General features: G+C 38.7%; 4 protein-coding genes and 2 long non-coding RNA genes across 7 annotated transcripts in view; 5 read left to right on the forward strand and 1 right to left on the reverse strand.

The window, feature by feature from the left end:
* Positions 1 to 17359: 17359 nt before the first annotated feature.
* On the forward strand, positions 17360 to 20464 carry LOC140238663 (uncharacterized). The gene is made up of 3 exons (XM_072318562.1): positions 17360 to 19318; positions 19365 to 19976; positions 20018 to 20464. Exons 1-3 carry the CDS (start codon positions 17360 to 17362, stop codon positions 20462 to 20464), a joined length of 3018 nt encoding a protein of 1005 aa, XP_072174663.1.
* LOC140238664 (uncharacterized) lies at positions 20461 to 20832 on the forward strand. The gene has a single exon (XM_072318564.1). The coding sequence runs from the start codon at positions 20461 to 20463 to the stop codon at positions 20830 to 20832; it is 372 nt and encodes a 123-aa protein (XP_072174665.1).
* A 64-nt stretch (positions 20833 to 20896) lies between these two features.
* On the forward strand, positions 20897 to 21958 carry LOC140238665 (uncharacterized). Its single transcript, XM_072318565.1, has one exon. It carries the CDS (start codon positions 20897 to 20899, stop codon positions 21956 to 21958), a length of 1062 nt encoding a protein of 353 aa, XP_072174666.1.
* Positions 21959 to 38676: 16718 nt separating this feature from the next.
* On the forward strand, positions 38677 to 43081 carry LOC140238945 (uncharacterized). The gene is made up of 4 exons (XR_011901937.1): positions 38677 to 39487; positions 40370 to 40582; positions 41063 to 41420; positions 41776 to 43081. It is a non-coding gene; the product is annotated as an uncharacterized lncRNA (long non-coding RNA).
* Positions 43082 to 57054: 13973 nt separating this feature from the next.
* Positions 57055 to 59976, forward strand: LOC140239243 (uncharacterized). Of its 2 annotated transcripts, XR_011901957.1 has the most exons (4): positions 57055 to 57138; positions 58324 to 58584; positions 59037 to 59183; positions 59908 to 59976. It is a non-coding gene; the product is annotated as an uncharacterized lncRNA (long non-coding RNA). The 2 variants fall into 2 exon arrangements; XR_011901956.1 differs by lacking the exon at positions 57055 to 57138 and having other exon boundaries at positions 57766 to 58584.
* Positions 59977 to 65823: 5847 nt separating this feature from the next.
* The window catches only part of LOC140239118 (uncharacterized), an 8417-nt gene continuing 2151 nt past the window's right edge, over positions 65824 to 72089 (reverse strand). The window contains exons 2-8 of the mRNA XM_072319006.1: positions 71123 to 71404; positions 70428 to 70518; positions 69619 to 69910; positions 68462 to 69035; positions 67819 to 68005; positions 67150 to 67404; positions 65824 to 65882 (exon numbers count right to left, since the gene is read on the reverse strand). Of these exons, the coding sequence (XP_072175107.1) occupies positions 65824 to 65882; positions 67150 to 67404; positions 67819 to 68005; positions 68462 to 69035; positions 69619 to 69910; positions 70428 to 70518; positions 71123 to 71404 (1740 nt within the window). The remainder of the gene's footprint in view (positions 65883 to 67149; positions 67405 to 67818; positions 68006 to 68461; positions 69036 to 69618; positions 69911 to 70427; positions 70519 to 71122; positions 71405 to 72089) is intronic.

The following is a 72089-nucleotide window of genomic DNA, read 5'->3' on the forward strand; positions in this document are numbered from 1 at the left end:
TTGGTTTGTGTGTTAAATTTGTGATTATTTGGCACATTGACATGTAAAGGGTTAACTCGCCTACAGAATTTCCCTTTATCTTCATCAAGACGTACATGAACGCGTTTGACCTTCGTAACGTGGCAGAATGCCAAAATCTGGCGGGATTTTCCCCCATACACATGTACCTGCTTTCTTCAGGCCATACCAGGATGAATGTCAACCGTTTCCCGTAGATGAGTCGTTACAAGACGTTCCAAGACTTACTGGATGCTATTATTGCTTCCTCATGCAGGTTCTCGGAACAGGAAACGTGACGTCACTCACTTAAAATTTGAACTTCATTGGAAGAAAACACCTTTTGATGTTGAGCCTTTATATTGTGAAGGCTTAACGTCAACAATCTGACATTCATACAAAATTACTATCAAAATGTCGATAATCATAAACAAAGCAAAGACTATATGCTAGGAGGGGGTATTGGTTTTTAATATAGTAAAGGAGTTTTTGTACTGGGAGCAGTTGAAAATCTATGTATGTAAACAAATATATTAAGTGATACATGCAATATAATGTCAATAAATAAAAGTACATACATTTCAATAAATGGTTATTCATCATTGGGGCAAAAACTATCTACTATATCAACAATCTACACAAATATGTTAAATCATAAGGTCAACTTTACAGTCTTTCAACATGTAAGAATAAAAGCAAAAAAAAAAATAGAATGAATAGGCATATTAATAAACTGCGTTATACAATATAATACCGAAAAGAAAGAAAGAAAGAAAGAAAGAAAGAAAGAAAGGAAAGTACACAGGGTACGCACAGATGCACGGTTTAAGCAATTAAGAATATATAGTATTAATAGCCTATATTATGATGATTCTGGTTATTTTAATAAACTTTCAAAAGTCGTGAGGTAAAAGCTATACGAAAACTTTGAAGATAAAGTTGACAGGGGCATGGTATAGCAAACGGGGAGTGGGGGATTCATTTGGGTGATGAGGGGAATGTCCCTAGGACGGCTTTGAGGTTCTGAACTTTGCTATTATACCACCAATTAACAAACAAAGCTTTACATTTTTACCTTTATTTTTGACTATTTAACAACTGGTCTATCTTAAAAGTGCATGGGTATCTGCAGTAATAATTATTACGTATCATTAGCCTGTCTCTGAGTGTCGAAGAAGCTACAATTCGAACAAGGTTTGAAATTTCTCACCAATTTTATTTTGATTGCACAATGTACGAACATAATCTTTCATCACAATTAGTGTCACCTTCTCTTTCTGTTACAACTGGAAGTTCAATATTTGCTAGTCTAATAATTTGGTAAAATTGATAGCATGGTTGCGAAGACGAATCAACACGTATATTTCCAACTCGCTAACTCGAACTTATTTATTAAAAAAGATCCTACGATTCACTCATGCAATACTTGATTCAACAGTGCTGAACCAAAATAGAATAGATTTATCTGCTCAATTCTGCTTGACACCCCTTTAAACCACAGAGAACAAAGCGATTGAAAAAACCCAGCTTCATTAAAACCACAGGCAGTAATCACTTTTTGAATCATAGAGCCAGTTTGATTGCAAATCTTGGCTATTGTACATTTAAAAAAAAAATAAACAGTACATGATTTTTTGCCAACCGAAGAGTGATCTAGTGATCTTACTGAACCAGTTTCGACCTACCTCCCCCCCCCCCATTCCATATAGATTTTACATTATGTATTTAATACTGGATAACGCGTAGGATTTCATTGTTTACAGTTAAGAATGATTTTTACAATCAACCCATCATATAACTTCATTTGAATATCAATAAGCAGTGCCAGTCTTCCATTTTATGCACTGATCGAGATAAGACATAATTATCATTTTAGCCAGAAGGAGCGCCCTCAAGATTCGGAGTTGTGTTTATCAAAGTTCGTTTTCCCCGGTTACTCAGTCACACATTTCAATGTCGACGTGGTATGTTTACCATGTTTACCACATGTACGTTAGGAGGATGGTTACGGTGATAAAAGTAAAAATGAATAGATAGAAAATAGATAAACAAGTAGGTAAATCATTGAATAAACAAATACACAATCAAATACTAAGGACCTACACTTATTCAAAAGTCAAGGGTCAAGTGAATTTTGTTAAATTAAATTTTTATTATTTTTTTATACTTCGGGAATGGCTCGAGGTATCTTCGTTAAACTATAATAGTACAAATGCATTTCCTGCCTGTCAGTGATTATTTTGGGACTGTGTGGGTCATGAGTCAAAGGTCAAAGCCAAGTTATGAAAAGTTCACTCTTTCCCACATTCAAAGAAGTCCAGGAACGTGTGTGCACTTTCTATTTTACATTGTTTTACACCCTACACAGTTTATTTACATCCATACATGAAAAACCAAGGATCATTAAAGTTATAGACACACAATGATCCTGCCGTTGAGGATTTTCTAAGATATAATCTGGAGTCCTGAGTTTCCACAGTTGAAACTAACGTTAAAATCATGTAACTTAAACCCCTTGGCGTAATGCAGCCTATTTCGTGTACGGAAATTAAAGGCAATATTTACCATTTGCAGATGAAACAAAAACCCAGCATTATTGCTTCTAAATAGTTCTAAAATGTGAAATAGGGATAGAAACAGCCAGTGTAAAAATTTTAATTAATTGAACCAACGTTAATTGGATGTCTCAGCTATTCCAAAACGGATTTTCATCCAATAAAGTTTGAACTCCTCTTGGAATGGCATGCTCTGTACCATTTCGAAACTGTTATCTCGCAAAAAGTTAAAAGGCAAATCCTTAGCTTCACCGACACTGTATCATCCCTTTAAACATTGTTAGATATACAAAACGTGAGAAATAATCATATTAGGATTGTTTGCAGAATTAACCGTTTACGATTATTATTTATTCAAAAAATAGTGACATCTTCGAATATGTAAGGCTTTATTGCGAATTTTTTTTATATAGTAGTATGTTTTGTGATACAACTGACCTTAACATGCGCATCAAAATTTGATAACTCGAACATTATTGTTACATCACTGCTCCCAGTGGTAAACAGTACCTTTAACTTTCGTAAAGTTAGCTAAGTTTACACTGTTTTCATACGATTGGAATGTATTGGAAATAGAGTATAATTCGATATTTTCACACTTACAGGAGCCACTTCTTCGACTAAGTGTTCTATTGACTTTTAATGGAAGTTTCGATTTAAACGATTGCTATGCTTTCATTTCTCTTCTTATTTCTTTTAGTTATCCAAAATAAAGCACGAAGTATAATACATCTGTTAAGTTCCCTCGTTGTGTTTCCCGGTCATTATTTTGTGGCATGGTGCCCTGAAATTTTGGGGAAAAATTGACATAAAGAATAAAATTTAAAAATGACAAAAAACAAATTACAAAAGTAGTTACCTCAATACCAGAAGAGTCGAGCCATCCAGTGATAGAGGATAGTTGAACCATGTCTCCAATCTGACCTCTGACTGCATGGCACTTAACGCTAATCAAGATGGTCATTGTTAAATCTAATACCTCCGTGTATGTATCAAAATCAGGATATCAAGCATCCATCAGGATAAATATGCCAAAATGAAAGATTCTAATAGAAACCGAGATTACGCATAAATCGCTAATCACTGTCTTGTCGTCTTTAGTATTGAAAAAAAAAAATCATGCATGAATCTGAGAAATTCATTATTTGCTGTCCTTTGAGATGTTGGACAATCTGGCCCGAACTCACGATGGTGGTACAAATGAAACCATGGTTTAAACCATGGACAAAAACCATGGAGCGCCAAGTGTCGCACGGAATATTCCGTTACGAAATCAGTCATTTCGTCGATATTAATGATTATTTTGTAACGAAATGACAACATTCTGTAACTAATTTGACATTTTGTCCACGAAATCATAATTTCATTAACGAAACGGTCATTTTGTAGAAGAAATTACTGATTTCGTAACGAAATATTCCGTGCGACACTTGGCGCTCCATGGTTTCTGTCCATGGTTTAAACCATGGTTTCATTAATATTGTACCACCTTCGTGAATTCGGGCCTTTGTGTGTGTGTGTGTGTGTGTGTGTGTGTTGTGACTTGTTTCTTTGTTGTGGTGTATCACCTCTGTTTCCTTGTGCTAGAGTGACAGAGATCTTAAAGAAAAAGAACAGTTTCGGATGAGATGTTTGTTGAGATAATGAGAAACCTAATATGAAATATGGAACAGCGTATAATTGCAGGAGGAGTTCATAGTTTATTTGATAAAAAATTTGTTCTGAAATGACTGAGGTATCCAAAACAAAGGGATTTTGATAAAATGAGGCACCCACCTTTTATTTAGATTGCTTTTTTACTTTTGTTTGTATCACAGCCATTTAAAAAAAAAATTAAATAAGCACCTCTTAGACTTTTATGCTCTCGAACATTTCATAAAGTTTTATACAACACCTCAGAATTTTTTCAATTCAATTCAATTCAAAGGTTTTATTTTCACTTCTTTCAACAGAATGTACAAAAAATATAGATTCGATGTCGAATTGTGATGTCGAATTGTGATTGGCCAAGAACATGTCACATGACATTCAATAGAAAATACCTATCAAACTCATTGAGAGTGACAGCCATACAATAGGCCCCTGGCATGGGCCTGTTGCACGGCTCGAAGGTACTATAGCACGGCTTCGCGGGGGGCTATTAATGCATTGCCGGCCGCTCACAGAGTTCTGTGGCTCACACTAGTAAAGCGCCAGCAAACTACATTGTACGTGCTGGCCGGCTGCGCTGCGCTGCCGGTAAGTCTCACAGAACAGGCGCGGCGGAGTACTGCAACGTTAACGTGTACTTATACGCGCAGCTACTTTACCTAGCTAGTTGCATGTATTACGGCCGTTGATACCTACTGCTGTGTTTTTACTTTTGACTCTGATCTGCTACGTGGACCACAGTGATCCCAAAATCAAAACTTCATTTCAAGTTGAGAAACCGTATTTTGCTGTGTTTTTATACAAAATCATTTTCGGAAATAGACAAAGTCTAGACCTACTACTAGATCTACCGACATCTCAGATCGGCCTAACAGTCAGGCCTAACTCGATCTAACGTTAGCGTAGAATGGGTATAGACCCTGCGGAGTTTGTGATTCCTGTGACTGTGTGGTCGAATCATGACGAGTGTTTGAAAGTTGTACACAGGGTGGCTTACAATTCTCGGCCTAATTGTTACATTTATTTTGGGCCTTCCTGAGTTGGCGGTCACTAATTTAGTACTGTGATTGTGGACAAGGTGTTGTATAAAACGAATAATTTATGATTTTGTTCGTGCATTGGGGCACGTAATACCGCACTCTGCGCGAGATTCGCCACTGGTCTATTCAACGCGGCGCTACGCGCCTTGTTGAATAGACCAGTGGCTTATCTCGCGCCTCGTGCGATATTCGTGCCCTATGCACTCACAACTCATAAATTATTCGTATAATATTAAATGGGCTAGTCAAATACCGTTTAGTGATTGGCTGAACACAGTCACGTGATGAAGGCACATTTGTTATGTTCGCCCATGGGAGAACATTCTTTGTAATGTTCTTCCATGGCAAAACATTTTCACGTAACAAATGACAGAAGACCTAAGACCCGCGCACAGTAAATTTGGATCTGGGCGAGCGATCGAGTGCGTTGTGCTGTGCTGGTGGTTGACAAACGCTGACGTATTTGACGCATCTGACTAACCCATATAATATAACAGATGATGACTTTTGTTGTCGGGAACATGTATCAAACGTTCCACCCTCAGGGTTTGAAATGCTATTTCGGGAGACTATAAATCCCTCGACTTCGTCTCGGGACTTATAACCTCCCTCAATAGCATTTCAAACCCTTCGGGTGGAACATTCGGTATGTTCCCTCCCCGCCAGTCATCATCTATATTATGTCGCCTCTCAAGAAGTTAAAGGCTTAATCCTCACCTCAGCCAATACTGCATCATCCATTTAAACAGTTTCAAAAGAGATCACAGGAGCTTTCACCTGTGAACTCTGAATACAAGTGAGAGGAGATGCAGGGAGGGGGGGGGGGGGAGGAGTCCACTCTCCTTGTGGCACCACCCTCCTCAAGGCACCACTCCCCGCATCTCTCCTAGTATGCCTACAGGCGACCCGAGCAGCTTCGACACTGGATAATGTTATGGTTTGAAACTGATATAACATTATAGAAGGGGGGTTCCCGTCAAGTCCTACAAGATATCTGGTCAAACCTCATTTTGTTGAAGAAAACCCCAACATTTTAAAGTCATTGCTCTCATCAAAGATCAGTAAAAACAAAGTGGTTTAAAAAAAACCCTGACTTTCAAACGTATAGGACATTAACCTATTACATCATGTGTATCATTGATACTATTTGTACCTGTTTAAGTCAAGTTTCGATGGAATTTTCCCCTTTCTGCGTGTCAAAGGGTGGTACGTTTTATTGCAATTAATATCCTAGAAGGGGTAGGGGGACATTCGTGTGCAAACATGTTTTTTTTTCTTGAAACTTGGATGACAAACTAGAACAAAGGAATAAGTAACTAGGAACACCAACATGTATAATATGATTTTAGAAACTAACAAATCACCATAATTTTAAAAACACACTAAGGAAATGTTACAGATAGTCACTTTTTTAGAGGGAAAACGAAGATGTGAGTGAGTGTTGTGCGTGTGCAGTCGTGGCGGTAGGCATGTGGTAGATGCGTTAAATGTTTGTGTTAGTGGCCATATGATATATCATTACACTTCAATGTATCACAGCAATAATACTAACAAGATCAGACCAATTAGTAAATAGAATTATATCAGTTGTTATATTTTCCTAAAAATATTGAGTTATCTCTTTAAACTAGGTTCGAAGGAAAACAATGATGTTCATGATAACAGGGAGTCGGGTAAAGCATTCCATATGTCTGGTTCGTGATGCCTCACAGGTCTGTGAGCTATGAGGGATTTTGGATTTTGTAAGGGTAGGGTACGAAAGAATGATTGCATTTATAATCCAAAAAAGTTTTGAAAGGACTGCGGCAGCAAATTTTAGGTTGAAATGTATGTATATCATCAATTTTTAGTACCTTTAGGGGCTTGAATAATGGGGTAGTATGCGCTAATTACGCACATTGTGAACAAATTCTGATTGCCTTTCTTTGCGATAAAAACAACAAATTTACCTGCGTCCTACTACAATAATACCCAAAACAATATTACAATAAGTCAACGAGGAAAAACAATTGCATTATAAAGCATAATATAATATGACGTGAATGACAATAAGTATCGCAATTTATATTATAATGCCAAATCTGTCTGGGTAAAACTGTTTTAATATTCCTTTTATGATCATGCCCTGGCAGTTCATTATTCAAAACTACGCCCCCAATTTGGTGTACGTTCGTCCAATGAACAATATGCCAACCACACAAATATTACATTCATCAGGTTGGGAACGTGAACGGTTAAAATACATTAAATTAGTTTTTGGAATAACTTGTTAACAACTATACAAGGGCTATACAGTTTGCCGAGAAAAAAAAAACCCCGACATAATGAATTTGCGGGGATTCAGCGTTCGAATGAAATTATCATTAGTAATATTTATAGGACACTTAGGAACCCAATTTGAAACCAATATTTACAAAATAAATATTTAAGCAGTGGTATAGTATTGGTGAAGATGAGGATTTGGTTTTAACTTGTTGAGAGATAGGGGCTCCCACCAAATATTGGAAATGCAATAAAAACAAAGAAAAACAAACAAAAAAAGCTTCTTTAAACTAAATGTTTTCATTTTTTCTTTCAATAATGAATAAAGGAGGACAATACTGGAATGAAAGCAATTATGATCAATAACAATTATCACGAGGAGAATGAGGAAAATGTGTAAGGACCTAGTACATAAATCTTCATCTTCATATCGAATGAATTATTTCAAACGATTTCCTTATGAATCATCCCGTTGGTGAATTGCACCCTCAAAGCGAGTTGCTTTAAAAAAGTATTGAGTATACTTATTGACAAAATTCAATGCTCCGATAGCGATTTAAAATTGTATCATACAACAATGTAATCAATTGAATGAAAACGTGATACCACAATGGCTGTATATTGGGAAAAAAAAAAGAAAGGTAATCAAAGATATGTACAGGATAGTATGCTCAGGGTGCAAAATAGTTTACTAGTACCATGTGTGCAGATAGATCAGAGGTCACGCTAGTACAAGCAGGAAAGAGTGACATAGCGCCGTGAGGTATAACGTCAACACCCCGTGACGACAATATGCCTCAGACCAAGTGTAAAGTATAAAAAAGGAGAAAATTATATATGAATAGTGATAATGCGAAAAGGGCTAAGCGCCATTTCAAAGGAAGTCCATCATCAGATAGGGCAAAATTAAATCTTTCCACTAATACTATGGTCTTCACTTGTAGCATAACAAGGAATGTTCAAAAAGTTATGATTAAAAACATTCCATATTTTCCTATCATTTCTCCTGTTTTTACCACCTTCAATCACAAATATCTTAACTTATCAAGAATGGAGTTAGCCCTGCCAGTGAGATGCCCAAAATCTCTGTCATATTGTGGCTATTAGCAACTGATCAGCAATGTGAATTTATAATCAACTCAAAGTAGGCTATAGTTAGTGCAAAATGAGCTTAGCTCGTTATATTCCTGTCTTTTGCTGAAATTAACCAGAATATCGGGTAATTTGCGACAATGATTACCCCCCCCCCCAAAAAAAAAATAAAATAGATGGAAGTGTCTCAAGTAAATGTGCAATGGCTAGTATCTAAAGCGCCACAATCGTGTCGCATATTATCCGTCATACTTATCCGTCATATATGTGACCCTGCACCTCAAAAAAAAAAAAAAAAAAGTCGCCAGACATGAATTTTTAGTTAAGAACATATTCTGAAAGAGCAGACTTTAAGCTTTAAAATGATGTATAACTCAAATCAAATGGACTCTCCTAACCTATCTAAATATTGGAAAGAAAGCACAAACTCAGGAAAAGTGTGAACTGAGAAACGAGGCTCTGAAGTACAGTGTCTATTCAAGCGCTTAATCCTTACCAAACCGTGCTGGCTGTGTGATGGATGGGACAAAAACAGGAAGTAAACCACCAGAGTAACAACAATGAAGGGATTTTCAAATTAAAATGAAATTAAGCATGCCTCATTAACACATTCTGTCCATAATTAATGCAAACTTTCAGAGCAGTAGCACTATCCTTTCAAAAGTTATTACTGTTGAAAGTGAAGAAAGTTGACAAGGTTTTTCAGAAATGAAAAAAGGAACTTTAAAAACACACCTAATCTCACTATTCTACCAAAAATGTTGGAGATAAACTGCTAAAAAAACACACTTTCCTGCTCGTTTTATGATACCAAATTTTAGCATAATGTAAAAGAAGACCCGCTCTTTCAGAAAATATGAAAAAGTCAAGTTCGGCTAGGTTGACCCATTTCACTTATTTTCAGTCCTCACACAAAATCGATGTGTGCGACTTTATGTTCGTTTTGAGGTGCACGGTCACAATTATGGATTTGAAGAGCATTGTCGGTATTTGAAAACAAACCCATTCATCTTAACTAGATAGGGCCTTGGTATTAAATGAATTCTAAATGAAACCACAGAGGGAAAATATGCCTGCTAGTAATTTGCATAATTTAATTTGATTTGAATCCTCACAAAGGGATTTGCAATTTGCAATAACAGCACTGCCATAGAATTGTAGCTTTTCAGGCATTGTACTTTTGTGACATGTACAAAAAGCATTTTATCCCCTCTCTACCGTACTAGCTTCCACAGGGTTTTAGTACAGAAAAATATAGAAAATGAAGATATCTAAAATGATATACGCATATGCATATCCATATCAACATTGGTCTGTCTAAGATTTTCTTCCTCAATTCTGTTTAACTAAATGATATGTATACGTAGATGGGTTTCCTGGGCAGTCACGGGTTCAAAACATCCGCTTGTAGTGGCGGTCCTTCTTTTACATAATTACACTTTCTTAGGTAGTTATATGCAAATTTGGCAATACAATATATTTTGGTAATGGAATCAATAAACACATAAATCTTTTCTCCTTTGAATCATGTAGGCCTACATTGTAATCTATACGTTGATGTTTTCTAATGTATGAGCGAACTGATTCATGTGTGAAATTATGTTAAAGAAAGAGTAAATAAAAACGAAAAAAAAAAACAAATATATGGCGATTTTAAAGTTTGCAGTACATCATGTGATTAGTCCTGAAAAGAACTACTTTAGAGAAAACAGATGGGAAAAGTGACAAGTCAAGTGTAAATGAAGGAGAGTATAAGAGACTTCTTGTGTTGTGAATGGGTGTGATGTGAAGGTGGAAGGCCATGTGGATGGTCCTGAAATGAAATGATTGGTAATCTTGAGGGGGACGCGTGTGAGCGTGTAGAGAGACCTGAAAGGGATTGCTGTTTTTTTTTCTGCAAACTAAATTAGGAAGAGTCAAATAATAGTGCTAAATCTTTAACTAAACAACAAAATATCGTTTTGGTTTTTTTTTTGTCCAACGGCGTATGTAGACAGATCCTCAGACATGATATTCGGCCTAAAGAGGCGATCACAAAATTTGTTCAAATAACGAACACATGCACACACAAACACATGATATGCGTATGTATGGGAAAATGGCAGTCCAGTTTCGGGATGGGGGTGGGGCAGGGAGAGTTTTTGCATTATTCTTTTTTGAACACTCAAGCTAGTGACCGAAAAGACCGAGTAGGGTTGGGGATCAGATGGTCCGGGAGGGGGTAAAGAAAGCTGTAAGAATTTGCACAAATCCCACCCTGACAACCATTACTGATCATGAATTCCTGAATTAAAAGTTTTGGAATTAGATCATGTAAATGAAATTGCTGTTCAAGTATATATATATATATATATATATATATATATATATATAACATTGTAGTTGTTCCGCGTATTGGCAGTACTAGAAATAGCAATAATAAAGTCACAACAGAGGAATGCAGGGAATGCATTAATAGCCAATCTTGATTTAATGAATAATCCGAATTTTCGAGGATCCTTCCTCTTCTTCAGGGATGACAGTGCGAATATTCACAATGATTATTGAGAGTGAGGTGTTACTACCCTGCTAGCACGCGCAATGTGTAACCAAACCAAAAAATAATAGATAATAACAACAAACGCATGTTGTGCGCTTATGAGTGTCATACTCTACGTCATAATAGAGAAGACGTCACACTAGGATTGCGCGCGCTGCACAAAAAGATCATGAGACAATAATAGCAACAATAGAAACGTCATAAAGGCAATGAAGTTAACATGATACAATGAAAGTGCCAATGGATTTTCATTCAGCGTGTTTCTACAGAGAATCCGATAGACCTAGCATTTGCAAGCGCGTAATCAAACAGTGCGCTAACGCAGATTCTACAGAAAGCGCATAATCGGATTGAATCCGATTCTCCACCTGAATGCAGGTGTGACCGGATGTCTGGAAAGTTGGCTGGTGCATTGTGGGCCTGGGTCAAGCATCTACTGATGATGCCGATGGGATCACCGATTGAACGAAACTAACTGAGCACAGGGCCGGTATTCCATAAACTAGATAAGCATGTTTAAGTCAGAAAATCTAAGCAATTTTGCTTATTTTCTGGCTAAGATAAAATTCTTATCTTACGTTCGTATTCCATAAAATTTTGCTAAGAATTTGTCTTAGCATTTTGCTAAGAATTTTGCTAAGAATTTTGTCTTAGCTAAGACGGATTTCGGCTTGCTGGCTAAGCATATTTTCTTAAAAATGTGCCGTCGGTATTCCAAAACGACATTTGTCTAAGAAATTTACCCTAAATCTAAGACAGCTATTGAGCTGTCTTAACTTGGGTTCCAGTAAGAAAAAATTATGGGTGTAGCATAACAATGTAGAAAAGATGGCGGCTTTAGCTCATGATTTTTCATCTTTTTGCTAAATAAAGAAGTTCATCAGTAATCAGTAATGTAAATGAAATGAGTTCAGGGTTTGACGAAGCGTCTCGTGTGCGTCTCGTGGGAACTTGCACAGTAACAATACGGTAGAAACTCGGTGGGCCATGGGCCACGGGGGAATCGGGGGGGGGGTACTGTATGTGTTGCGCGTATACTACGCGTGCCCTCGACCTCCTTCTCAGCGCGCATTAGCGGCGGAGTGGAGCGCGCAGCTAGAGGAACGCACATAGCCGCCCGGATATAAAGTCTACGTTTATGCCACAACCCACTACATTACCGGTACGTAGACGTATGCCCTAGCTTGCTTATACACGTGCGGCGCAGTTTGTGTATCGAGTCAGGCGAGTACTGTCACAAAGCGTCCTCTCCGGCTCTACCGGATCGGTGAGTACGGACTAATTATCTGGGCCTAGTAACTACGTTAGGGTGTAAACATAGGTACTCGCTTTGATTTTGATTCTCGTGATTTCATGATGTTTCTTTTTTCACTCGGTGTCGTACTTGAAATGTGGTGTGATGTGATTGCGGTGTGAGTCTCACTTGTAAGGCCGTAACTTTGGCCGAAAAGATCAAAAACAACACGTAACTGTTAGGTCTAGGTTGCCTACTACTAAATAAGTAGGGCCTAGGCCGTTTACTGACATTCTAGACACTTGGAGACCTAGAGTAATATGAAGACGTTGCTCCTATATAAAAAAAAAAAAAAAGCCTCTGAAAAAGTGTGCATTTAGTAATAGGCCTAGGTATCTTTTTCCATGGGTGCCTAGGGTAGTTGCGATTGTTGCTTAAACACGTAAAATACATAGACTTTCACCGCGGGGCAGCTGTTCGCGAACAGTGATGACATGAATATCTTGCTTATGTCAAATGACGTCATCAGAACTTAAGATTTTTGCTTAGCCAAATCGCCCGACTTAAGAAAAATGCCTTACAGTTTATGGAATACCGTTAGGGCGATTTTCTTTGCTAAGCAAAAATCTAAGACAAATTGCTTAAACATAAGCAATTTGTCTTAGAAGTTTATGGAATACCGGCCCCACAGGGCCTGCCGGCCCTGGGCCGGCCCGGCGCCGGCCTAGTGTGGGTACAACATACAAGTTACAACCGGCTGCTGGACGAATTTGTTTTCATCTAACTTAGCGTAAGGGCTCCTACTCTAACGTTAGCTCCAGCGTTTATATGGATTAGAAGCTAGTTTTCTACCAATTCTTTGGTTCGTCAATTTTTCACGGATCTTAAGATTGGATTTTTGTAAGTGGATTATCACATGTGACGAGACAACATCAGTTCACAGAGACACAGCTTAGAACTGTCGCGTCTGAGTTCTGTAAGTTTTATCTAGATTCTAACTAACGCTAGTTGTAACAAGTTAGAGTAGGCCTAGAAGTTGTTTTCTAGAACCTCTACTCAACTGTTGGGCTAGGCCCTACGTTAGGCATATTTCTAGTCTAACATTTAACGTTAACAAGTTAAGATAAAAAATGACTACATTGAGGCCTACACGTTTTAGGCGTAACGTTAGATACCGGTATATCTAACTAGATAATCCCATTGGCCATAGGGCATAACTTAGAGTCGTTTATAGGCCTAGGCCTACTGCGACTGGATACTATCTAGCTCTAATCTTATTCTGCTTGTTAGACTAGAGTGTTTCTATTCATGTTACTAGTTAGTGATTTCCACATAACATTACTTGTCATAAGGCCTAACGTGTTAGATTCTAACGTAAGGCCTACGTACTTTTACTATTAGGGCCTACTAAAGTTAGAGGGGTCCTGAAATCCAATTCTATTTGAAAACATCACTTTTGCCGTGAAACAAATATCTCTAATGTTACAACTTCCAAGGGTGGTTCTAAGAAACATTCCATAGGCTCTATTTTTAAACATTTTTCTTCTATATTTCTTGAGATTACTAGGGAACGCCCACAAAAAATCCTTCAAAACTAACATGTTAATCAATAGTTTTAACGTTAACGTTAACAGTTAGATCCAGTCTAAGTATTGTTCTAATATAAATATTCGTGAGATGACATTATCTGTCAATCATTGCTGAAGTACAAAAAAATGAGAAATGTTTAACAAAAGACATTTGGAATGCACCTTCCTCTCGACTCAGCATACTAACTTAGATTAGAAGTTGCATGTTTCTATCATATCATCATTGTGACTAACAAAAACCATGGCGACGGAAGGTGTACTGTAACTGTTATTCCAAATCTAATGTCTTTTGTTAAATATTTCAGTACTTTAGTCTTTACCAATACTGACAGATGAGGTCATCTCAAGAATAATATTGATTAGAAATGTCTTAAAGTAGATCTAGAACTAGTTTGAAAGGTGTTTTTTTTTTTTTTGGTGGGCTTTCCCAAGTAGAACTCTTGAGTCTAATCTGAAGAATAAAAAGAAAAAGTCGTTAAAAATAAATGGAATGTTTCTAACGTTAGAATATTCGTTTTAAGTGATGTTGAGAACTTGAGGGTATTTTGAATCAACACAAATCAACATGCATTTGAATACCAGGGCCCCTTTATGCCCTAGATCTAGACCTAGAGAACCACTCTAACTTAACAAGTTAAAATGTTCAGTAAACTGATAGAGCATTAAATGTAGCGGCAGTATTGATTTATTCGAGAAATATTTGATTGGAACAAATTTAGAGTGTTACGCCCCTTTAACTCTTAACGTGCCATGGTCGCCGAACGGCGACCTTAGTCCTGACGTGCCATGGTCGCCGATCGGCGACTAAGAACAGCGAGAAAAGCATTGATCATTTAGGTTTTTGTGGTACCGTAATGTTTTACACCAAGCAACTGCCAATGATATGTACTGGCAGCTGATTAGCATAGCCATCCTTTCCTCTAAAAATATGAGCATGCTTACATTGGAAAATTTTGAGTAAATACACGATTTTTCAGCTAAATCCGCAGCGGGCGCACCCTCTGCGAGATGTGTATGGATCAAAACTCTCATAGATAAACCACGCGTGTGTATGCTATTGACTCTGCGTGTATTGTCTATGCGGTTCTACTCGCATTGTTCTACTTGGACGCTGTCCTGCGGGAAGCTGCTTTGATTTTGTCCCTCAAAGAGGGTCAGCTTTCGTTCGTCGGTCAAGTCTTTGATCCTTTTGTTTTGGTGAACGTCACTAATCGTCCCCACGCTAGCATAGGAATTGCGCGCGGACAAAGGCTTACCGATTTCAATAGAGTACGCCCGCCCGCGGTCCGCTTAGACAAAAGGAGGATTAGCAGGTTCTTCCTTCTCAGGTGGACAAAAGACACTATTCCAGGGCCCGGGACAATTACTTTAGTTTCAAATAGAGGATCTGGGACTAAGGGACTCAGATTTGGGAATGGATTACTGAGGCAGAAAGAGAAATTGCTCGGACAAAATAAACAGCTAGTATCTTTGGAATCATACAATTCTAGAAGGCAAGTTTGTTATCATTTTGAAAGAGGAGATGTTGCTCTAAAACTTTCTCACAGAGTCAAGGGAGCGTTCCATTGAAGAAAAAACATGACTGAATCTTTTTTCCCATACTACACAAAAATTTCTAGTATTTTTTTTGATGTATCAAATATTTCTGCAATATTTCAGATTCAGATAGATATTTTGGCAAACTGACTGCATGACACGAAAGAGCAAACATTTCTTGATATATGTTGTGTAGAACTCAATTCAAAACAGTCAATAGTTTCAGAAATATGGCAGTTTTAAATTTCACTGTCAGTCCAGTTTCCAAACGTTCTGGCGTTAGGTAAAAACCTCTGGCACGTTAGGGGTTTTGGGCCTGGCACATTAAGAGTTAAAGTCCAGACCGTTACCTTGGATACACCATCAAGTGCGCATTCCTTCGGTTGCTTGCGCACTGATTTGCTTTACGTACTAGTATGCTGCATGCGTACTGACATGATAGCCATGTAAAAGACATAGGCCAAGATGCAAGACACAGTCAAAAAGAATAAGTTGGATCTGTGATTGTTTTATTTTAGGAACCTAAACAGTTTGCGAACCACAAGTTCGGGTTTGACACAAGTTCGGGTTTGACACCATGTATGCAAGCACACAAGTACACAAGTTCGTGTGATCCATATGTTTGGTTCAACACAAGTTCGTGTTTGTCACAAGTACACGAGACCAGCTGGTATTGATGTCTTCAATAAATGAACGAACCTGTGCGTTCCAACTGTGACTGACTGAAGTAAACTTTCAACTTTATGTAGTACGTGTCTACATAAAGTTCGCAAACCGGATCCAAAATGGAAGGTCCACTGCAAGATAGTCCCAGCCCATCTAGTGACGTTGCTGATGAACAACCAGTCGTCAGTGATCCTCCCCAGGGTAGAGCTACCTCAGGATTGGTGGGAAACGCCCAGATTGGTGGTATTCTACCGGAACAAGCTATCCCGAGCGTGCCAAGACGTAACCCTGACGATTCGGATGACGACAGGTCAACCACGCTATCATCAGCATCACGACGAAGACTCAGGTCCACATCATCCAGACATAGTGGAAGGACTGCAGCGGCTTCCCGACTGCGTGAGGCCAGAATCAAGTTGGAGCTAGCGAAAGCAAGAAAGGAACAACTGAAAAGGAAACAAGAACTAACAAGAGAACAGTTGAGATTGAATGAGAAACTTGCAAATTTTGAGCTAGAACATGAAATTGAAAATGCAGAAATTGAAACACGTGTACTAGAATGTGAAGTTCATGATGTTATTGGTAAGCCACAGTACGAAGTTAATGAAAAGAAGGATGAAGTAAAGTCCTCAGTGCTGAATCCTGATGCTCGAGTGTGGTCAGAAGCAAAGGGTAATGGTATCACATCTGACCCAGTAGAACGTAATCGTACTATGCCAAGTAGTCCAGTTGAATATGGTGAAGTTCATATGTCATTTCATGATTTGTCTCATACATTTAACGTTGCTGTAGATGATTGTGTGAGAAGCAGTGATGTGTACAATTCTAACATGAATCCAATATTTCATGCCATTAATGTTGCTCTTAGCTTGCCAAAGCCAGATTTTGTTACCTTTGATGGCAATCCGACTGTGTATCGCAGCTTCATTAACAGCTTTGAGGTTAATGTGGAACAGAAGGTGCTGGATGATAGGACCAGACTCACTTATCTCATCCAGTACTGCTCGGGTAAGGCCCGCAACAGCATCGAGAACTGTGTTCTCATGGAAGCACGTGAGGGTTACGCCGAAGCGAAGAGGATTTTGAGAGAGCAGTTTGGACAACCCCACGTGGTGGCGAACGCTCACTTGGATAAGATCCTGAAACGTTCACAAGTCAAGCAGAACGACCATGCAGGACTGTGGGACCTTGCGTGAGACATGAAGCGTTGTGGGATGGTTCTAGCCCAGATGGGATATCTCGCTGATGCAAACGGCTCTGAGACACTACTCAAGATTCAACGTCTGTTACCCGTTCACCTTCAAGCAGAATGGGCGAGGAGAGCCCACGCCATGATGGTGAGATGTGTCGTGCCCAACTTCGACTTGATGACAACGTTTGTTGAAGAATCCGCCCAGTTGGCCAGCAACATCTTTGAACGAAACATCGGGAAAGCGATTCCAAAGAATGATAAGTCGATGAAGAAAGAAACACGACCCAGAGGGACTGCGTTTGCAACTCAGAGGGTCGATGAGAACTCACCACGTCTAGTCCAAGGCAGTCGTAATCGTCCTGAAAGGAAATGTCCTTGCTGTCAAGGAAAGCACAATCTCACGTCCTGCGATTCCTTCAAGAAGAAAGGAGTAGATGACAGACGAGACGTAGCGATGAAAGCCAGATTGTGCTTCAATTGCCTACGACCATTTCACTTGGCTGTAGGCTATCTTTCCAAAGCTCGCTGTGAAGTAACCGACTGTGGTAAGACGCATCATGCTCTTCTGCACACAACATCCAATCCTAGTCGGAACTCTCCTCGCCAAGAGAACCGAGAGGACAGTACAAGGCAAGAAAACCAACAAGGGGTAAGGCAAGATAACCCAAGCTCTTCAAGTGGTAGTCAAGGAGACGAAAGGTCAGGTCGGTCATTCACCGCTCACCCCTCGAGAGGCAAGATCTGTCTGAGAGTCGTGCCTGTAAAGGTTGGAGGAAATGGAAGGCAAAAGACAACGTGGGCCTTGTTAGATGAAGGCAGCGATGTTTCGCTATGCACCAAGGGTCTTGTCGACAAGCTAGGTCTCACTGGGACGGAAAGAAGCTTCAAGTTGTCTACGGTGGACCAGACAGGAGCAAGCAAACGCGGCCTTGAAGTTTCCATGTCAGTCCAAGGAGTTATGGGCCAAGAAACATTGACACTGGACAATGTTTGGACTGTAGACAGTCTTCCAGTCGCCGACGAATGTTTCCCCAACTCAGCAGACGTAAAGGAATGGTCACATCTAAATGACATCACCCTTCCTGCCATGGATCAAGGAGAAGTGGAACTATTAGTGCGAGCAGATACCCCAGAAGCATTCTGGAATTTGGAACAGGGAGTCGGCAAACCGAAAGAACCCTATGCAGTTCGAACTCCACTAGGATGGACGCTTATGGGTCCCGTGTCCGGGAAGCGACAATACATGACAAGTTTCCATGCGAATTTTACTCGCCTTGAAGACGGCTCCCTCAAACAACAGTTGAAACAGTTCTGGAGGGTGGACTTTGGCGGGTATCTCAATCAGGACAATGTTGGAGATTCGGTTGAAGATCTTCGAGCACTGAAGGTGATGAAGGAATCTGCAGTGATGGTCGATGGTCACTATCAAGTCGCTCTACCGTGGCGCAGTTTTCCACCTGTCCTGCCAAACAATCGTCGTTTGGCCGAGGCGAGACTTGGGTATTTGAAGAAAAGGTTGGAAAAGAATGAAGCCCTACATGAGAAGTACGTAGATACAGTCAGCGACTACATAGCCAAAGGGTATGCAAAGGAAGTCGAGTGCATACCGTCGGATGTATCAGCTGAGATCGCCACCCAAGAAGAAGCTTCAAATGAGCCAGTATGGTATCTCCCACACCACGCTGTAGTTCATCCTCGTAAGAAAGACAAAGTCCGCGTTGTTCTTGATTGTGCGGCGAGATATGGAGGAACTTCACTCAATGAACAATTGCTGCAAGGGCCGGACCTTACCAACAATCTAGTCGGCGTGCTTACGAGGTTTCGTCAGGAACAAGTAGCCATAGTCGCAGATGTTCAGTCTATGTTCCATCAAGTGAGGGTTCCACCCAGGGACAGAAACGCCATGAGGTTCCTTTGGTGGAAAGACGGGGACTTGGCGCAGGAACCGGCCGAATACTGCATGACTGTACACCTATTCGGCGCCAAGTTGTGCCAGTTTTGCTCTACGGAAGACTGCCGAGGATAATCGCGGACACTTCAATGAAGAAGTGATCAACACAGTGAAAAGAAACTTCTATGTGGACGATTGTCTTAAGTGTGTTAAGGATCGAGCTGAAGCAGTGACTCAAGTAGAAGACATTCGTGAGCTGCTCAGTCGTGGTGGATTTCGGCTCACGAAATGGTTGAGCAACGACCGCGATGTCTTAGGTTCTATACCTGAGGAAGATAGGGCAGCATCGGTGTCGAGCCTAGATATCGACGAGCTTCCTGCAGAATGCACTCTAGGAATCCTTTGGGATGTTGAAACAGACTGTTTTGGCTCCAAGGTGCATCTCCATGAGAAGCCTGCAACGCGACGGGGAATTCTGTCGATAGCCAGTTCCCTCTATAACCCACTTGGGTTCATTGCTCCCTTCGTGCTGCCAGCCAAGATTCTCCTTCAGAAGTTGTGTAGAGTAGGATTAGGCTGGGACGAGCCTATTGGAGCCGAGGATGAGAAAGAATGGCGAAGACGGATGGAAGACATTTCCATGTTGACTGACTTGAAGATAGAGAGATGTTTCAAACCGAATGGTTTCGAAGTCGTGTCAGCTGAAGTGCATCACTTCTGTGATGCCTCAGAAGTTGGATATGCGTCCGTTGCATACCTACGCCTGACTGACAGAACAGGACGGATACATTGTGCCTTTGTCATGGGGAAGTCGCGACTTGCTCCAGTGAAAGTGGTATCCATCCCCAGTTTGGAGTTAATGGCAGCAGTGTTGGCCGTGTCCATGATCATTTCATCAAGTCAGAACTTGACATCCAAGTCAAAGACAGCGTCTTTTGGGCTGACTCGACATCTGTCCTTCAGTATATCCGCAGTGAAAGCAAGAGATTCAAGACGTTTGTAGCCAATCGTGTGGCAAGGATCCATGATGCCTCAGGGGTGTCTCAGTGGAGATACGTAGACTCAAAGTCTAATCCAAGTGACGATGGATCACGTGGCCTGAAGGCACAGGAACTACTCCAGAACCAGCGTTGGCTCAAAGGACCAGATTGTCTGTGGAGAGACAATGACTGGCCCATTCAGCCAGAAGTCTTGGAGTACCAGTATATGCAACAGCAATGAGAGCTCAAGTCAGCGACCTCTTGCATAGGTACTCTTCGTGGAATCAGTTGAGGAAATCCACTGCATGGCTTCTTCGTTTCAAGAAGCTTCTCCAAGCCAAGGTGAAGGGGGAATCCACGGATGATCTAAAGAAGCCCACTCTATCTGCCGATGAATTGAAACAAGCAGAGAAAGCAATCCTGAGTCTGGTGCAACGTGATGAATTCAGCGCTCTCCTTGAAGGAAAGCAGGTGAGCGGTACAGTCATGCCCAAGCTGAACCCAATTCTGGTGGATGGCATCATTCGAGTCGGCGGAAGACTAGAGAACGCACCACTGGATGACGAGATGAAACATCCTATCATCCTATCCTATCATCCTGCCCTCTGATCACCATGTGACGAAGCTCTCGATCGTCCATCACCATCACCTAGTAGGTCATTCGGGGGCCGGGATGACCTGGACAGCCCTCAGAGAGAAGTATTGGGTGTTGAAAGGAGGAGCAACCGTGCGAAAGGTGATAGGCAAGTGTTTCTCATGCAAGCGAAGAAATGCCAAGAAGATGGAACAATTCATGGCAGATCTTCCGAGTAGCAGGGTGACCCCAGACAAACCACCTTTCTCTTATGTGGGAATTGATTACTTTGGACCAATCATGGTGAAACAAGGTCGTAGCCGGGTCAAACGTTACGGGTGCTTGTTTACCTGTCTGAACTGCAGAGCGGTCCATCTGGAAGTAGGAAACAATTTGGACACAGACTCGTTCATAAATGCACTGAGAAGGTTCATCAGCAGGCGAGGTAAGCCATCCAAAATCATCAGTGACAATGGGAGCAACTTTAGAGGTGCGGAACGAGAACTTCGTGAGAACTTGGAAAGTTTGAGCCAAACGCGTGTGACTAACTTCCTCGCTGAGCAAGGCATTGACTGGAACTTCAATACTCCCACAGCTAGTCACATGGGCGGAGCCTGGGAACGGATGGTGAGGTCTGTTCGCAAGATACCTACCTGCTTACTTGGACAACAAATTGTCAATGATGAAGTTCTGTCCACGCTCATGGCTGAAGTGGAGTCAATCTTGAATGCTCGGCCACTCACTCAGTTGAATCTTGACCCAAACGATGACGAACCTTTGACACCAAACCACTTGTTGATCATGCGAAAAGGCTCTAGTCTCCCTCCAGGTGTCCTTGATCAGAAGGACGCATATGGCAGACGCAGATGGAGACAAGTACAATATCTCGCTTCTGTCTTTCGGAAGAGGTGGCAGAGGGAATATTTACTTCAGCTGCAAGAAAGGCAGAAGTGGAATGCCTCAAGACGGAACCTAGCTGTCAATGATTTGGTCTTGGTAGCGGATGAAACCACACCTCGCGGACAGTTGCCTTTGGGTAAAGTGGTTGAAGTGTACCCGGGAAAGGATGGACATGTTCCACAGGCTGAAGTGAGGGTCGGAACAAGATTCTTCAAGAGGCCAATAGCAAAGCTCTGTCTGCTAGAAGCCGCTGAAACGTAGTGATATAAGTGGATGACTTAATCGCAGTCATCAGACTTGATACTCTAGCTTAAGAGTTGAATCGAATGTTTGATGTTTGTTTATTCGAAGGTTAAGCAATGGCCTTTGAGATGTAAGCGCGAGTAAGCCAATATGACAGTTGTTTTAAACTGTAGTTATTTGCATTATGTATGCATTTTGTTGTTGAACGGCTTGTATGTGAATAGGAAGAATTTCTGCCGCCTAAAGATTGAGGTTAAATGACCATCCTGTAGGTTGCTCATTGGGGGCCGGTATGTAGCAGCAGTATTGATTTATTCGAGAAATATTTGATTGGAACAAATTTAGAGTGTTACTCCCCTTTAAAGTCCAGACCGTTACCTTGGATACACCATCAAGTGCGCATTCCTTCGGTTGCTTGCGCACTGATTTGCTTTACGTACTAGTATGCTGCATGTGTACTGACATGATAGCAGCCATGTAAAAGACATGGGCCAAGATGCAAGAAACAGTCAAAAGGAATAAGTTGGATCTGTGATTGTTTTACTTTAGGAACCTAAACAGTTTGCGAACCACAAGTTCGGGTTTGACACCATGTATGCAAGCACACACGTACACAAGTTCGTGTGATCCATATGTTTGGTTCAACACAAGTTCGTGTTTGTCACAAGTACACGAGACCAGCTGGTATTGATGTCTTCAATAAATGAACGAACCTGTGCGTTGCAACTGTGACTGACTGAAGTAAACTTTCAACTTTATGTAGTACGTGTCTACATTAAACACAAACGGCCTAACGTTACAACTAAACTAAGGATCGACTGTGTGCCATTGCTGGATTTATAAGTAACTTTAGAACAAAGGCCTAACGTTAGGGCTAACGTTAGAACAAAGGCCTAAAACGTTAGGGCTAACGTTAACTGTTAACTGTGTTAGACCTCTTTCTTTGGGCAAGTAGGATTTAATTCAGGTAGAAACTCGGGTCTATGGAACATTTACTAGACTAGAACTGTAACGTTAACGTTGGTTATATTCCAAGTCAACGTTAGATTTTAGAATAGAAGTAGCTGTTGCTAGGATGCCTAACAAAACAGTTAACGGTTATCGTTAGATAGCGTTGATTCTAACGTACGGTAAAGTTTGTTAGGTAGGCACCCTGCCTCTAAATCTAACGTTAACTAGAAACGGCGCTAGACATCTAACGTTACACCCCAAGTGGACTCACTTTTTCCGTTTTTAGATTGACAAAATGTGCTTCAAATGTTTCGATAAATGAATTTTTTAGTTTCATTTCATTTTCGAACTAACGAAACGTCGTATTTTTATAGGCCCTAACAAGATCCATATTTGATTCTTTGTCGGATTAGCAAACTAGGCCTACGGCTATATAGACCCTAGTAACGATCCTTTAGAATAACGACAAAAAGTTCGTAAAACAAACCCTAGCGGTTAACACTAGTTTGCTAATGCTAGACTTGATTAGAGTTTGTCTTTACCGAACTAAAAAGTATTTCTAATTAGGCCTAGATTCCAGAATATCTATTTAGACCCCTATGTGCATCTTACACGTATAGTTATGACATTGTTAGCGCTAGTAGTAACAGCTAGTATAGTATTGTCAATAATAGAATGTAACAAGTTTAGTCGTACTCGTACTATTAAAAGTCGTAGAAGAGACTAGAACTAACGTTAGTATAGATTCTAGTAGATCTAGCTCGAATCTAACGTTAACTGTTACTATAGCAGTGTTAGTTGCCTTGGTTTTAAAATTATAGCGCATCTGTGTGAAAATAACACCCCTGCCCCTGTTCGTGTGTCTTTTCTTTATGTTAAAATTCAGAGTATTTTCTCCACAAGTTTGTCAAATCTGAGGTAAATTGTGACTAGTAACGTTACAACCTGATACTCGGACGTGTTGGAGACACCCAACTATCGTTAGATAAATAGCTGCAGCATGCATGCAAAACATAAAAGTCATGGCCACATTACCGTCAAACTGGTGATTGTCTTCCGGGTCAGTATCGGATTATTGAACCTGGCGTGTTTCCACAGCGCTGACACTGGAAACTGCCCCGGAAAGAACTACCTCATTAGACGGTTAAGATAAGCGGAATCGGTATCGGAATCTGCATCGGAAAGAAACCGTTACTGGTGTGTTTCTACAGCCCCCTCTATCGGATACAATCCGATAGACCCGGAATTTGGGGTTCTGTAGAAACACGCTGACAGTGATAATGTCAATATCCCACTAGCGCGCGTAGTCTCAGTGTAACCAAAACAAAGGATAACAAATATCATATTTTGGATCAAAAATTTGTCTTCCATTGATTGGTTAAAAGAGCTTCACGTGATTATAGGTATTTTGAACTATTTTAGAGTGTTAGTGTGTTTGACACTCCGTGAAGTACTATTTGCAAAATGACGTCACTTTTATGACGACATTTTGCAAATAGTATACTATTTGCAAAATGATGTCACAATCACCCTTCTTTACAATCAAGTGTACCCGTCCGGTCCGGTCCCGAATTCTACTTACCTGTTCCCGTTTGCAGCGGCCATACAAACGCTTGGATACATGTGACGGGCAACTCTAGCGGTGTCACGGCTACTACGTTTTTCAATTTCCGATCTCTCGCACTGTTGCGTATTGAAGGCGCTGCGCTAAGCCTATATAATAATTTTCACTTTTTATTCTAATTTTTGATCCAAAATATAAAACAAATATACTTTGCTTAGTTTCGAGTTTCTTGTTAAAACTATGGGCCTCGTTGACTCCAAAGTAGTACCATTCACTTCGGGGCTGCGCCCCTCAGTGAATAGTACTATTTTGGAGTCACCTCTGCCTATAGTTTTAACAAGAAACTCTCAAGGCCAAGTATATTTGTATAATAACAATAAACGCATGCCGAGTTGCGCGAATATGAGTGCCATACTGTGCGTTATAACAGAGAAGACGTCACACTGAGATGGCGCGCGCTGCACAAAGGAGACAATATTAACGATAATAGAAACGTCATAATGGTGTGTGGGCAGAACTGCGATCCATTGTTCGGAGCCGCAGTTTTGAAACAGGCATGAACAAAGATCTTTCCTGGCTCAGCCCATACACTTTCTTCCGATAACTAATTTCAGTTGCTACTCCGCTATTGATAAGTTCATCCTTGTAGAGGTCTTCAATTTATTTTTTTTTGGTACTGGACAACTTGCGCAGTCTTGATGTGTTACTAGTAAGTGTACCTCATGTATATTATGACAATTTCCTCATTAGGTGATCCGAGTATCCTCTCGGATCACCTTCTGTATCTGTACTGATTCTTTAATTAGGTGATCCGAGTATCCTCTCGGATCACCTTCTGTATCTGTACTGATTCTTTCTTCTTTGTTTCTTTATTTCTCCTCAAAAGTTGTGCAGAGGTTAGCTCAGAAAGTCCTCTGCTTATCAATTTCAAAATCATGCCATGTATGTATCATGTCATAAAGATGACAGATCTAATGTATCATAGTGATCAGTCGACCGTGACGTCACGATGACGTCATTATATGAAAACACATTTTCATTCATATCTCATTAATGGAATGGAAATTTTCAATGAAATTTACGTCACATATATTTCAAGTCAAGCGCATTCTACTCAAATTATCAAAATTCATATTTATTATTAAAACGTGCGCGTACGCGCGCGTTGAAATATTTGTATGCTCCAATCGAGCTCAAAATCTTTTTGCACACGTTTCAGACCATTTGGAGCATTTTTTGAAAAATTGAAAAAATCGGACGGACGCGTACGCGCGCGCACATATACGCACGCACAGCTCATATGCAATAGAAATTTCCCGTTTTTTCACATTTATCAGATGCCTGAAATGTCAAGGAATATTTCTACCAAGTTTCAAGTCAATCCGACTCAATATGACGTCATACGGGCCCTTCAAAGTTGAAATTCCGCGCGCGCGTCAATGGCGATATACAGTGCAACTATGCCAAAAAACCGCCAATTTTAAATCCGATTTTACTCGTCAGGATGGACGGCGACCCCCCATTTTCTTTACATATTTTAAACGCTGATGAGTTGTACATGTCATTTCATCGGGTGGCAATGCTGGCAAAATGATTAAAAAATATTAAATTTCTTAATAAAATAAAAAAAGTAAATTTTCAAAATGACGTCATCAAATTTCACGTTTATTCGGGCATATCTCACTAATCCTTCGTCAATTTTCACACAGATTTCAGTATGTTGTAGCTTATTAAATGCTCTTTCATTAATGTATAACAATATTTTGATTAGATGGGGGCATCACCTCGTAAAAATGGATTGAAAGTAATCTTGTCAAATTTGACCAGTTTACGTGTTATCTCTATGGGAGTGCGGTTTTTCTGGAAATGAAAATTGACATGACTATCTTTATCGAGCACTAGCTCACTTATGCTTGGGTGAATTTCTCCCAGATTTTAATATGTTGTAGCTGAGACTTTGTGCTTTCGTTAATGTGCCCTTCGTTTTTTCATACGATGTCTGCATCACGTCAAAAAACTTGGTTGAAATTAAAGCTTATCTTCGATGTATTGAAATATTTCTTTCTTTCTGCAACTTTATGTGCAATAACTCAAGAAAAACATACCCTATCATCACCATATTTTGCACGTGCTTAGTTCATGTGATGAACATTATTTCATGAAATAACAACTACTTGATCAGACGCCATCTTGGGTATGTAAATTAGGGTCAAAGGTCATAGATGTTTCATCCTGTATCTTGGTGAATACATGTCCTATCTTTCCCATATTTTGCACACGTAAAGACCATGTTACAGGAATCATTTCATAAAATAACCACTTTTTGCTCAGATGCCATCTTGTCTGTGCAAAGTGGGGTCAAAGGTCATATGCACTTCTTTTTCTATCTTCGCTATGACGTGTTATCTCTATGGGAGGGAATTTTTTAGATGTGAAAATTGATATGACTCTCTTTATCGAGCACTATCTTACTTATGCTTCGGTGAATTTCTCTCAGATTTTAATATGTTGTAGCTGAGACTTTGCACTATCAGAACTCGAATCATTGATTAAAAAAAAAATCGGATCACCTTAATTTGTCAGTGATGACAAATTACAATCTCTAGTCTTCTTCTTTATTTGTTTCTTTATTTCTCCTCAAAAGTTGTGCAGAGGTTAGCTCAGAAAGTCCTCTGCCTATCAATTTCAAAATCATACCATGTATGTATCATGTCACAAAGATGACAGATCTAATGTATCATAGTGATCAGTCGACCGTGACGTCACGATGACGTCATTATATGAAAACACATTTTCATTCATATCTCATTAATGGAATGCAAATTTTCAATGAAATTTACGTCACATATATTTCAAGTCAAGCGCATTCTACTCATATTATCAAAATTCATATTTATTATTAAAACGTGCGCGTACGCGCGCGTTGAAATATTTGTAAGCTCCAATTGAGCTCAAAATCTTTTTGCACACGTTTCAGACCATTTGGAGCATTTTTTGAAAAATTGAAAAAATCGGACGGACGCGTACGCGCGCGCACATATACGCACGCACAGCTCATATGCAATGAAAATTTCCCGTTTTTTCACTTTGATCGGATGCCTGAAATGTCAAGGAATATTTCTACCAAGTTTCAAGTCAATCCCACTCAAAATGACGTCATACGGGTCCGTCAAAGTTGAAATTCCGCGCGCGCGTCAATGGCGATATACAGTGCAACAATGTCAAAAAACTGCCAATTTTAAATCCGATTTTACTCGTCAGGATGGACGGTGACCCCCCATTTTCTTTACATATTCTGAAAGCTGATGAGTTGTACATGTCATTTCATGGGTTGGCAATGCTGGAAAAATGATTAAAATATATCAAATTTCTTAATAAAGTTAAAAAAGTAAATTTTCAAAATGACGTCATCAAATTTCAAGTTCATTCAAGCATATCTCACTTATTCTTTAGTTGATTTTCGTCCAAATTTCAATATGTTGTAGCTTATTAAATGGTCTTTCAGATATATAATAACAACAATTTGATTGGATGACGGCATCACCTCGTAAAAAGGGATTAAAAGAAACATTGTTAAATTTGACCAGTTTACGTGTTATCTCTATGGGAGTGCAGTTTTTCTGGAAATGAAAACTGACATGACTATCTTTATCGAGCACTAGCTCACTTATGCTTCGGTGAATTTCTCCCATATTTTAGTATGTTGTAGCTGAGACTTTGGGCTATCGTTAGTGTGCCCTTCGTTTTTTCATACGGAGTCGGCATCATGCCCAAAAACTTGGTTGAAATTAAAGCTTATCTTCCATGTATTTTCATATTCCTTTCTTTCTGCAACTTTCTTTGCAATAACTCAAGAAAAACAAGCTCTATCAGCCCAATATTTTGCACATGTTTAGTTTATGTCACGTACATTATTTCATAAAATAACAACTACTTGATCGGGCACCTTCTTGGGTATGTAAATTAGGGTCAAAGGTCAAAAATGTTTCATCCTGTATCTTGGTGAATACATGTCTTATCTTTCCCATATTTTGCACACGTAAAGACCATGTTACAAGAATCATTTCACAAAATAACCACTTTTTGCTCAGACGCCATCTTGTCTGTGCAAAGTAGGGTCAAAGGTCATATGTACTTCTTTCTTTATCTTCATTATGACGTGTTATCTCTATGGGAGAGAATTTTTCTAGATGTGAAAATTGACATGATTGTCTTTATCGACGACTAGCTCAATTACCCTTCGGTGAATTTCTTCCAGATTTTAGTATGTTGTAGCCAATGTAATACTCTTTAAGTTTTCTTCAATCAAAGTTTTAATCGGATGATGTCTTCACCTCGTGAAAATAGATATAATGTAACCTTGTCAAATTTAACCAGTTTACGTGTTATCTCTATGGGAGGGAATTTTTCTGGAAATCAAAATTGACATGACGGTCTTTATCGAACACTAGCTCACTTACTCTTCTGTGAATTTCTCCCAGATTTTAATATGTTGTAGCTGAGACTTTGAGCTATCGTTTCTTTGCCCACTCTTTTTCATGCGACATCGAAATCACGTCGAAAAACTTCGCAAAAATTAAAGCTTAGCTTCGATGTATTTTCATGTTACTTTCTTTCTGCAACTTTCTTTGCAATAACTCAAGAAAGACATTCCCTATTACCCCCATATTTTGCACATGTTTAGTTCATGTCACGTACATTATCATAAGATAACAACTACTTGATCGAACACCATCTTGGGTAGGTAAATTAGGGTCAAAGGTCATAAATGTTTCATTCTGTATCTTCGTTATAGTGTATACTGAATTTGGTACCAAAGATGGCAGACCTGACTCTCTTTTCTAAATGAGAATTAAAACATCACACGGTCAATGTCATTAAACACAGATGAAACCTGTATGGTCATGCCTATTGCGATCAGGACTCGAATCATCGATTAAAAAAAAATCGGATCACCTAATTTGTCAGTGTTGACAAATTCCAAGTCTAGTTTTTTTCTTGTGTCCTTCTTTCTTCTCTCCTTATTCCCTCCTTTCCTACTTTTTGCTCTCTCGTCTCTTCTCTCTATATAATGCGTACCAGTACTTGACAGATTGTATCTCTTCATTGCCATTATGACGTTTCTATTATCGTTAATATTGTCTCCTTTGTGCAGCGCGCGCCATCTCAGTGTGACGTCTTCTCTGTTATATAAAACGCACAGTATGGCACTCATATTCGCGCAACTCGGCATGCGTTTATTGTTATTATACAAATATACTTTGTTTTTGGTTACACTGAGACTACGCACGCTAGTGGGATATTGACATTATCACTGGAAGGACAATAATGACTTGATTCACAGTACAATATAATATATACTTATGATGCAGAGGGCCGCCGTTATAAGCCGTGCTTGAACAGACGGACAGCCAGAGTTAAATTACCATTTTTTATTGTAGTACTTGAACACTAATACGGATGGGCCATGTTAAAGTGCGTGTAAATCCAGTTTTATACAATTACTTGGTAAACAGGAGTGGTGCCGGTGAGTGCGTGTGCAGGTGATGAAGCGCGAAAGTGTTGATGGTCAGCACTTCTAAGAAAATGATTGAATATGTTATAATATGGGCGAAGGGTCAAGCAGCAAAGTAAAAGAAAAGGAAAAGATTGTAAATGGTTTGAACGCTTTTACTATATCCGAATTAGATTCCTCTATCGAGTCCATAAATGTTGATAATGTTGGTCAAGAGGACATCGACAAAGCGATCAATCTATTGCGGCTTCTTTATCTGGAATGCTGCACGAGATGAAGAGTAAATCGTATATTAGCAAAACGACTCTGTTGCGACACGGATTGTCGCCCCTACACGGATTGTCGCCTCCTGCTCGGGGCGACAATCCGTGACGGGCGTTGGCGGCACGGATTGTCGCCCCCTACACGGATTGTCGCCTGGCGACAACCCGTGACGCTTGTGCAGTTCCCAGTTTTTGACCTCGAAGGCGACAATCCGTGTTGGCAAAAAAATTGTTGCGACACGGATTGTCGCCCCGTCACGGATTGTCGCCCCGGGCTCGGGGTGCTTCCTCTGGTATTAAGCTTTGGTGGGATGGGTATGACTGGTAAGTTATGCGTATGTGTGTGTGTGTGTGTGTGTGTGTATTGTGAGCTGCATGATATGTGATGCGTATGATTTGTTGTGTGTGTGTATGTGTGTGTGTTTGGAGTTTAGTAATACAATATGTAGAAACTGTGCATGTGTGGTAGTTGAATAGTGGTAGTGGTTTGTTTGTCTGTGTGTATACGTGTGCCTGTATGCTTGCGTGTGTATGTGGAATATAGTGGCGCTACTGTGGCAATACAAACGCCTTCCCAGTGTATGAGCACGTGTTTAAAGAATTCACACCAGCGTTGATCTAAAAATAGTATGGGTGTGTCAACCAATATCAGCGGTGAGGCGGGCTAGGCGAGAGAGAGACCGAGAGAAAATACATAGGCGGGAGGTACCCTCCCCAAATGTTATTTGTCTTTGTTCATTTTTCACTGCAGTCATTTTCTTCCATCAGTCTTATAAACTAGAACGTCCATACCACTTTTCTTTGTCCCAGAATAGGTTTGGCATGCTTTATGCATGAGCGAATAATTTCCACACGCCGTAAAAAAATTGTCAATCGTTACTTGATTTTAGCACAAACGAACTGCCATTGCACACCGCTAATACATACGTAATACAAACAAACACCAACAAACACTCAAACAAACCTCATAATGCAAATAAACCAACTCAACACTTTTTTCCTTGATATTTATTGATTTCATTCAAATCATTCATAAATCGACCCATTCTGGGTGCAACATGAACAAAAAAAGTTACAAAATGGCAATTCGAAACACAAACAAATCCATTTGTCAATTTATACCACAAATAATCTCGATTATATAAGACCAACCCTACTAATAATTTCTTCACGAGAAAGTTTTGACATGTATAGGGCCCTACCAAACCTATATTCCTTGAATATATTGGTTTGGATCATGTAATACCTTCTTACTTACAAGGGCATATATACATAAAAAAAACACACACAATTACATTACACAAATCTAGAATGAAATCAGTCATAAAAAACCCGACCACCACCTCCACGCCCAACCGAAACAAATCTAGGGCCTACATCTATCCTAATACTAAATCCTACCAACATCCGTCATACCATTTATAACTATCCTTCTTCAAATCCAATCCCCAACTACCAACCCCTGATTAAACAAAACCTAAATCATCCCACACCCACATTCACCGACCCAAATACATACATACATACACACACACACACACACGCTCACGAAGGTTCGTTATTCCGAAGTTTTGTTTTTTCCGAGTCTTCATTTATCCAAAACATACACTTCCCTATACCTAGTGGTTCGTTGATCCAAAAATGAAATTCGGAATAACGAACCTTCGAAATAATGACCCTTCGGACGAATGAGCCTTCGGATGAATGAGCCTTCAGAATAACAAACTTTTGCAATAACGAAATGTAACCCCCTTCCCATATACCGACGCACACCCGAACCGATACCACATCCTTCCTGATGAAACGATTTCCCAATAATGCTAAATAAGACATAATGGACCGTATGCAGAAAAGCAGCATCCGCCCGCACGCAAGCTCCACTCCGAATTCATATACAAATCTGCCAAACAAACTCATCAAATTCAAAGCTGCTGATAAAATCAATATCGACGTTTATGCCAGCAACAGCTTACTAGGTATCCCTCCCCACGCGCAGTTAAAAAACACATACGCAAAAAACTGACATAATAAACACATTCTTCCATCACACACACACACACACACACACACAAACGGACACTAAATTATCATGTGCACGCGCACATACACACTTCCTTGAAACCTCACCATGACTTTTTACATGGCATGTTTGCATGAATGTAGCCATGTAAGTTATGTGTTAGTATTTCAATGATTATGTCCAGAACGATATTACCCAGCAAAATGTGCTTCGAGGGCGGGCGACAATCCGTGTAGGGGGCGACAATCCGTGTCGCCAACGCCCGTCACGGATTGTCGCCCCGAGCAGGAGGCGACAATCTGTGTAGGGGTCACAATCCGTGTCGCAACAGACTCTTTCTAGCTCACAGCCATGGTTTGATAAAGAGTGCAAAGAATATAGGAAAAAATTCATGCAAATAAAAAACAAATGTCGAGAAAATAGATCAGATTATATGGATGAAAAGAGAACAATTGGCAAGAGTTATAAAAACTTTGTACGATCAAAGAGAGGAAAATACTTTGCTGACTTACATACTAACATAAGGAGTTTGAAAAGTAAAAACCCCAAAGATTACTGGAATATTATGAGTAGAAATAAAAAAGGAACTACAGCGCCTTCGAACATTTAAATAGAAGATTTCTTTGAACACTTTAAAAGCTTAAACAATCAAGCTTCGAATACTGATGTCGTAGAACTTGATTATGGCATTGGCATGAATTATGAATTGAGTCGAAGAATTGATGAGTCTGAAGTGATACAGCAGCTTAAACGTCTTAAAAATGACAAGGTTCCTGGGGATGATATGATTCTAAACGAATTGTTAAAGAATAGTTCTAAATCTCTTTTGAAACTTGTTACCAAACTGTTTAATGTAGTGCGTGACACAGGTATAATACCCTCAAGCTGGGTGGTAGGCTTGATTAAACCTTTGTTCAAAGGTAAAGGCTCACCTGATGCTGCTGATAACTACAGGGGTATCACCCTCTTTAAGGGGCATAGTCCCGGTAGTGTAGATGGCGCTGTTGATGCTACTGCCGATCACCGTTAGCACTGATACGAAGATTGCCGAAATTGAGCTGTCATCAAGAGTAAAGCGCGTAGGTGTTGCTAAGTAACGTTGTCTTCGTTGTCTTCTCTGCGCATCATGCAGTCTGCAGTAATGCCAGGGTGCGTGCATATGTGCTTCTTATTATGACATCACAAAAGAAATTTGCTGAAGCTGTCATCCCCCTGAGCCGAATCATGAGCCGAAATGTGATCGGACCACTGACACAGTGGATCGGACTTCTTCGGACTCGGGAAAGTGGGCCAAAGCGTAAGCGCCCAAGAGAAGTCGATAGCATAGGTCTCTATAGGAATCTTGCGCCGTGCGCCCGCGTACGCATTTGACTAAAACACGGGGACCATGCACCTTTAAGTTGTGTTGGTAAGCTATTCACTGCTATTCTAAATGAACGCATTACTTTGTTCATTGACTCTTATGATCTACTTGGTGAAGTTCAAGCCGGTTTCAGGTCAGGTTATTCTACGATGGATCATATTTTTTCATTGCACGCAATTGTTGATTGGCATTTACAAAAAAAAAAAAAGAAAAAAAATGTATTGTGCTTTTGTGGATTATAAAAAAGCTTTTGATGTAGTTGATCGAAGTTCGCTTTGGATAAATTATTGAAGGACGGGATTGATGGAAACTTATTGCGTGTGATAGTCAATACGACAACGCTAAATCTTGTATTTCATCTGGTGGTAAGAAATCCGATTTTTTTCAGAGTAACGTAGGAGTAAGGCAAGGTGAAAATTTGTCTCCAATCTTATTTGCACTGTATCTGAATGATTTCTGAATGACTTTTATGAGAATGAAATGGATGTTTATATAAATTCATTCACTCTTTTGTACGCTGACGATACTATTGTACTTGCTGAAAGTGCGAATGATTTACAAGATGCTCTTAACGCTCTTTCTGATTATTGCCAATTGTGGCATCTTACTGTTAATACCATAAAAGACGAAGGTTGTTATTTTTTCTAGAGGAAAAGTTAGAAATATTCCAACGTTCTATTTTGCCAATGAACTTTTAAGTGTAATTGATGAGTATGTGTATTTTTTTTTTGGAAATAGGAACCATTTTCAACTATAACAATAGCTTCAAAAAATCTATAAATAAACAAGTAACTCAAGCACAACGAGCTATGTACTCCATGAAGAGCAAAATTTCATCTCTTTGTTTACCTGTTGATATTCAACTTGAGCTATTTGATCAATTGATATTAACAATACTGTTATATGGATGTGAGATTCGGGGTTTTGAAAATGTAATTCAAATTGAAACGTTTTATTTGAAGTTCTGTAAAGAATTGCTTGGTCTGAACAAGAGAACTCCCAATTGCATGACTTACGGTGAACTTGGGCACTACAAATAGAAAAAAAATTGTCACTAGTCGAATGCTAATGTTCTGGTATCGTCTCATAAATCGGAAATCAGCTAAATTATCAAGCATCATTTATAGCTTTGAATTTTTCTCCTTTTTGAAGGGGAAAAATCAAATGGGTTGGATTTTCAAAGTAAAGAATACTCTTGATAGCTTAGGCCTTTCTGACGTGTGGAAGAGTCAAGCAAGTAATCTATCTTTATCTTCATTCAAAAGAATAATAAATACAAAAATTAAAGATATGAGTCAACAGGAGTGGCACAGTGATGTTGAGTTAAACAATCAATGCACTGTTTATAGAATATTTAAGCAGCAATTATGCTTTGAAAAGTATCTGATTCGTCTTAATGAAAATGATAGGAAATCTTTAACACGTTTTCGTTGCCTTAATCATAAGCTTCCAATAGTGTCTGGGCGTTACAAAGACATTCCAAGAATTGAACGTTTGTGTACCTATTGTTCTCAAAATGATATTGGTGTTGAATTTCATTATTTGTTTGTATGTCCCTTCTTTAAGACAGAACGCAAAAGATTTCTTTAAAAATATTAGAGGAAGTATCCTAACACATCTAAATATGATCAATTGTTCAATTCCACTAGGAAAAAGACTTTGTCAAACATTTCGAGGTGTTGTAAGGTAATAGTGTCCTTTTTAGTTAGTTACTGCACTTTATTATTTCATTTGATTTAGTTTGTTTTATATACCCTTTGCATGATTATTTACATCAGGTATGTGCCTGCATCGTTCGTAATTCATGTGATTGATTTACATTTGTATAGTATATTATTTATAACATACTTTTATGCAAATTCTATTTGAAAAGTATGTTGATATCTTGTATATATTTGTGACCCGCGACAACAGTTTCAGGCAAAACTCGCAAGAGCAAATTCCCTCCTAGGCGGGGTACAAAGATTTTGACCATTATTTTTGTCGATTTAGGTTTTTTGCAGAAATTGAATCTTTGATATGTTTTCTACATCTACACTATAGCATAAGACTAAGTTTTTCCTATCGAAAATGGAATTTTAAGCATCCTATGTTGGATCGCACTCGTCAGTTTCTAGCTTCTTTCGAACGTTATTATGTTAGTTTGTGTTATATATTACTAAGTTCATTAATTTTTTTTTTTTGTATGAAGAAATGATAATGAAGTCCGAAATTTGATGATATTGTATGATAACAATTATAAGGGGGGGGGGTAGGTGAAGTGGCAATACTTTTCTGATTGCCCTATCAAGCTGTTATTAAGCTGTAATTGTATTAATGTTTGAGTTTGTTTGTATACTTGTTTTGGTGTAGTGGTTGATTTGTAATATAAGTTATTTCATTGTTTGTACTTGACTTTGATGATCATGACATTTTTATCTGTACATAATGTGAGCAGGACCCCTTGGTAGAACAGTTAACCAACTGAAAGGGCTACCCTGCTAAAAGAATATTGAAATAAATAAATAAATAAAATAAAACGCCGCGCCAACATCTCCAGTATTGCTACGGCGCAGGGTCTCGCATGCGATTGGCTGATGCGTCGCATATATTTACATAATTCGGCTTTCGGAGACACCAGTTGCAGCGTTTGGGGAATGCTTTGTCCACGCGTGCACGATTAAGGTCATGCTCCATTGTTCTTGCTATAGTGGTTTATATACGCTCGCTCTGTACATAGTGCGTGCTCTTCGTTTGGCTTTCTATCCAAACTATTCTACCGCAATGTTCGACAACGGAAGTGAAACAAAAATTATGTTGCGTAGTAGCATGACATAATCGTGTGAAAAGAAAACTAAATATTCTCAAATTTGTCTACTTGTACATGTAGTAAAAAATATGACAGCAGACTGACTCAATGGAAGGTAGATAAGAGGAAAGAAGCGGTCACATGTGACCAATTGTATTCAAATACTACACGTCAAGATCGCACCAAACTAATGAGTCGTGTTTGTTTGTTTGTTTGTTTTAATTTAATTAGCACCACCGAACAAAGCAACATATATATGTCTTGTAAAAGCAAAACAAACAGGAAGCGTGACCCTTGCCAGCACTAGCAATTTTCTGCCTTCAAAGGGTCGCCAATGATGAAGAAAAATCAACCACAATGAAAACGCGATTTGTAAATGTGTGGATTCGCCACAGCTCCTGTTACATGCACACAGTCATGGCGTGTGGATGCCATTGCGTAATGCGTGCACCATACACATAATGTACACCATACGTGCAAGTATTCGCCATCTTGAAAGACGTACTGGTAAACAAACCCGAGCGAAACGCATTGTTTTTCGGCTCCATACGCTAAGCTCCGAGGAAGGTGCCCGGGAAATTTGACTCTCTCAGTGAGCCAATCAGAAGGCGATGTGGTTGCTAGAGGCGGGGCTTAACACCGATTGGCACCATCGTACGGATGGGTGATTCTCCCCTTGCATCGCCGCTCGGACATTGTCTTTGAGAAAGAAGTGAATTTTCAAAGCCTGTTTTCTCGCAATCTTGTCAGGCTAACAACTTAAAAAGTGCATTTTATTTCTCTTTCTTTGCCCACTTATGGTGCCGAAGGATACAAGCATTTAATATCAATGTAAAGCTTAGGAAATGGGCAATGTGATTCAGTGAAAAAATGCATTTTCAAGATTCCCGACTTTTGCCTGAAACCGTTGTCGTCGGTCACAATTATATTCTACATGTATATATGTTAATTCTTATCTAAAATTTTTCTATTTTGTGTATTCTTAATTGACATTGTACTCCCATACCCCATGAGGGTCGTTGAGTAATAAATCAAACTTCAAACTTCAAACTTCAAACTGTGAAAATCCATTGGCACTTTCATTGTATCATGTTAACTTCATTGCCTTTATGACGTTTCTATTATTGCTATTATTGTCTCATGATCTTTTTGTGCAGCGCGCGCAATCCTAGTGTGACGTCTTCTCTATTATGACGTAGAGTATGACACTCATAAGCGCACAACATGCGTTTGTTGTTATTATTTATAAAATGGGTTCAAGAATGTAGCCAATAGGAAGCGCTGAAATGAGACACACCTCCTTCCTTTACTTCAGTACAACTGCACTGCCTGTACAGGTCGAATCCTATGGTAGATTGCCGATCGTCTGTGCGCGCGGCGGCTCCTTTGATGAATTGCATGCATACGCGTACGCGCTGTCAATCCTGTAAACAACTTCTAGTTCGGGCTGCCGGCCTGCCGGCCTGTCTTCCCTTGTGCATAACATATCGTCGGTCGCATTACGAACCGGCGAATGTTCGAATTTGGGTCAATTTTTCAAAATTCACTTTTTTCCATTTTTTGAATGTCCATACCAAACTCTATCTATCCCCAAAATATCAAATCGCAAAATTCACGAAAACATGTATTTTTGGTAGTGACGAATTTTCAAAATGTCCAAATGCTGCAATTTGTGACATTACGAACCGGCAAATGTTCGTATACGCCGGTTCGTAAAATCCCTGTTCAGACGGAACACACGTGAGGTATGTGGGGCGAATCGAGGAGCTTGCGAGGCCCCGAGCGAAGGCTCGTCATCACCATCAGTCCCATGCACTCGGAATTGTGCTGGTATGTAACTACTAGGTGCATTTTGTTGCTCATTTGTTATTTAATCTTCTGTTTAAAAACAAAAGTAATGATAATCGGGGCAGGTTAATGTGTAATCATAAAATATTACATCAGAGAAGTAGAATTGCTCGACATTATCATGTAAAAGTAGCTTTCCTGTGTATTTCATTTCCTTGTAGTTGTAGATCCTACACAGTGTCGTACACCTAGCCACCATTTTTGTCGAAGGTGGTCCTTGATTATTCTTGGTCAGAGATAAAGCAATCCTCCCATACAACCCGGATGCATTGTTTTTTAAACTAAAGCATAGTAGAATCTATAAACTGAAAAAAAAAAATATCGTGTAGCAATTGCAAATACCCAGGTAGAACTGAAAATAGGCCCAAAGTAATAAATGATTATCATTGTTTTCAAAGATTCATGTTGTTGCATTAAAAAAAAAAAAAAAAGTATTCAGGCCCTAAGTAAGAATGAAATTGCATGATGAGACTGTTTAGCGTCAGTGTTAAGTCAGTTATAGTTACATATAGCTTCCTTAAGCATGCAAGAATAGCTGCTCTGGCCTTTACTGTCTAACTGAAATCCTGCATAAACAGTAAATTTATAGGCTAGATCGAGGTTGTATTCACCGGTATGTTACTTATTTTGATTACCGGGACAGATATCAATGAACTTTCAGAAAAATTAAACGAAGTTGATTACCGGTACCGGTACTCACAGTTTTTTTTTAACACTCATGTACCGGTACAAGTATAAGCCTATATCCAGGGATTTTTATTCTATATAAGTTACCGCGGTATCCTATTTGTGCCCTGATAACACTGACATGATTTTCCTTATTTATATCTTGGGGATAATTCTAGGAGCAGCAGGCCACTACAAGCAGGAGCCGAGTCCCCACAAACAAAGGCAGCACCGCTATCATTACAACTGTAGCAGCTAGCATCCCAGGAACATCAGCAGCACCTCTCGGCGCAGGAGCAGCATTAGCAGAGCCTGTAAAGTGCAACTGTAGCAGCTGAACTTCTCCATACAATTGTAGTCGCGAAGCCTCTATGTACTACAGTAGGCCTACCGACAGTACTATTGCAACAGAGCGTCTACGTATGCTACTGTAAAACTCTACATTTGTAGCAGCATGATCCTAACTTTCAACGGTAGCAGCTGAGCCTTTCAGACTGTAGCAGCAGAGCCTCTACGTACAACCGCAGAGAGTAATGGTGATGAGGATGTTTTTCCTTCTGCCTATAATGGTAAGTTTGATTCGTAACAAGTGATTATGGTACCGGTACTTGTGGACCATAAAGTGTACCGGGAACCAGGTATTCACAAACATTTCTCAGTTTACGGTGAATGGAATAGGTCATTTATTACTTTCAGTGGAATAGATGATTGAACAATACCATGTCATTTGACAGAAATCACTGTTTTGATATCTGGAATGTACTAGGTAATGTAGTCATACCTTTTCTGTAATGTCGAACTTATCTAACTCTACTGTCAAGTATCTTATGCAGATATTAACCTGGTGAGGACAGGCTCATGTTGATATTACAAGCTCTTCCCTAGGCACCTGCTTGAGCATACTTGGGGGAAGTTTCTAATGGCCTTACTGTAATTATTTCATACATGTATATCAATGTTGACTGCTACTCAATGTATTAAAAGAGAAAAAAGCAAGCACTAACACTTCTGTGTATAAGATTGTTAGGTTTTTATGTGAAAGACATCACATTTCTAATCAAAGAATGTGTAGCAGTTATCATTATTTACCTTTGCCAACCCCAAGGTGTAAAAGCTCGACCAATAGCACCTGAATTACTATGCCCTTCAGAGATCAGCAGACTTTGATGACAATTTATTTTGCATTTCAAATAGGTATGCTGGCTGTAGCTATTTTCATGTTGTCTCACAAAATGTCGTAGGTGATTGCCTGTAAAGAATTTCCTTATGTTATTTGTTTTTTCTTCTGAAATTGTGCTTTAGCTCTAAGAAATACTCTTCTTCACATTTTTCAAACCTGCAGGTACTTGTAATGTTTTATCACATAGTGTATGACACAACTGTCAAATTCCTCACTGAAATTGTCCATACAATTTTTTTGTGTGTGTGTTTTTGAACCACCATGGGCATAGATGTTCTTGTCAAGTGGAAGAGGGATGGTTCTATGAATCCTGTCAGCTCAAGTGACCTCTATCATGCTCAACGGACCAAACCGAAACAAGGTTCCTGCGTACATATGAGAAGTGAAAAAGGCTGGTGGAAAGGGAGGGTGCTTCAAGTCTTCAACATGCCCATGGATGGACGTAGGATGTCAGATGACGAGGGCATTCCTCTTTCTGCCTGAGGTAATTTGAATACATAGTTACTGATTTGTTCTACATCAATAAGTTTATCAAGATATATTATGTCTTTTTTCATTTTAAAATGATGTTGAGATTTTTATGCATAGTATCATGTAGGTACAATGTACTTTCATTGCATTACCATTTCAATATAAATGTTCAATTCTGTGTAATGAATAAAACAAATGTCGTAATTGCAGTTTGTAATGACTGTAGGATGCTGAAGACTGTTAGCTTTCCACTTCCTTTCTTTAAAAGTCTGATATTGATTATTACTTACAATTTATTATGTCAACGTCTCTTCTCAGTCCCAAAACAAAATCAATTACTGATAATTTGCTTTATGTGCATGTAATACACTGTAGATTCTAGTGTCCATGATAGATGTTTGCAAGTATATCTAGTATAAATCTTGTTGATTCTACCCTCAGGATGGTCACATAATTTTTTTCATTGATGCATTGTTTACAACTTCCCCAGCAGTATCGTTACTTGCGACAGCAGTAGCAGAGCCTCAACGTCGATTTGTGACAGCTGAATCCCCAGAAACATCAGCAGCACCGCTTGAAGCAGCAGCAGCGGAGCCTGTACATACAGCCCTAGCAGCTGAGCCTCTAAGTACGACAGCAGTGGTAGAGCCTCTACTTACAACTGTAGCAACTGAGCCTCTACTTACCACTGTAGCAGCAGAGCCTCTACTTGCAACTTTAGCATCTGCACTTCCAGGAACATTAGCAACACTGCTAGAAGCAGCAGCAGCAACAGAAGCAGAGCCTCTACAAACAACTGTGGTGTCCGCATTCTAAGAAACAACGCAGCAATGTTACCTTTGAAACTGAAGGTAATTCAACTGGAGTTGAGAAGTTCAGGGCATTATATAACTGTTGTTTGTATTTCTTGCATTATCTGTCTGTGTGGTGCAAATTCCTAAAAAAGCAATTATGAGCCAAAACTTAATTTTCCAATAACAAATGTAAAATAATTTAAACATGTGATAAATACTTTGATTATCTTTTTTTTTTCTTTATCCTTCACTCTTGTAAGAAAAAGTATGTGGCAGGCAACCTGTAAAATTTAAAGAAAATAGTTTGTCTTCTGCAAACAATAGTTTAAAAAAAAAACAGTAAATGAAGTAACAATTATTCAACCAGACTTGGCAGTTTCATCAAATTATGTGTTTGTTTTCCTTGCATTAGGTGTACCTGATTTCAATTTGAAAGCAGACTAAGTCCTCCACTCTTATTTCAGATTACAAAGAATACTGAACCTTGCTGGATGATGGAAAACTGTTAAATCTCGAGAAAGCAATGTCCCTGTCAGACATTGAAGAACCGATTTTGATGGTAACCGGACACAGGAAAGCAATAGAAAGCTGTTTGTGAAGTTTAATGGAAGTACAGCATATTCATATTATGCTGTATGTATTCTATATTGCCCTCTATCTAGTCTTGTTGGTATACATCTGGTTGTATTTACATTATTATATGTAGTGCACTAACTGTTGACCAACTTTCCTAAAATAAAGACCATTTAGGCAAACTATTGTACATGTTTCTTGTAAGGAAAGGAAAGGGAATTATTGGTGAATTTCTTGCTCATAGTGCCTTGTACAAATATAGACTTGATGCATGATCAAGTTTGTAATACTTTCTGGTAATTATTTTATCTTCAGTGTTACATATTTGCTACATGCTTTCAATAATTTCAACACAGTTTCACACAAATCGACCAATTTTTATCACTTCGGGAGGACCTTATTCAATATAAAAGAAACAATAGAAATAAAGTGTAGTGTTCCAGTATGTATGCCATTTATTGTCTCTTCATTGCAAATTTGGAAACTACTGCCATTGAGGCTTTTGAGGGAGTGGAAGATAGATGTCAGTGCAAAGCCAGAAGATTTTCATGTGGAAGAATATGTAGGTACTGACATCAGTTCTATTCCTGATAGATCTTCAGTTGTCATGAAAAAATTCATGGAATCTAAAACAGAATTGTCAAAAAAAAAAAAAAAAAAAGCTGAACAGTGGGGAAGCCTACAAAAAGTCAGAAATATTTGTAGATGGTAGAACACATTTTAACCATCAAAGATGTGATTTAACACGTAACCATATCAATCTTTTGGCTATGATTGCCTCAGTGTAAATGGCAGAATGTCTATCAGACAATATTATCATGCCTTGAAAATTCTGGTCCTAGAAAGAGAATGGCTAGCCATGTTATTGCACCACTTTTATAGTGGTCAGAACACAATTCTGAAATGCAACAAATGCCTAACTTCTCATTCCAAGTGAGATTACATAGTGAAGTATCATGGAGAATGTCACATTTATTTTGTATCAATTGTAATTTAATGTATTGTAATAATAGTGTGCAATGTAATTATTGTGAGCTGTCGAAAATGCATAAAAAAAAAAATCACTCTCTGAATTTACAGGTTACATCTGGAAGTTTGAGGAGAATGCTTTGTTTTGTAGTTACTGTATGTAATTATGAACACACATGTGGAATGGTGCATTTTGAATTAATAAAATGCAGAATTCTTCACAAACTTGGGGACTGGTGAATAGAAAACAAAAAAAAAGAACAAAAGAAAAAAAGAGGAGTGAGAGAGACACAGATACCTAGAATTGGGAGAACAAGGTGATTATGACTGCTTTGTAAGAGGGTATGTGTGTGTGTGTGTGTTTGTTCGAGTGTGTGTACTGGTATGTGCATGTATAGTGTGTGTTTGTGTATGTTTGTGTTTGCATGGGTGTAATTATATTCTCTCAATAATGAATTTACACTTTTTTATAGACAGTGACTACCAGGCGCACTTTTAGTACTCATCCAGTAGTCAATAAAAACCCATTGCACAGTTTGATAACATTACTGGCATCAACAATTAATGTGTCAGAAAGTAGGTTGTGTGTGTGGGTTCGAGTGTGTTTACTGGTATATGTGCGTGTATGTGTGTTTGTGTATGTTTGTGTTTGTATGGGTGTAATTATATTCTCTCAATACTGATAATGACTTAACACTTGTAATATTTATAGATAGTGACAGGGCTGCCAACATTTGAAACTAGTTGAGAGTGAGACTGCCATAGGCCAATGCTATGATTTAGGAGGCAAAATGAGTGAGATCAATAGAAATGCATGCAAATGAAATAAAGTTTTAGAGTGTGAAAGGACCAAAATGAGTGAGTCTCACTCTCGATGAGTGAGAGTTGGCAGCCCTGCAGTGACTACCAGGCACACTTTAATAGAACGGTACTCATCCAATCAAAAACCCATTGCACAGTTTGATAACATTACTCGCATCAACAATTAATGTGTAAAAGTACAGGTAGGTTGTATAGTTTGAGAAAATAACTGTGGTGTTTGTTACACTTTCCTAATATCCATGATTATGATACAACTAACATGAATGAACATGACTGAACATGAATGAATCACAATCCCACTACCTAGAGCGGCGAATGTATACATTACACTGTGCGCGTACCACCTAAGCGTGTGGAATGTGTGATGATACGCGCCATTTTATGTTACATTTGCCGGTTCGTAATGCGCACTCGCTACGTCCACACGTATTGAGCATGGACTTTACGAACCGGCAAATGTAAACATTTGCCGGTTCGTAATGCCCTCTCTTTAGTACGCGATGTACGTAAAACGCTGAAATGGGGGGTTTTACGAACCGGCAAACGCACTTTGCATCACTACCACAGAGCCCCAGGTGCAGCTACAAAATAATATTTAGTATCAAACAAAGCAGAAAATTCCGCTTTCATAACTCTCTTAATATCATCATCAATGTGCGGTTATAAGACACGTTTTTATACGTTTAAAGAAGTCCCGATTCTTTAAACGCGATTATCTCGTAATCGTGTTTTCGCGCAAATTCGAACATTCGCCGGTTCGTAATGCGACCGACGATATGTGGCGTACGTACGTATACTGTACTATACGTACACTTTGTACAGTACAGTAGACCAAGCGTTATGGGACCGGACGCGTACATGGAGTCACTTTGAAGAGCAAATCCAACGATTTAGCAGGTTAGTTCTCACGCCGTTTTCAGAGTATGTTGTCTAGTAGGCCTATATGAGGAGTCTATATCAAGTCTTTAAGGTAAAGGGTGCATATTCTATGTAAAATAAGTAAGTTTTCATGCGGGTGTCCGGAAACCCAACCCCCCATTATACTTATACTGTATGTGCGGGACTTCCGCGAGTGCGACGTGCGTAAAAGGTTGGGACGAACATCTTCGGACGCCTTGACCCACAAAGGTACGTGAAAAACGCTGAAAAATGATGATAGTTTTCGAATTTTCGACCCATTTTATAAACAAATGATGCACAGGATTATTTCGTGGCGTTAGTGTAGGCGTAGCTCACTCTCGGGTATTTACAATGTAGTGCAACATGCACTCGGCTTCGCCTCGTGCATGTTTCACAATTGTAAATACCCTCGAGTGCACTACGCCTACACTAACGCACTCTATCCTGTGCATCATTAGTATACTATTATTATCCATACAGAGGATTTTTAGAGCCCAAATACAAGTGTTATTTTGTCGATGCACCTCTTAACCTCAGACTTACTTAGCAAGTTTGTTGAACTAGACCAATATTTTTTGCCGAAGCGACCAATATTTAAAATATTGGAGGGCAAGAGGGGATTCACCAAAGTTTTTTTATAAACTGCACTGTGATTGGTTGAGATTCGCGAGATGACCCGAAATATGAAGTAAAAACGTCTGTGATTGGTCAATCACAAATTAACTAAAATGTCGTTTCTTCTAAATTTCTGCGTTTATACAAACAGATTTCATATATCAATTAGTTAAAATTGTTTTTCATACAATTTTTCAAAATATCACTTTCATGAAAGGAAATTAAATTTAGGTTTGATGAAAACAAGTCGCATTTTTTTGTGTGCAGGCGACGACGATTGATCAGCTCAGTGCTACTGCTAGATAGCCCGCGCGCGATACACAAATTTATACATCACTGTACTGTAGCTAGTAGTAGCCAAGCTAGCCGGCCGCCGCTTGTGTGTGTGTGCATGCTAGTACAATGCGCATGCATTTGCATGCATGTACTTACGTTACTAGATGTGTTCATTCGGTCTTTCACGATCTACGGTAGATCTCGGGAACAAGATCCAAGAACGTCTTATTCTGGTCTAAATTAGCTAACGTTAGATCTCGACGTAACAGTGTATGACGGCTACCATGGATAGATCTACAGCTCGTCGGAGATTTGCAGATCTGGATGCAGAGGATTATGTAAAACTTCTAAATAAAAAGGACAGTGAGAATACGCACAAAGCCACCAAGATCTCGGTGAGTGTATTCAAAGAATATCTGCGTGAGAAAAACTTAGATACCGATTTCGAACAGCTTGAAAAGCCCGATCTTGCAAATATTCTCCGAAAGTTCTATCTGGAAGTGAGAAAGGTAGACGGAGATCACTACAAAAGGGCTAGCCTGCTGGAAATCAGGCAAGGTTTGAACAGACACTTAAAAAGACCTGATGGCAAAGAAGCGAGAATTATAGACATAACTAAAGACGTCGAATTCAGTGAGGCAAATATTGCTTTTCAAGCTGCTCTCGTGCAGTTGAAGACACTCGAAAAGGGAGATACAACTCATAAGAGTCCTATTTCACAGGAGGACATAGATCAGCTCTACAAATCAGGGGTATTTGATGAGGATACTCCTCAAGGTCTCCAATACAAAGTTTTCTTCGAACTGATGCTATTCATCTGTCGTCGAGGTCGTGAAAATCTTCGTGAACTAACTCCAGATCATTTTAAGATAGATCAGGACAGCAACGGAAGAAAGTACGTTTATCAAAGTAAAGACGAATTGACAAAGAAAACAAGAGAAGACAACCCAGATAGTAGAGTAGATGCAGGACGTATGTACTCATCGGGAAAGCCTGGGTGTCCAGTATCTTCCTATGAAAAGTACATTTCGAAACTGAACCCGAAATGCAATGCCCTTTTCCAGACACCTATCACTTCAGAAGCACCAAAGGCAAAGACAAATTCCTGGTACAAAAACATGGCAGTGGGTCAGAGAACATTGGGCGAAATGATGTCAACTATTAGCAAGAAAGCTGAATTGTCACGCATCTACACAAACCACTGTATTCGTGCCACTGCTATGACAATTCTCGATCGCACGGGATTCAGTGCCCACGATATCTGCAGCATTTCTGGGCATCACAATGAGGCTCGCCTCGGAAGCTACACTGGACTAGTTACCGGCAAGCGTAAGAGAGAATTGTCTGATGCATTGATTTCATCAATTACTCACTCGCGGGATAAGACCAGTGTATCTCCAGACGTGTGTGATGATACAGAAGTACATGAAGACCTGCCATCACATCAAGGCCCAGGACCCAAACAAACAAGAACAGGTGAAAGTGAGGTAGGCCTAGATCTACATGAGTACAATGAGCAGGACCAAGAAGAGAGTCCTATTTTCTCTGACTCCCAATTTGCATTGATTGATGACATAATTGGTCCTCAACCGGAGCGAATTTACGATATCAACATGGCCAGTGCTTCTCGCAATACGACCACAAGTATGGAAATGCATCCCCTGGTCTTTAATAACTGCAGCAACATAACCATCAACTACAATAACTTCCAATAGAGATGGAAGTCTGTTTATTTTGTAAATAGACTGGTGTTGAAATTGACATTTCTTCAGACTTCTTCAGACATTTCTTCAGAGTTCTTTGTGTTACTGAAGAGTGTACCATACGCCTACCCCATGTCGGGATCAATTAGGAGACCATACAGCAATCGGAGACACAAAGGGTAAGTGAAAATATTCTTTGCTAAAATCCTCTGTAGGATAATAATGATAATATTGGATGTCCTTTTTTCGGTTAATACGAGGAATTATCATCTATATAGGACGTTTTCGCGGCGCATTAAAAACGCGTATTGTAGTCCGCTCATTTTTTACCGTTCAATATCAGAGCTTATTGAACGAATCGCATAGACCAACTTATTAATTCCCCATAGGCTACCGTTGTTACTTGCCGTTCAAGATCACACGATATTCAGTTCTGTCTCGTTTATTGCGTGAGCGCTTGCTGAATGCGCAAACGCTTGCTACTAGTGCGCGTCATTTTGTTACATTTTTCACAAGCGCGCAAACATCTTGCTAGTTGTTTGTTTCATACGCAGTTTTAGGGGCTTCCCCTTTTCAGCGCTGGGATGGGACTGCCGAGTCAACTTCAAAGACGAGTAGAAGCCAGGTAATTTTGTGCAGTTTATGCTTGCTCTGCTTGATTGTATAGATGATAATAATCATATTGGATGGCCTTGATTCATGGAATACCAGGGAATATTGCACTCGTTAGGGTCAATATTGCACTCATCTTCGATTCGTGCAATATTGGCCCTAACTCGTGCAATATCCCCTGGTATCCCATTCATAGCCATCCAATATAATATAAATATTGGACTCGCTAAGCAAAATATTGGACTCGTCTTCAACTCGTCCAATATTTGTGCATAGCTCGTCCAATATTTCCTTGTATTAACCTCAAGGCCATCCAATATCATATAATTATTTTTTGTTTTGGTTACCCATATTGCGCGTGCTAGCAAGGTAGTAACACCTCACTCTCAATAATCATTGTGAATATTCGCACTGTCATCCCTGAAGAAGAGGAAGGATCCTCGAAAATTCGGATTATTCATTAAATCAAGATTGGCTATTAATGCATTCCCTGCATTCCTCTGTTGTGATTTTATATATATGTATATGGGTGAGAATTTTGAACGATGTACAATTGCCAATTTTCGCACCTTAGGACATTCTTTCCCTTAGAACACGCCAGGATGATCTAACAAACCAGATTTTATCATGTCATCTCAAAGATTGGTAAATTTCCTTTCAGGAGATATATCGTTTGGTTGACTTTTGCCTGATATTTTTCATTTGACAAGGACTTAAAGGTATACTATTTTAACATGTAAACAAAGGCTAATTACACGTATTGTGTACGTCTGAGTTCGAATCCGTCATTGGATTTTCAAAAATATGACCCATTTTCACTAAAAATTGTCAAAACCTAAGTCTATCGGGAACGCCCCTAAAAAATCCGGCTCAGCGGCGGATGATTGACAGCCTGTGTACAACGTCACAACCAGAATATGCGAGCCAGCTCGGCTTCGAAGGGGTCGCATATCTGCATTGCACTGCGTGTTAAAAAATACGTGTGAGCGATAATTTTGCCCTCTTTTGAAAGCACGATTATGAAGTATTGAAAGTGTAAACTAAGGGGAAAAGCCCACGTTTAAGGAATTTGAACATTACTCTATATACACATACGATATAATTTGATTTGGGCCCATATTTTACCAAGTTTATCTTATTTATAGTCAACATTGTTTTATTCATCCCAAACCTGTTCGTGCGAAAATGTGTTGCATACTAGACGTATAGGACAGGCGTTTTATTTCTCCGGTCTAATACTTGGGCACTTGTTAACACGGGCATTGTCTTGCGTACACATAAGTTTGGTCAATACGACTGACTAGCGCGACTGGCGTTGTTGAGCAGACGGCCAATTCAGCTGCAATAACTCGCTAGCGTTTGCGCTCGGACTGCATTGGTAGCTTTGAAACTTTGAGAAAACGCCGCTTCTTGACAATGGATCTGGGGTTTGAGTCGGATTTGGAAGACACATTGTCATGAACGCAACCCGAATCGGCGCTAGTGCGCCTCCGAATCAGAGATGGAGGAATTAGATGACGACAGTGGAGACGAGCCAGCGGCAAGGGGTATCTCGCCCTATTTGTTTGAGCCGCTTGCAGAGGTGGTGGACGCGCCTCCGGGCGAGCTCGGGGAAGATGCTGAAGCTCGTGCCGCTGATCTTGACGGCGAAGCACCTGCGCCTGCTGCTGCAGGAGCAGTGAGACTGGGAAATAATAACTGGTAAATTAAAGTGAACTTGTACTTCTCATTACCAGTCATAGTTTCAAATATATTATGCTCATTTGTTAATCTATAGTCTAACCTTTGTTACATATATTTTGAAAGTTTGAAATTATGTTTCGAAAAAGGACAACATAAGTCTTATTTTGTACAGGGTACATTGTCATTAGTATACGTTATACACAGGGCCTACCAGAAGTGAGATATGTGGTATTCAGAACAGAAGTGAAGGAAGATTCGGAAGTGGGCCGTGGGCTGCTGGTAACACAAAGAAGAACAGTAGCCTAGGCCTATTACTAGTACTTTTGATAGACCTACGGAAAGATAGGTATAGCTGTCATTTCTTCATAAGTATTTTTTATGATTATCTTCTCGTAAAAGTATGAAGTAGAGTCTCCAAATCACTAGGCCATGTATAAATATTGCCACTAAACCAGAAAATACACAGCATTGGAGTGACAAAGCTTTACATTTTATGATAGTGCCAATAACTGCTATTTACTGCATAGAGATTATGGCAATTATTTACTTTAGTGGGATATGTTTGGTTGCTAATTCAGGCAAACTTTTAATGGAATAAACCCTCAACTGAAATAAGCCAGGCAACCAAAAATACCTACATTCCGCTAAAGTGGATGATTACCACAAACTCTATACAGTATAGCAGAGCACTGCCATCAGGTGGCAAGCCATCGTTCACAAACGATGTGTTTTTGTAGAGAGATGTACGCCTCTGGTTTATAGTGATAGAGCTTTGTTTAAATTTTGAGTGTGTAACTCAACATCTTGCGGAGGTCATCTCAACCTCGGGTAGCCCGAGAGGCTGAGAAGTATAATGAAATATCTTGTTCTTCTATATTCTATTAAAAAAAACATACGTGATAGAGTGTGTTTTTTTTTCTTTTTTTATACTGATGTCATAAAATGCTCAAAATTGGCAGCCCAGCAATGTTACATGTAGTACATGCTCGCATGGCTATTTTACGTATTAATTTGTGCAGACGATTCACTGTTGCAGAACTATAACAATACATAATATAAACAATACCCCTTTTAACATCACTTTATATTCATGCTTTGTGTTTTGATAATACATGTGTGTACATGCAGTGGTGGGTGTATCCCATTTGATGCAGTCAGTGAGGGAGTCCATATGCTGCAAAGAATTCCTGTACTGGTGAGGAAGATGAGTGACTACACTGACGGTGAGGAGGACCTGAATTGCATCACGGAGCACCCAGGATTCCAGCCAGTATGTTTAGACAAGTGGGTACTGGAGACAGCGTATTTTCAATATGTACAGCAGTATGAGGATCACCACCGAAGGGATGTAACTGAGAATGAGTGAGTACCCATACTAGTGCAAATGTGCTACTATATACATTCTATTGAACTTTAGTTGAAGTTTATCAGATTTGTGAGAATGGTTCACACTATAACAAATTTATGTATCATCAGAAAAAAAAAAATATTTGCATGTCCGCAGATTGGAAGTAGTTGAAAACAATAATGAACACTTTTAGTTACATTTTTCATAGCAAATAACTGCTGACAAGTAACAGTATAATTCATGAACCATGTACAGTGGAATTTCATTTAGTTGAAAAAAAAAATAACAAAGAGCTAAATGATATCTAATCATTTTGCAGGTCCACGCTCTTTATATAGAATTTTAGTTTTTGTACCATAATATAACAAAGTAATTTCCATGGTTCCATGGTCCCCCTTGGGACCTGTTCATTTTTTTTTTAATAAGGCGGGGGGGGGGGGGTGGAGAGGATTTTCTCTGTCTGTAGCTATGTTATAGCCTCAAGCCTTTTAGGTAATTACAATGCTATATCAAATCCTGTGATGTAGAAATGTTTAGAGAAAAATGTATTCATGAACAAATCAAAAGGGGGAAAAAACAATTCTATGCCTATGCATTCAAGTATTGAGATGATATATTGACATACTTGCCAACCTTCTTGTCTTTCTTGTATTGATATTTCCTATTTTCTGTCCAGGCGATCAAGGCACATTGCATACAGGCAGCTGGTTCGGTGGTGTTGGGGTTTTCTGGGCAGGAGGATTCGTGTTCGCCTTCCTTCATGTGCTGTCACAACCATCCGCAACTCTTATCCATCCGAGGTGTACAGGGGGTTCAAGGACATATAAAATTTGTTTCTTGGATCTTCAAGTGTGACATTTGAGGGACTGGGATTGGGATTATTTTCTTGTATGTTGCATTGTATTACCCATGGCTGTACACCTCTGAGTAGTATCAAGAAAGTCAAGTTCAGAAACCTTTTAGAACTACAAGACTCTGGATGCTTGTCATGTATTTTGTTTCACTTGGTATCTTACTATCTATTTTAAAGGTAGGGGATACCTTTTACAGACCTCCTAAAATGCAGCAAAACATTAAATATAAACCTCAGGGGACTTGTTTAGGCCACTGCTGAGAAATTTGGAAGTCAACAGTTATCTACAATTTGAATAATGCACAAAACTCAACTACTCAGTAGTTTTGTGTGTCAGCCACTGTTAAGCCTTTTTTGCTGCAGTCCTCTGTATCTTTTATCTATAAACACAAATCTAAAAGTATAAGAGCTGATGTAATAACATATAGAGTGTGTGGCAAGAATGTATATAGAAATGTTTGTAAGTTTTGATGAACTTTCTTCACAAAATATACATGATGGACACACATGCAGTGCATGGGTCTGCAAAGGTAGCCTAGTAATGTACTGGAATTTACGATGAGCCCCGAAAAAAATTCAATTCAAAATCTAACGGTCAATAAAAATGTACTAAATGTTACCTTCCACTTTCAATACTTTATGGGAGTTTCTAAAATGATACTCTCTTCAACATACCACTGTATAAATTGCAAACAGAGAAGGGAAATGCCTCATGAGAGTGATAGGTCTTGAAGCTGTAAATTATATTTTGCCACTAATATAGCTTGTTTCTATTCATATCCATTTCCTATTTTCCTATGACATTTTGAAGTGGGGAAATGACAAGTTTTGTGTTCTCATGAAATGCTTGTACCTTTTTTTTTCAGTGTTGGTATGTTCCCTGCTCTTTCAAAATGAGGCGAAAATTCCTGACCATGAAAATGTAGATTCGTGGAGCATTATTTATGCTCAAATCAGTGGAGAATCATCTAGAGTTATGTAATGGCTTTCTCACACGTTACACATCTAGATATGATCAAACAATAAATGTAAGTGATGCAATGCAGTGACAAGTATTCTTGAGTGACATTTTTTTGTTATTGTTTTACATAGCAACCCTTCTCCCCTTGAAATGTTTCTTGCCCTGATTCATTTGACACCCACATGTTTCTGTGGTGCCGAGTACAGATGCAAATACAGTGTCGTACAGTGAGATTTCAAAGTGATTCTACACATGAGGATGTAATATCATTTACAGAATCATTTTACAATCTTTCTCAGCCCTCTGTATCTTTACTCTAAGCAACAAAATCATGCGGTTGTCAGATGAAACGGGCACCAATTTCATAAATCAGACCCCTTATATGGAAATACCCAAATAGCAATTTTCTTAGTAATTCAGAACACACACACACAACACACCCCCACACACAGACACCCTCACACATATACACATACAACTTGTGTAAAATTTGGTTAAAATTATCAAGAGAACACCTTCCATGTAATGCTGTGTAGTACTTCTACATTTATTCATCTCACAATAGATGAAGTAAGCTCGAATTCTTTTACGAGATGATTCAAAGGTATCAACATGCAACCAACATACATGCAGAAATGTTTTATGATACTGGATACTAATACAGTTTTAGTGAGGAGCATTTAACCATGAATGTTCAAATACAAGTCTTTAGATGGCTAAAATATCAACTGAAATTAGAGCAAACTTTTTATAGTTATTTTTCTACCCTGATATAATGAGATTTTAAACCAAAGAAACAATCATTTTCATAGTCCCTCAACACTTGTTATAACAGGGTTCCACTGTACAAGCTGAATCGTACTTCAAAGTCTAAAACATGGATGAAACTAAAAAGCTATCTCTTTCAGTTGCTAATTCAATGAGTCTTGCGTATTTCATGTTTCTGATCTGTGACGTTTGACCTTATAAACACACAAACTCATTACATGACACCATACCAAGTAGATATCTTCCAGGTTAAAAGTTTATATTTCAAACAGTTCACAACATATCACAACAGTGTATTTTCAGGCACATGTATATATTGATCTGGTAGCCTTTCACCTTTGTCCTCATGAACTCATAATCACATTACATCATTTACACCTTACAAAGTATACACTTGCCAGGTTTGAAATTCAAAACTGTATCTTGAATACTTGGTTATCTTGAGAAATACATATTTTCAGGCATACCACCTCCGTGACTTTTGACCTACCTATTAAAGTTATCTCACCTTTACACACAAATACCTATCAATATGATCCATCAATGCAAGAATGAATAAATTTTACCAAACGATAAAGGAGTTATCTGCACAACAATTTGCTAAGACCAGGCGTCCACTAGGGCGCGGACAAGACGCGGACAAGACCCGGAATGCAAATTTTGTATTCCGCACTCCTTCGGCAACCTGTCCGCACGTTCCTGAACGTGTCCGCTCACTGTCCTAAACATGTCCGGGCGTTTCCGCACCTTCGGGAGAGAGAAAAATTTCCGCGTCCACATTTTGATCGAGACCAAAATTTGGACGCGGAAATGAACTTCCTGACACCTTCGGCGACTTGTCCTGACGATGTCCTGAGGATGTCCCGCTTGTCCGGAACCCTTCCGCTCCTTCCGCACACGCTCCGGAAAGAATCCCGCGGTGTGGGGAAGCTTCGCGAATGAAAGCGGAAGACACCAGGAATGTTTTAGGACAGCGCGGAGCCGATGCGGATCTATATATGCAAGTGTCCGGAACCGATGCGGAAATTTTGTAATGCAGACACGAAAATGTCGACACTTTCCGCGAGCGTAATGCCAATGAAGCGCAAAATGAGTAAGAAGGGAGGCGAGGCCCCCATGCAAATATCCCTATCACAGGCACACCTTTCGTCTAGTGATGAAGAACAGGTAAATCTAAGGAATTTCCGGTCCCAGAAGGCAAAGAAGAAGGTAGTAGAGACTGCGCAAAAAGCAACCAGAAAGAAGTGAAATCAGCCCCCTAACTTCCTAGTACTCAGTAAGTTTATGTTGATTTGATCTTTTCAGAAATTATTTTTCATCTGAGTGACTTTCCTGGTTCCCATTACTTACTATGGTACATTTTCCTTTATGTTGTTTTCGTATTTTATTTGTAAACAAACTAGGTTGTGCCATGTGACAGCCCAGCTGAAAAATCACAAAAGTAGGTGGAAGTACACTCAGAAAAAAAAAACATAGAATTTTTGGCTAAATGTTAATGTATTATATAAACATGAACAAGTTGTTATTCATACGTAAATGCTTTCTAATGATACAACATATCAGAACAAAAGACAAATTCATTGCACTAAAATGCATGAATTCAATTGCAAAGATATACCTGTGGTCTCATTACAATGTAATATCTTTGAAGCCCAAAATAACAATGAAAGCTAAAGATGGAGGAAAATGAAGAATTTTCTGTCACTTCAAAATTCAAGTGAAATGAGAGAAAAAGCAATAAATCATGAACTCGAAAAAGTGTTAAATTTCTGTCTTTCTTTTGTTTTTTTTTTTTGCTGAGTGTATATATTTAAGTACACATTAAGCATCACAAATCATTTCAGAAATATTCTTTACCTGAATAATTTTCGTAGTTGTTATTACCCAATAATTTTTTCTTCTCTTTTTGTTTTAGTTGCAAATAAACTCGATTGTCCAATTTGACAGCCCAGCTGAACCCCCCCCCCCCCCAAAAAAAAAGTAAGTTAAAGTAGGTTAAAAATATTTCCCCATTTTTACACTTCATTGACAATATAGGCAGTAAGCTCTAAGCATGAAAAAAAAATTCTCGGACTTGAAAATGTTCAAAAATGATCAAAATAAGAGAGGGTTAGAGATGCACAAGGGTAAAAATCAGAGAAATAAAAACAAATTTAATGATTTGGATCATTTTGGCATGCTCTACAGAAGTATCAGACAAAACATGTATATACTTCATGATGGATAGAGCACAGGTCTAAAAAAAGGGGAAGAAAGAATATATATATAAAACAAAACTGCAACAAAGTTCATGATGTATTCACCAACGGTTTATTTCTTGTGAAGAAATAAACCGTTGGTGAATACAGCATGAACTGTTGCAGTTTTGTTACTTATCTTTTTATCTTGCCCACACGTGGACTACCCTATCAACATGATTACATATATATATATATATATACATTTACATTTTTATGTATGTTTTATATATATATATATATATGGTTCAAAAAGTTTGCGAATATCATCCATATGACTGTAGGCAGAGAAAGATTGTTCTCCCAGATGAGACAAATAAAAAAAAAAAATGAGTCGTCAGCCGACATGCAGACAATCCTATTCTTCGACTTTTGGTGGTCACGTTTATCAAATAATATTGACCAATCATATTAATATAATATCAGCCGCTGCTGCGGAAGCACAACAAGGAGCATCAATGACGGCTAGCAGTCAAATGAGGAATAGTCAAAGTCAGTGCCAAATTTATACCTTTCCATTTTCCTGGTATTGTCCGCAGTTTGTCCGCATGCCTAACTTGTGTTGTCCGGAAGGCATCCTGATTGTCCGCGTTCATTCCTGGTGTAATCCTAGATGTTTCCGCGCTGCCCGGCTACGATTAGCATATTCCGAGGTATTTCGCGCTCTTCCGGAGTGATTCCTAGGAATGTCCGCAGTCAGTCCGCGGACAGTCCGCGGACAGTCCGCGGACAGTCCTAGGAATGTCCCAGGACAAGCCGATTCACAAAGTTATTCCGCGTCTGTCGCGGACAGGATGCCGAAATAACAAAATTTGCTTCCGCAACCCTTCCGGGGCTTGTCCGCGCCCAAGTGGACGTCCGCCCTAATGGACAGACGATACAGGCCATACCATAATACAACCTTACAGGCAAATAAAAAAAGTGGTGATGCATGTAGGCCTACTCTCTAAAAAATTTCGAGTGAATAATTCACTCCTCGCAAGGAGTGAATAAAATTTCACTCGATTAAGAGTGACTTTCACTCGTTGTCGAGTGAATTTCACTCTTGTAACGAGTGAAATTTGTGTGAAACCTATTCGCCGAGTGAATTCCGAGTGAAAATTAAGCCGAGTGAATTCTGAGTGAATACATAATTAAACGCATTTGGCTAGGCCAATAGGAATTGAGAATTCCCTTGTCATGTGTTTACTCTAAGCCAATCACCAGCCGCAATTTCCCCTGGCTTGGGCGCGGGCATGGTTTACCTGAAGAGCGACGCGTCGCCTGTGCGTGGACTGTGTGCAATTGCGTGCATGCTGTGTGTGTGCTAGCTGTGCGTGTATTATGCATAGGATCACAGATTTACGTGCGTGTGGTATTCGTGAGAATCAGAGCCTAGCTGGATGTCGTGATGGACGTGAGAAAATTTCTGTCTTCAAATTGAGTGGGGCGGAGATATCATTCACATTTTTTAAGGTAAGCAAACCATAAAAGATCGATCCAATTATAACTTGTTGAGTTTTTCCAGTATTACGGGCTAGTCTAACGTTATACCTCTCCGTAAACGAACATGTAAGTTACCTTACTAACCCCGGGCCCGGGGCTTTCCTTATACACAGTTAGCTATGGGGCTGGTCGAAGAACACCTTACGAACAGCTAGTTGTAGAATCCGAGGCCGAAACTCAACTGGTGGGTGTTGGGATGTAATAATACGTTGAGTCTTTAATTGTACACGTTGGGATCTAGGGCTTGAACTATTCGCAGACTATGTAAAGTCTTCAACTTTTTTAGAAACTAATTTTCAAACAAAATAGACCAGTTAATTTGAGTTCTGATTTAAAAAAAAAAATGAGTGATGAGTGAAACGTTGGTCGTTAGTCATTGAATTGACATTGTACAAGCATACTCATCACACAGAGATTAATGTAGTCGAGTGTAAATAAAGATAGAACTTATAAATACTATAACTGTTACTAAGCTGTGCTAAAGCAAGCGCCTAGCGCTAGACACGTACTCTACATTGCTATTGTTGAGTTGACAGCGGAATCACTGACACTGTGTTGCCAGATGAAATGGTGATCTCGATCAGTACGGTAATGAAAAATGGTGAAATTTGGTGATTTATGATTATTGTTCATTATATACACTGTATGTAGTAAAAAGGACTTTTATTTGCCACTACATTCGAGTATCCAAACAGCTGGGAGAATATACTAGTACCACGTACACTCCCACGTCATGTGTGGTGATCATCTAAAACTACTGTACTACTAGGTAAGAAGTACGATGCGTGTACTGTTCGTGTTAAGTGTTGGTCCACGACTGTGACATCACACTTCTAGCTGAAGATCAGCGTGCTCATCACACGTCATGGAGATCGATCCCCCTTGTAGCAGACGATGACGGGTACTATGTTTCAACATTGTTTTTTATGAAAGTTACAGGTGACCTTATTAGGTATTGAAATTTGGCAGAGATCATCTTTGGGTCTTTCAAACGTTAAATATGCTGATGTAGCTAAAAAAAGTAATTAGGCCTACTAGCTTTTGTATTGGTGGTCACTTAGTATTTGTGTGGACAAAACAACTGCATATTGTCTTGTGGAAATGATCGAGTTCTAAATCCATTTCTGAACCTTGTGTTTTCATACTTTCCTCCAGCTTTAGATACATGACAGCTCTTTGGGAGTGGTGATGATTTAAAGGAACTCGGTGTAGGGGTCATCATTTGGAGCACAAAGACAGATATTGATAGCTGTACAGTCTCTGTCACACGAAGAGGGTGCAGATCACCAGATTGCAAAGTACCAGATGTGGTCAACGACTAGCCATTGAATTCAGGGTTGACGAATGCTGGAAACACTGGGCCAACATCAGCGAAGGAGCCTCTGAGATATGGACTTCCATTGCACTAACCCTGCTGTAAGCTATTCTGTTGTTTTTCACGATGATTAATGAAGGGAGACTAGTTTGAAATTGATTGACATTTATTTTACATTCTAGAGTCTCAGTAATTACATAAGAGGCTACATTAAGAGACTGAATGCTTGGTTGGTTTTATTTTGTTTGAAGAAATGATTTTCAAGAAACTTCATGGAGCAGTTTTGGAGCTGTCCTTCCCTCTGAAAATGAATTTCTTGACAGGTTAGTACTTGTATTTAAGAAAAAATGTGTACTGGGTGCTTGCCGTATCGACAGAAGTGAAAACCATGTTATGGTCAGTCTTGAGTTGTGTAAGTAGAGCTGTTGCTTATGTCAAATATGTATGGTGAATAATTTTGCACTTCAAGTTTATAATGTAAACTAGAGGGACCTACTATCCTCATGCCATTTGTATGATTCATAAAACCATTAAATTTTACTTATTTGCCCAGGAATTCAACACACACACATCACTTCAAGGGGGAGGAGATACTTCAAAAGCTGAGGGAAGGAGTTCTGACTGTTCCGAGGAGACATCTGCACATCCAGATCATTGTAGCATATTTATTGTTGAAAATGGAAGCAGAAAACTGTACAGCGTAAGTTCAATTATTTAAGATATTATTATTATAATTATTGAAAATTGGTCTGGAATACCAGTTTCCCATTGTCATGTCTTGTACTACATTTCCATCCAATATATAACAATGTAATTTGCCTGTTCATTTTTTTTTTGATTGTCTTCTCAAGTATAGAGAACAACAGACTAAAATTTGCCCCCCCCCCCCAAAAAAAAAAAGAAAGAAAGAAAGAAAGAAAGAAAGAAAGAAAGTAGAAGGGACCGGTAAGTATAACATTGTTAATGAAGTGATGGTTATAGATTTAAAAATAAAGACTGATATACTTGTATGATACGCTGACTTATTTTCTTGGTAGCCCCATCAGGCCACATGTATATTGATTTGGTAATAGTCCTAATACTTATGATATGATCATCACAATGATGAATAAAAAAGTTGGAGTTGATGTGCCATGAAGTTCAATGGATAATCACATCTTGTATAAATTTTTCTACTAACTGTGCACATTCACACTTAACCTATTTGCATGAAATTTTCATATGTATTAACTGATATCTGGCTCAAGTAGCAATAAATGTACTTGAAACAGTGGTACTGAATAGCAATAGAAATTAATGCCAAGAAAAAAACATAAAAATAGTTCAGTCCCTTAAAAGATTAAGATGAGGGCCAAATTTTTGATGTTATATATTTGCGTCGTATAATATGATTAACATTCTTCTTGCTTTCTTTTTAAATTCAGATACCCATGTAATGAGCAAAAGACGTTGTAGCCAAGGCAGTTGCAATGCAGTACCCCACTTTGTGAGACGCCACACAAGGTGCAAAAGGACGTGTATGTTTATACTCATAAGTTTATGTGATCTGCAACTTTTTTTAGCCCTTTTTAGCAGAAAGCTTAAGTGACATACATGGTATCTTATTCATCTAGCTTGCAAAAACTTCAATATTTTCAACTTTTCTCCAGAGCTAGTGGACAGAATTAAGCAGCCAAACTAGGAGTTGATCATCCTTGTTTAGTTAGGGGGCAAGGACCCAAAATTTTTCAGGTCATGGGCATGACCCCCCCCCCAAAAAAAAAAAAAAAAAAAAATGGCCTTTACAGGGAAATTGCATCTATTTCTTAATTAAATCATTGTGCAAATATACAGGCAGTGTGGGGACTTTTTATAATCTTTGATGTACCTTCTCATAGATGTCTAAAAAGTTTGTGTGCAGATTGGCCTGATTCCATGACTTAGGTTCAATGAACGAAAATTTAACGTAACGTAATGTAACTTGATAAGCTCCAACATGCCAGTTGTGCCGTTCATTTATGATAAACCTGTTCTCGTTTTCTTCCATAAGAGTGCCACTACATGTATTTCTACTGCTACCAGATCTTCATCAGTTATAGTCAACTCTGTGCCAAAGTCAAATTTGTTGAGACTCAAGAAAAAACTTTGACTTACAATGCATTCTTATATTTCAGGAGTATATCTGTATGGCAAGGATCATGGATTCATTGAGTATCGTTTGAAGACCTTGAGGAGCTATGACACCACTCATCGCCTCAGGCAGAGAGAGAGAGAGAGAGAGAGTAGTTGCAGCTCCCACCAAGCCCCTGACCGAGCACCATTCCAACGTAAGATTAGAAGCCCAATGAGAAGAGACAGCTACCATCGGTGTATAGGTCTAAATACCCTTGCTCTTTTTCCTCTTTTGAGATACAGTATATGCTCCTCTGACGTTGGAACTTACATTCTTGTTGAAGAGTCAGCCTCACCAGGCTCAGCGGTAGTTTAGCATGAAGCTGTTACAAGGATGTACTGCAGCACTTCAACATAAAAAGTAGAACAGGACTCGCCGATGAAAAGAGTTTCTTAATGCTTTAAATTGTTGATTGTTGTACTAGTAACTGAAAAAGTTAATAGTTTTGACTTATATTGTCAAGAAAAAATCTCCTCTTCATGGCCACATGTTAATCAGTACATTCATCTGTGAGGTGTTCCAAGCATATCAAAGAATGTTTGGCTTGGCATTCCGCATGATACGAACCTGGCTGCGCTCATGATTAAGCACTCCCTTCTCTCCAGGCAATTCTGACTGACTTGAATAAAATCTTTTTATGGTCTCATATTCAAGAGAGAAGTTAACTGTTGACAGACACTTGCATGTAATTTTTTCGATCTTATTAATTAATTTTTTTTTTTTTTTGGGGGGGGGGGGGGAGGATGCTACAAATAGCAGCTAAATAGTAGAATCTTCCAATGGTCATCCATGCTCTTGGGATGAAGATCATGTCTCCATGTTGTGATTAAGTTACCACATACATTTGTCACCCCTTTGATTAACATTGATGCAGCACAATATGCATGTGCTCAAATTTATTGCATCCATCTTCTTTGGGGTAGGGGGAAAAAAATAAACAAAATTGATGGGAATCATTGATCCCTAGGGTTACGGGATCCAGAGTTATTTTGTACATTTTCACCTCTATGTAATTGATGTACTGTACTTTGAAAAACTTGAGGGTAGAAGCTCAACTGGTTCAACTTCTTTTTCCACAAAACATCTGCAGCCCATCATTGATAAATATATGGCGTTAGAGTAGATGGAGCCAAATAGATTAGTTCACTAATGTGCTAAGTCAAACTTATGGATAATTCTTCCCTTGACCTCGTAACAAATTATTAAGATAACCTGCAACTGACAATCATATTTTGATGTGGGTAATTCCATGAAGTTGGGGCAGTGTCCATGTAGCATCATGATATTTAAAAAATACATTTCAGCATAACTCAATATTAATTATGCTATACATTTTTTGTTTGTAGGCTTTACATTTGCATTGAGGCCACACATTTTCCTGGAAATTTTGTGCCATTCAGACTCGATTTTGATGAAGTTATTAAACAATTTGAAACAGTGTCCTGTAGCATCGTGATATTTTAAAATTTGGTCCTAAGAGACAAATCATGGCAATTAGCTTGACCAAAATTTGATGCAATATGCATTTACAAGATATGAATGAGATAGCTAAATATCTCAAATTTGCTGTACACAGTTTGAATTTTAAAAGAAAATCACAAAATGTATCATGATGCTATGCGGTGTCCTTTTTTGCAACATTTGGCGGCCACCGCTTAGCATAGTGACACATTGTGTAATTTTCTTGTAAGAGTAAAACGGTGGAAAGGAGGGTTAAGATATTTAGCTGTCTGACTAATCTAGTAATTATGCATATATCAAATTTTGGTCAAGCTAATTGCATTAATTTGTCTCTTAGGATCAGATTTTAACTATCACGATGCTACATGGACGCGTCACGATGCTACAGGACACCGTTACATATCGTTTTAATAACTTCATCAAAATTGAGTCTGAATGGCACAAAATTTCCAGGAAAATGTATAGTCTCAATACAAATGTAAAGCCTATAAACAATATATGTATAGCATAATTAGTATTGAGTTATGCTAAAATGTAACACTTTGTGCCCCAACTTCACGGAATTACTCTATAGAGTGTTTGCAGTGATGTCACAATTGCCCACCATAATGAAGTCAATTGCCTAAACTGACTAGAAATCAAGCCTGCATACAAAACCTGCAGCAATGTTTCCTTCAGGGAAACCTAAGGCAAAAGAACACCTTTGTTAGAGAGGCATGCATGAGTGAATATTGATCGCCTTTGCTATGGAAGCCACCATTATGGTGGCCAACATGACGTCACATGAAATCACTCTATAAGAAATTCAGTTTGCATGCATTAGTTGTTGCTACATCTGGCAAAACTCAGAAGAATTACAAGTGTTCAATATTGTACAATGATGCCTTATGTAAGTGAAGAAGATCAATGATATGATGCATGTTGTGTCAACTGTATTGATTGCAATTCTTCTTCCATAAATAGTAGGCCCGGTTGAGGGGGGGGGGGGGGGGGCTACGAGCCCTCCTCCCCCTTTGACATTCCATGCCAAATTTCATGAAGGCATGATTATTTTGGGGGGTTATTGATTGTAATCAATAACATAAATATTTTCATGCTGGACGTGTCGCTGACAAATTTCATTGAAAAGGCAGTAAAAATCAAAAAGTAAAAAACAGAGAAATAAATGAGTAAATAGAAAAAATAGATACTTCAGAATTTTTTGATGGCACATTTTTTTTCTCTTACATTTGCTATGGACACTAAAAAGAATATTTACACCAAAAAAATGTGCCTTTTTGGAACTTTACAGCAAATGGTCTGATTCATGCTCAAATTAGCATAATTTACCCAAGTGACTTTTTTTTTTTGAAAATCAATATTACCGTTTTATAAATTGTGTCACAGGCAATTTTTGTGTGGATTTTGTAATGATCGCACAGTTGATGGCCGAGGTCGGGGGGGGGGGGGGTTCCAGGGAGGTCCCCCTCTGGCTCTATCATCTACATAAATACTCCACCTAAAGACTTAAAGTCAAGACCATGCTTCTCTGATCGAGTATGTTTAGGTATTTGTACAATTTACTTGTAGAGCATCACCTTGTTACGTGACAGAGGATCCAAACTTGATTAACCATGCAGTATTGAAAATTTCTGTATTTTTGTCAATTTTTCAAAGCAATCACAATTCCTACTACATGTGTAATTGTTTTTGTATTATAATATAGATAATGGTGACTATACTTTGCAAGTCTTTTGTAACTTATCATTGAACATGCCATATTCACTTGTAGTCGAAAATTAAACATGTTCAGGAAGGGTACTTGTAAAATTCGTCACTTTTGCACAAACTTTATGAATTTGGCTTATTTTCAGGGAAATGTGTGATGTTAATATTTCAAGAGTTTGTTCACAAAAACTGATAAGTCCATTTTTTGAGATTTTGAAGTACAGTCTCTGTCATAAAGTACAAAATAATACATTTTAAATGATATATTGGTCACTACATATAAAGGTACATTTTTGAAGTTATGATCAAAAGAAGCAAACATTTTCTTATTATTCTCTACATTTTTCTTGACCTTAAATCACAAATATCTCCATTTGGCACATATGGACTTATCAGTTTTTGCAAACAAACTCTTCATTTGTAGAGCTTTGGGAATGACAGCTAGAATAGTATATTTACAGGGACTTTGTGATGATTATGGTGACAGTTGTTCTTTAGTGATAAAAATATGTAAAATTATTATTGGCCACATAATTCATGGAAAACCAGATACTCAGCACATGAAGACTGTTTGTAATGGTGTACTGCTCTGTAGTTGAAGTGTAAATATTTCAAGAGGTATATTCCTTTCTTTTTTTCAGGTGATCCAGTGGACATCACACATTTATGAAATATAGAGAATCAGCTCATAAAAAAGCATAACATGCGTAGCATTTAGTACATTATCCTCTTATATCCCCCTCAATGCTACTTAAAGAAAGAATAAATTGATAAGAATGAATGAAACTACAGCCATTTGGATTACTAGCTTTATATTTATTCAGTTTCATGTATTGATCCAGCTCGGGTAGGAATGACTTTCAAAACTGGAACACAAGGTTGGCAATGCACTGGGCTACCGGTGGTGGATGGTTTGCTTCAAAATACATGCATTAATATTAACAAATATCTATATTATGAACGTTACTTTTTGTTTTTGTTTGTATTAGTTTGATTGGTATTCATTATCCAGAAATGGCTCCAGACCACCTACATTATTCCCAAATCCATCACCATATTGTCACTTTTTCTTCCAGGGTTGAATAACTAGTGCACTGAGTGCTGTGATAGAGATGTGTGCTCATGTAGAGTGTAATTCCGTTTGGGATTGAAAAAAGAATGAAAAAGGAGTGAAAAACCTCCGGAGTAATAAAAGAAGAGGGAAATACAATAGGAGTGAATTGAGAGTGAGAAAGGAGTGAATATCCAAGCAGAAATATTTTCGTCTGTTTTCACTCCTGGATTGAAAAAGGAGTGAATATCCAACCAGAAATATTTCCGTCTTTTTTCACTCCGGAGTGAAAAACGACTGACAAAAGAGTGAAATACGACAAGAGTGAATTTAGAGTGAGAAAGGAGTGAACATCCCACCAAAAAAATGTCCGTCTTTTTTCACTCTCTTTTGGAGTGAAATTTCTGTTCACTCGAAATTCACTCCACTTCTAGTGATCCTTGACGTCACTACCAAGGGGAGTGAAAATCGAGTGAAAATTCACTCTTTCTTTTTTAGAGAGTACTTACTAAGAATTAACGACCAGACTGTCAAAATACTTCTGTGACACGTATTTTTCTTTTCTTTCAAGAATGCTTGCTGCAATAAAACATATCATGGGTCTTTCTGGAGACCCATTATGGGGTATCTTTATTGAAGGTATTTAACCCCCCCCCATAAAAAATACAGCACAAATAAATAAAATGATAAATTGATAAGTAAATAAATAAAATGAAATAATAAGTAAAAACATATTTTGACATACATGTAAGTCCTCCATCATAAATGCACACAATGCTTATTTGTTTTACAACATATACTGCAAAGTTCAATTATCCATTCAACTCTTTTCTTGGTTCTAAAACTTGATGTTTTGATGCCTCTTGTTTTTTAGTGACATATTTTCACTTCCAATAATGTCACATTTCATGAGGATGTCTCACCCAGTTACTGGTACATAGAAAAACTTAGAGAAAATTTTTAAACAGGCTAAAAATCATTGACCTCGGTGACCTTTAACTCCATCCAAATCCCACTGTCAATAGGAACTATATGTGTACCAAAAAGGTTTAGACAAAACTGAGTATGGTGGAGCCAAGTTATGACAGACGGATAGATGATAGAAACCATTTCAATCCCTCAGTCTCTCATCCTTCAGTGGGCTCGACAAAAGTGAAAAAAAAAATTGTAAGGAGCACCCCTTCCCCTCCCAATCAATATATCCTATCTAAGCCACATTGTCCTTTTATTTATTCTAAAGGATGTAATGATGTTAAATTACAACTGAACAGCATTTTTTTTCTTTGTAGCCTTGTGTCCTAAGAACTCTAATCCACTCGACCTCTCTTCATTCATGGGCTGAACTGAATCGGGTCCATTTCATAGTCCCCTGCTCGAACTCGTTCGGCGGGGACAAAAAATGAATTGGGGAGGCAATTCAAAGAGAAAATGTCTGTTGGTACTACAGCCAGCAAATGAATTCTTGGGGCTCTAAAGGTATGAAATCAATTTTGGGAATTCATCAACTGTAGGTTCCTTTGAATTGCATTCACATTTCAGTGCAACAGCATCATACTAAATGTCTGATACCCCCTTTACTGTACACAACTTTCGCCCGTTTTTTAAGTGAGATTTACTTAGTAACCTAGCTTTGTAACCGCAAATGCAAAATTAATTAGTGCTACACTTTCCTTACTGGTTTCAATTCAGTTCTGTGCGGGATTAGAGGTATATGGTAAATACTGTAACTACTGTCCTAAAACTCTTGAAATGTTTATGACCACTTTTTGTTCATTAGTTTTGGAAAAAGTTACCCATACAAACACACCCACCACATACATAAATCTACAAAGCAGAACATGCAATATCCCTTCTTTTCTTTGTTTTATTTCAATTCTTTTGGCCCTGCATGTGTCACTCAATTTAGACCAAGCGAACAATGAAGTAACATCTTATGCTGATGTTAGCTCGGGCCTGAAGCGGACCTGAATTCATTCAATGAAGCAGATAACTCCCAGTACACGTGGGATATTAGTACATGTATTAGCACTATGTATGCATAAGTACAGTTGCACGCAAAATTATTCAACACCCTTGCATTTTGGACATTCTGGCAAAATTAGTAACATTACAACTGCAGACATCTACTCAACCATTCAAGTTGTGAACAGATAATATTACAATTTAATACCAGAGCAAAATTCAAGATCTAATTCATAGTCCATTCAAAATTGCAACCTTCACACAAAAAGCAGGATTCAACGTGAGGGGGATGAATAGTTTTGCATGCAAATGTAGATATTTCACAATATTTACCTGGCCGTAGCCACTTCTTAGCTCTCTCTCCTTCAAGACTGCCATGCAAACATTCTGGGAAGAGGTCTGAATGGCCTTCGTGGATCCCCTGCATGTGATTAGCAAGAGAGTTCCACTTTGCCGCACGGAGTTCCTCTTCGCTGTCCTGAGTAGAGGAGGCAACCCAGTAGATGTGGTTTGTGATACTCTTCTCCCACGCACACACTTCTCCACAGTACTTCTGTTTTCCCAGGGCACGCACTTTTTTTTGGACAGCTACGCATCAATACCAATAAAACAAAATAGAAAGAAAACTGTTTCAGGTTGTTTGCTCAATTTTCTTGTCCTAAACCATACAACATGTATGTTTACAACATTATGATAATTTAAGTATACTAATAATAAAGTATACTTTAAAGATAAAAAGCACAATTTAAAAATAATTTTTGTCTACCAAATTTATGCATCAACAAAACTGTGGCAAGTAAAATGGACACAGTGTATCTTGTTCTTTAGAAATAAATCTCTCTTGAATTCTCTTCTAATGCTGCTTTGTGTTTGTGAAGATGTCATTCTGTCGTCCTCCCAAATCAGAATAAACTCACAACAAATCTAAAACTTCTACCAACATTCTGACTCAAATTTGTAAAAATTCTTTCAGTGCTAAGTTTATGAATTTAAACCATATACCCTTGGCTATGTGCCACACATCAAACATGTGAAGAACAGTTGGACACATCTCTCGCACATGTTTTGCGATCTGCCGATGTCGGTCTGTTATCAGTTTGGCAATTTCCATGTCATGATTGCCAAGGTATGCTTGAAATCTCTTGAACCCTTCAAGTTCCATATGGAAGCTGAACTTGACTTCATTGCTCTGATACAAAAGAAAACAAAAAGAATCATGTAGCTATGCATAGTGGAAATAATCTTAGTACAACTAAAAGAAATGGTAACAGTGATGCATGTCTACCATTGTTGGGAGTGTGCAATATCTATCAATATTGTGGGGGGAAAAATCAGATGCATTATTGAATGTTGGTAAAGTAATATTACAGAAGTATGATAATCATGTTCCTTTAAAAAATCTTTTAACCTTTTATATTTTTTGGATTTTTTATCATTATTATCATTATTATTATTGTTTGTTTTTTTTGTTTGTTTGTTTGTTTGTTTTTTGTTTGTTTGTTTGTTTTTTTTTTTTGGGGGGGGGGGAGGATTATTTAATGTCCTGCATGGATGTCATGGATATCCTGCATGGATGTTCCATCAATGATAAGCTGTAAAAACAAATGTGTTCTCACTAGGGTTCAAAAGTAAACAAATTCAATACCTGTACTAGCTCAATGTCAATGATCTTGTTGGTGGTCACTTCCAGCCCAGTATAGACTCCAAATTTAGCCGAGTGCCCCGGGCTGTCAGCTCGTCCGTCTCCAGCAATGACTAATGGAGTTCCTCTTGCCGACAACTCATCAGCAACTTTCTGTTGCTCAATAGCCCACTTGCGCTCAATCACTGGCTGCAGTATCTCCCTCTGTATCTTGTAGAACGTTTGTTCATTTATGGCAGCCACCTTCAAGTTCTTCAGGATACGTTGCATCTTTGCCCAGCTCCCTCCAGCGAACAGAGTTGCAGCTGAAAGCAGCACATTACCTGCTGCTTGGTTTCCTAGGTAGGATTGACTCTCCCATTTCTCAGTTTTGTTACATGTCCAACACTCTGATGAGATTATCAGCATGGTCCCCATCAACCTCTTGGTGATGCTGACATTTCCGGACCTGCAATGTCGGCACAACCGGAAAAGATCCAAGAGCTGCTTTTCAAATACCAGGTACTTAGTGTCATCTTGAGGTAGAACATCTACTCCAGGCTTCATAGACACAGACACTGCAGGCCTTCTTCCACGGCTGCACAAGTAAAGATATGGAATGCACAAAATACATTACTTATGATGACAAATCACATCAATTCAAAAGAAATAAAGTGAATTCCTATCAATACAATCATGACGTTTGGAGAGCTGTTGCTCCTGTTGTACTTTTGATACATACTGATGCATAAAGGTACAACAATTATAGTGATGATTTAAAAGTAATGTGTATTATTGGTACAGATTGAAAAATCTTCCTTGATAATTCCCATCTGAAAGTATATTATGTATGAAAATTTAGGTGTAAACACACTCTCACATGCACCTGTATGTGTCTGTACTTTATCAGCATATTGATTTCTTGTGACTTTTTAGTCAAATTATATCATTCCTTCATTTATTCAATCATACCATTGCTTCACAGGGTAAACCTAAAATGAACGATTCACAGGCAGTCACATGTAATGCTGCAAATAATATCATTTTCAACAATTTTTGCAGGTAAAAAAATCTGAGATACATATTGCCCTATGTTCTCAGCAAAAGATGTGTATGTGAATTCAGCCCTTAAAATATTGCACTATTTATGGCACATGAGATGAATAAGATGAAACACTTACACTTTGGAGGTTTTTTTCAGTGGTTTCTCTGGGGAACTGAGGGCATCGGATGAAGACTCATCTGAACCATGTGCAGTGAAGCCTGGTGAATCACTGTTTGACTTCTGCTCCTCTTCCTTCTCCATTTCTTCTAGTGCAACCTCTTTCTCCTCCTCCTCCTCCATTTCAACATCCTCATCTGACAACTTGCAGAGTGTCCCTTTGCTTTCAAATGTTTTCTCCTCAATGTCCTCAGTCTCGGGTGCAACATATTGTGTGCCTTTGTCGCTCATTTGAACAGAGATCTGGATACCTAAATGTACATGATGAAGAACAGTGGGATAGACGAGAATGAGAGACCTACTACTCCCCCCCTTTTTTTTCTTGTTTTCTATTTTCTTCGTTCATTTCCAGATCTGAAAAAACCATCAAAATACTAAAAAAGTGACAAGTCATTCCACTTGTGGAAGTAACCTACAGCAAAGGTTGTCAACTGTTATTCATGTCCATGTTCAATGACAAACATACATGTATGCATGTTTTCTATACACATCTCATACTCAAAACAAAATGTAATCATCTCTTTGTAAATAATAATAATAATGATAAAGATAATTATAGTAATTACTGGTAATAATAAAGATACCAAGTACTACTACTAATAATAATGGGGTTTTTTAAATTCTATTTTCTGAGTATGTGCATGTGGCAAGCTCTAATTTGAACTTCCAAAGAAATAAAGACAATAACACTTTCCATAATTTTGCATGTACATCAAAGAAAAGCTACTTTTTGAAAAATTTGAATTATTTCTTCTAAAATAATCTTACGTTTTATTCTTGTTGAAACTGATGTCTGTGTAGAAGAAGACTGATACTTAGGCTGTTGGGTAGTCTGAACATCCTTAGATGTAGAAAGCTCCTAAACAGAAAGAAAGAAAGGAAATCAGAAAAAGATGTTATAAATAGGGGGTGCCAGTAAATCCTGCATGTGTGTTACGTTTATGCACCTGTCAATTGTAAGACCCACTAGGTGACCCCCAGTGATAGGCGTCATGAGTGAGTACTTGCACTAAAATTTGAGACTCAGGGTACAGTCGAGGACACCTCGGAGAGTCGCGCCAGAAATGTTTTGGTGTGTCAATGTCAGTCACTTTACTTGGTGGGTCCTAAGGTAGGTAAGTACTGTATGTTAGGCACTTATTCTGAACGTGATCGGCTGACAGTACGCAAGTTGGACAGTCAAATTCTGCACAGGTAAGTCCAAAATTGCTATGGAGGGTGCGTATATTTCATTGAATGGTGAGTCCAGAGTGAAGAGAGAGGGTGTGTAAAATAATAAACATAAATATAGTCAAATACATAGCAAATAATATCATTCTTTACCTTTTTTTCTGATTACTGTATATCATTCTAGCTTTCAAAACCAAACCAAACAACCTATTTTGATCTTTTCAGAAATCAACAATAACAATTATAGTGAGGTCATTATGTAGCACATGACACAAAATCAAATCTTACTTTACCTGTGGGTATGATGAGGAAAATTCTTCCATACTGGGCTCAGCCTCATATGAACCGCAGCTGCTGCATCCTGGTGTATCTCGTGGGTCAGTTTCAGGCCCCTGCAAAGCTTGACCAGCCAAGGCAGGCATCTCTTGGGAGGGTTGTGATGCAAGCACACTAAGAAGTAAGGGGCTCAACCTGGACTCCTCCCCTTCTGAGGGCTGGGACTCTTGAACACTTTCAGCCATAGGGCTCCCTTGGGACTTCTGCACTGGTTCATCAGACAGAAGTTCATCCAACACCTTGGGGAAGAAAGAACAACTTTTTTTTTTTCATTGTGCTCTATCTGAAATGCCATTGTAGAAATTCTTCAGTGGCTGTATCCAACTCCTTGTAACTCATATACACCATACAACCACAAGCTTCAAATGATATATCAAAAGCTTATCATCTTAAGAATTAGAATCTAAAATCATAAGAATTCTTTGACAATGTCTAATGAAATAAGTATAGACCCTATCAAAAAACTTAATTAAAACCCCCTTAGGAAAAAACAAAATTTGTTTTTCAATCAATGTCTGGAACAAAGACTTATGTGCCCCATTCACTTAAATGTAAAGTACAAATGGTACCTGGTACATCAGATTATGTGTGCATCTATGTATACACTTCCTTCCATTTTTTGGCCACAAATTATCAAATTACAGAATAATGATTTATGAAATGTTGTTAGTATACACCCATCAAACTTGAAGAATTTATAGTATTGTACATACTCAAAATAATTCCAATTTCTTCCTGTTCATTAAGTAGGGAATTTCTGATCACTTTGTTTTTTTCAGCTGATCTCTGCCAATGTCAGTCATATCGATTATTGGTCAGATTGAGGACGGTATACCAATAAAACAGCCATCATTCTGAACAAAAATTTTTAAAAATTATTTATTCAGCCTATTCAGGCCTTGCGCAAAATCATAATTTATCTTT

Source organism: Diadema setosum, chromosome 15, assembly GCF_964275005.1.
Source record: "Diadema setosum chromosome 15, eeDiaSeto1, whole genome shotgun sequence".
Classification (NCBI taxonomy): domain Eukaryota; kingdom Metazoa; phylum Echinodermata; class Echinoidea; order Diadematoida; family Diadematidae; genus Diadema; species Diadema setosum.

Excerpts from the sequence above, each read along its gene's own strand:
- LOC140238665 (XM_072318565.1), top strand. The coding sequence starts at position 20,897 with ATGACCTGGACAGCCCTCAGAGAGAAGTATTGGGTGTTGAAAGGAGGA.
- LOC140238663 (XM_072318562.1), top strand. The coding sequence starts at position 17,360 with ATGAAGCGTTGTGGGATGGTTCTAGCCCAGATGGGATATCTCGCTGAT. Across the intron at positions 19,319-19,364 it reads CGGCCGAATACTGCATGACT|ACTGCCGAGGATAATCGCGG; the intron begins GTACACCTATTC and ends GCTCTACGGAAG. Across the intron at positions 19,977-20,017 it reads ACTTCTGTGATGCCTCAGAA|AACAGGACGGATACATTGTG; the intron begins GTTGGATATGCG and ends CCTGACTGACAG.
- LOC140238664 (XM_072318564.1), top strand. The coding sequence starts at position 20,461 with ATGAGAGCTCAAGTCAGCGACCTCTTGCATAGGTACTCTTCGTGGAAT.